This window comes from Tamandua tetradactyla (assembly GCF_023851605.1).
Source record: "Tamandua tetradactyla isolate mTamTet1 chromosome 22 unlocalized genomic scaffold, mTamTet1.pri SUPER_22_unloc_3, whole genome shotgun sequence".
NCBI classification, from domain to species: domain Eukaryota; kingdom Metazoa; phylum Chordata; class Mammalia; order Pilosa; family Myrmecophagidae; genus Tamandua; species Tamandua tetradactyla.
In genome coordinates this window covers 1-72,089 of record NW_027518253.1, presented here as the reverse complement: position 1 = coordinate 72,089, position 72,089 = coordinate 1, and the positions used below count along the sequence as shown (strand labels likewise).

Below are 72,089 nucleotides of genomic sequence, written 5' to 3'. Positions count from 1 at the left end.
TAGAAATTTTAATAAAAGAAAAACACAATGGTCTCGTGCCTTTTCACATCCCTGCCTCTCCCCATACACAACTGCTAATTAGGAACCCTTTCAGATGTGGTAAATGTTTCAGTACTTTGCTGACTGCAGAAGGCAGTATTTTTATGCATGGCTTGCAGTTAAACAAGGACCCGTGTGCATTTGATACGTGTTAAAATGAATAGAGCATTAAGCCACAGCATATATGCCATGTGAATAAAGTTACTAATAGTGTCCCCTCAGTAGTGACAGCTGTGGTAAATTACTGTTAAGATTAAATTCTGCCAATTCCCATCCACATATTTTTAAAGTTTGCAGGTTCAACTAAATTAGTATTTTATAATCAAATTCATTTAAGTGGAAGCCTCGTTTTTCAACAAAATAGTACAGATACTATTTTGGGTTTCTCCCAAATCTAAAACCTTTAGACTGTCTTTTATTTCTTTTAGCCAGCCTTTTAAACAATTAAAGAGTAATAATAAGCTCTTATTTCTCATTGCTGCAGGTTAATTAGGAATACACATCTACTAATTGCAATTTTTAAAAAATGGAAGCCTCCAAACAGACTTCTTCCTCTTTAGTAACACCATTGCTCTCTGGAGACAGAAATGATTTTATTTTTAAATTTGAAGGTTGTAGATCCAGGTAATTTGGTACCCTCAATGTATGTGGCTTGTATATAGCTTGTCTCCATACATATACATTAAAGTTTTGTTTTGTGTGATTTTTAGAAATTGTTTTGTTAAAAAGATTTGCAAGAACGTTCCAAGAAGTGATCATGATGATGAATATGCAGCTATGTGATGATATTGTGAATTACTGATTATATATGTAAAAAGGAGTGATCAAAAGTTATGAATGTTTGCATTTGTTTGGTGCTTTTTGATATTTAAAAAATTAATAAATCAATTTTTAAAATTAGTTTAAAAATATTTGCAAGAAATATATGATAAGTTTAGGTATTATTGTCTTCCAGTATCTTGTGGAGGGTTTTCAAGGCATTAGAGAACAAGCAGTTTTGAGTTTTATTTTGCATTTTGATTTTCTCCCACACCCAACCTAGATTTTTGCTTATTAAATACTGTTTATTTGTCATCTAACAAAATAAAACAGTTGGTGAGTATTTGTTTTCTTCCATCTCAATAAGCACCTTGAGGCAGGGACTGTACTTGTTTTCTTGTATTCCTCTTAGACCTCTGTTGGTGCCTTACTATATAAAAAGTTCTCAATTAATTTTCATTAATTGATTAATCAGGGAGAACATTTTTAAAACTCTAAATCTATCCTGGTTATCAAAGGCAAAGAAAAAAAAAGAATCATCCCCGCCGGTCTCAAATGCATTGAGATCTGTGCAGCTCTTCCTAAAATTGCAATATGAACTTTGATTAGGGAGAAATGGGAACTTGACCTTGCAGGGGGTGGGGAGTGCCCAAGTGGACTGTGATAGTATATTATTGCTATCTTTTGCCCCCATTCAGAATAAGATTCTTCAACACACATTTTTATAAAACATAACATGTCAGGTAAGTCATCTCTTCTTATGATTATTTTGGATGTTCCCCCATTGCATATGTAGTTTACCCCCTAATAGATGAGTTTTTGGCAGAAGCTGGAGGTCAAAAGTGAAGTTCAACCAAACCTGTCCTGCTTATTTTAATGCATCTATGAATAACACTATCTAGCTAAGTGAAAAATCCAGGACAGAAGCTAAAGTAGATGGGACCCAGGACAACTGGCATAAACAGGGAGTCTCTCCACCCTGACTCCTGTCACTATCTTTGGTGACTTGGAGAGCTGCACAATGTTGATGACACCATAAACTCACTTATGAGTCAGCTCAGTGACTCCCTATCCTGGCTGCATATCAGAACCACCAGGAGAGCTCTTAAAAAGATGCCAATGACAGGGTTTCCTTCCCCAGAGACTTGGATTTCATTGGGATGGGATGGAACCCAGGAATCAGCACTTTGAGTCTCCCAGGTAATTCTAAATCTGCCTGCAGCCCAGGCTGAGAGCGCCTGCACCTCTGCAATGGAAAATTTTTAAACAAAATCAACTCAGTCCTCCAGGGCTGTTCCCCAAATGCTATTGAAGCAGTTGCATGTACTCAGTGATTCAGACAATTGAGAAGAGGGAGACAAATCAGGAGAAGACATGCCGCTGCCACATTTTCTCTGCCCCTGCCCCAAACCCTTAGAGGTGCTATCACTGGGTCTGGGTGAGTGCACGGCAGGTGCCCTGGGGAGCCAGGAGGACAGGAGAGACCCCACCATGAACCCAGCACATGCCGGCCAGAATGATACCTGGAGCCCTTTTAAACATTTAATTAAGCAACTCCTACAATATCATGACAAAATGAAACTTGTTGTGGGCTACAAAACCCTAACGAGAGATAAGAATTTAAAAATTGCAGCAAAGCTCCATTTAAGCCTGTCACAAGTGCTGTACTCGATTCTGAACATTATTTTGAAAGCCACTGTTCAGATGTAAAATCCCGGGATATGCAGCCAAGATGGTGGCTTAGCAATGTGTGCATTTTAGTTCATCCCCCAAAACAACTACTGAATAACTAGAAACAGTACCAAACAGCTCCTGGGGCCACATCAATGACTGGACACACAGGGTGTCCCAGTCTGGACCAGCTGGACTGACTGTGAGCTTCTCCAGAACCATGAGTTCCCCAAGCCATGGTGACTAGTGCCCTTCCCATACAGGCTGCTTCCCAGAGGGGAAAGGAAAGAGACTTTACCTGCAGCAGGGGCTGAGCCCAACCAAATGCCAATTGTGGCATTAATTTACAATTCTGACTACTAAAAATAGGCCCCCAGCTCTGGTGAACCTGGTCAGAGTGAAGGTCACTCATTGGGCTGACAGAAAAAGAAAAAAAGAAAAGTAACAGTGGGTTTTGTGGCTGTGTTTCTATAAAGGCTTAACTGTCTTTGGATACAGCAGCAGGACTTGTCAGGCTGCAACTGTCCCAGGCATAGGCAAAAACAAGCTCATTCAAGGGCTTGTCTGGAGCCTGTGCCTTCCCCAGGGGAGTGGTGAAGCCCAACTCAGGTGGAATCCCTCCCTCAAGGAATTCAGACACCAGGGCTTGGTAATTTGAAGCCATTAAAACCAGCCTACAACCTTTCCTCTGTCTCCACCACGCCCCCCAGCAGGGAGAGTCTGCCAAAGTTAAAGGTACCACATTATCTTATGCTGGTGGGACCTATAGGCAGACAAGCACCACATACTGGGCAAGATAAAAAAAAAACATACTCCAGAGATTTTGCAGGAAAGTTTTTCAACCTCTTGGGTCTCACCCACAGGGAAAACTGATGCAGTTGACTCTTTCTTCCAGACAGGAGGTGTGTTTGATTTTGGAAAATCCGGCTGGGGTCTATAATACCTAGGTAGACCCTCCTAAGGGTGGGGGGGGGAAGGCACCATACAAGCAGGGCAAGAAACAAGAAAACAAGAACTGAAAAATTCTCCTCTGTTGAACAAAACCTAAGCTAGAGGTCCAGAAAAAGCTGAACTGAATGTCAAAGAGCAGATAGGCAACAAATTCATCCAGCAAGAAAACCCTAGGTAAAAGAAGGTAAAGCAACCTCAAGAATAAGCTAATTTAGGTAATTAAATGTCTAGATGCCAGCAAAAAATAACAAATCACACCAGGAAAATTGAAGATATGGCCCAGTCAAAGGAACAAACCAACAGTTCAAATGACATACAGGAGCTGAAACAATTAATTCAGAATATATGAACAGACATGGAAAACCTCATCAAAAACCAAATCAATGAACAGAGGGAGGATATAAAGAAGGCAAGGAATGAACAAAAAGAAGAAATGAAAAGTCTGAAAAAAGAAATTGCAGAACTTATGGGAATGAAAGGCACAGTAGAAGAGATGAAAAAAACAACAATGGAAACCTACAATGGTAGATTTCAAGAGGGTGAAGATAGGAGTAGTGAACTGGAGGATATTACATCTGAAATCCAACAAGAAACAGAAACTATAGGGAAAACTTGGAAAAATACAAGCAGGGACTCAGGGAATTGAATGACAATATGAAGAGCACAAATATACGTGTTGTGGGTGTCCCAGAAGGAAAAGAGAAGGGAAAAGGAGGGGAAAAACTAATAGAGGAAATTATCACTGAAAATTTCCCAACTCTTATGAAAGACTTAAAATTACAGATTCAAGAAGTGCAATGTATTCGTTAGGGTTCTCTAGAGAAACAGCATCAACAGGGAACAGTCACAAATATAAAATTTATAAAAGTGTCTCACATGACCATGGGAATGCAGAGTCCAAAATCTGCAGAGTAAGCTGTGAAGCTGACAATTCCAATGGAGGGTCTGGAAGAACACCACAGGAGAGGCTCACCAGCTGAAACAGGAAGAGCCTGTCTCTTCTGAATCCTTCTTATAAAGCTTTCAGTGATCAGATTAAGCATCGCTCATTGCAGAATACATGCCCATTTGGCTGATTGCAAATGGAATCAGCAGTGGATGCAGCTGACATGATCATGATTTAATTCTCTGAAATGTCCTCATCACAACAGACAAGCCAGCACTTGCCCAACCACCACTTGGCCAAGTTGACACATGAAACTGACCATGACATGCAGTGTACCCCAAAGAGAAGAGATCCAAATAGATGTACTCCAAGACATTTACTAATCAGAATGTCAAAGAGAAAGAGAGAATCTTGAAAGCAGCAAGAGAAAAGCAATCCATCACATACAAGAGAAATCCAATAAGAGTATGTGTAGATTTCTCTGCAGAAACCATAGAGGCAAGAAGACAGTGGGATGATATATTTAAATTACTAAAAGAGAAAAATTGCCAACCAAGAATTCTATATCCAGCAAAATTTTCCTTCAAAAATGAGGGAGAAATTAAAACATTTTCAGACAAAAAATCACTGAGAGAATTTGTAACCAAGGGCCCAGCTCTGCAAGAAATACTAAAGGGAGAACTAGAGACAGATACGAAAAGACAGAAGAGAGAGAGGTGTGGAAAAGAATGTAGAAAGAAAGACTATGAGTAAAGGTAAAAAGAAGGAAAATTAGATATGACATATAAAATCCAAAAGGCAAAATGGTAGAAGAAAGTACTACCCATACAGTAATAACACTAAATATTAATGGATTAAACTTCACAATAAAAAAAATAGACTGGCAGAATGGATTAAAAAACAGGACTCATCTATATGCTATCTACAGGAAACACATCTTAGACCCAAGATAAACATAGGTTGAAAGTGAAAGGTTGGGAAAAGATAGTTCATGCAAATATCAATCAGAAAAGAGCAGGAGTAGCTATACTAATATCCAACAAATTAGACTTCAAATGTGAAGCAGTTAAAAGAGATAAAAGAAGATACTATGTATTAATAAAAGGAACAATTCAGCATGAAGACATAACAATCATAAATATTTATGCACCAAACCAGAATGCTCCAAAATATATGCAGCAAACACTGAAAATAGAAATAGACACATCTACCATAATAGTTGGAGACTTCAATTCCCCACTCTCATCAATGGACAGAACATCTAGACAGAGGATCAATAAAGAAACAGAGAATTTGAATAATACTATAAATGAGCTAGACTTAACAGACATTTGTAGAACATTACACCCCACAATAGTAGGATACACCTTTTTTCTCAAGAGCTCATGAATCATTCTCAAAGGTAGACCATATGCTGGGTCACAAAGCAAGTCTCAATAAATTTAAAAAGACTGAAATCATACAAAATACTTTCTCAGATCTTAAAGGAATGAGGATGGAAATCAATAATAAGCATAGTGTCAGAAAATTCACAATTATGTGGAGGATCAACAACACACTCTTAAACAACATGTGGGTCAAGGAAGAAATCACAAGAGAAATCAGTAAATATCTCAAGGCAAGTGAAAATGAAAACACAACATATCAAAACTTATGGGATGCAGCAAATGCAGTGCTAAGAGGGAAACTTATTGCCCTAAATGCCTATATCAAAAAAGAAGAAAGGGCAAAAATTGAGGAATTAACTGTCCACTTGGAAGAACTAGAGAAAGAACAGCAAACTAACCCCAAAGCAAGCAAAAGGAAATAAATAACAAAGATTAGAGCAGAAATCAATGAAATTGAGGACATGAAAACAATAGAGAATATGAATAAAACCAAAAGCTGGTTTTATGAGAAAATCAATAAAATTGTTGGACCCTTAGCAAGATTGAAAAAAATAAGAAAAGAGAGGATGCAAATAAATAAGATCAGAAATGGAAGAGGAGACATAACCACTGAACCCACAGAAATAAAGAAAGTAATAACAGGATACTATGAACAACTTTATGCTAATAAATACAACAATGTAGATGAAATTAACAACTTCCAAGTAAGGCATGAACAACCAACTTTGACTCGAGAAGAAATAGACGACCTCAACAAGCCAATCACAAGTAAAGAAATTGAATCAGTCATTAAGAACCTTCCCAAAAAGAAAATTCCAGGACCAGATGGCTTCACAGGTGAATTCTACCAAACATTCCAGAAACAATTACTACCAATGCTTCTCAAACTCTTCAAAAGAATTGAGGAGGAGGGAAAGCTACCTAATTCATTCTATGAAGCAAACATCACCCTCATACCAAAACCAGACAAAGATATTACAAAAAAAGAAAACTACAGACCAATCTCTCTAATGAATATAGATGCAAAAATCCTCAACAAAATTCTAGCAATTCGAATCCAGCAACACATTAAAAGAATTATACATCATGACGAAGTAGGATTCATCCCAGGTATACAAGGATGGTTCAACATAAGAAAATCAATTAATGTAACATACCATATCAACAAATCAAAGCAGAAAAATTGCATGATCATCTCGATTGATGCAGAGAAGGCATTTGACAAAATTCAACATCCTTTCTTGTTGAAAACACTTCAAATGATAGGAATATAAGGGAACTTCCTTATATTGATAAAAGGAATATATGAAAAACCCACAGCTAATATCATCCTCAATGACTAAAAACTGAAAACTTTCCCCCTAAGATCAGCAACAAGACAAGAATGTCCACTATCATCACTGTTATTCAATATTGTGTTGGAAGTTCTAGCCAGAGCAATTACACAAGAAAAAGAAATGCAAGGCATCAAAACTGGAAAGGAAGAAGTAAAACTTTCACTGTTTGCAGATGATACGATACTACATGTCAAAAACCCTGAAAAACCCACAGCAAAACTACTAGAGCTAATAAATGAGTAAAGCAAAGTGGCAGGTTACAAGATCAACACTCAAAAATCTGGGCTGTTTCTATACACTAGTAATGAACAATCTGAGGGGGAAATCAAGAAATGAATTCCATTTACAATTGCAACCAAAAGAATAAAATATTTAGGAATAAATTTAACTAAAGAGACAAAAGACCTATACAAAGAAAACTACAAGAAATTGTTAAAAGAAGTCACAGAAGACCTAAATAGATGGAAGGGCATACCGTGTTCATGGATTAGAAGACTAAATAGAGTTAAGATGTCAATTCTACCTAAATTGATTTATAGATTCAATGCAATATCAATCAAAATCCCAACAACTTACTTTTCAGAAATAGAAAAACCAATAACCAAATTTATCTGGAAAGGCAGGGTGCCCTGAATAGCTAAAAGTATCCTGAGAAAATAAAATGAAGTCAGAGGTCTCACGATACCTGACTTTAAGGCATATTATGAAGCTACAGTGGTCAAAACAGCATGGTACTGACATAAAGATAGATATATTGACCAATGGAATTGAATAGAGTTTTCAGATATAGACCCTCTCATCTATGGACAATTGATCTTTTATAAGGCAGTCAAGCCAGCTCACCTGGGACAGAACAGTCTCTTCAATAAATGGTGCCTACAGAACTGGATATCCATATGCAAAAGAATGAAAGAGGACCTATATATCACACCCTATATGAAAGTCAACTCAAAATGGATCAAAGACCTAAACATTAGATCTAAGGCCATAAAACTTTTAGAAGAAAATATAGGGAAATATCTTATATATCTTATACTTGGAGGTGGTTTTATAGACCTTACACCCAAAGCCAGGGCACTGAGAAAGAAATAAATAAATGGGAACTCCTCAAAATTAAACACTTTTGCACATCAAAGAACTTCATCAAGAAAGCATAAAAACAGCCTACACAATGGGAGACAATATTTGGAAATGACATATCAGATAAACATCTGGTATCCAGAATTTATAAAGAGATTGCTCAATTCAACAACAAAAGGACAGTCAATCTAATTACAAAATGAGAAAAAGACTTGAACAGACACTTCTCAGAAGAAGAAATACAAATGGCCAAAAGTTACGTGAAGAATTGCTCAACTTCCCTGGCGATTAGGGAAATACAAATTAAAACCACAATGAGATATCATCTCACACCCAACAGAATGGCCATTATCAATAAAACAGAAAGTGACAAGTACTGGAGAGGATGTGGAGAAAGAGGCACACTTATCCACTGTTGGTGGGAATGTCAAATGGTGCAACTGCTGTGGAAGGCAGTTTGGTGGTTCCTCAAAATGCTGAATATAGAATTGCCATATGACCCGGTGATACCATTGCTAGGTATCTATTCAAAGGACATAAGGGCAAGGACACAAACAGACATTTGTACACCAATAGCAGCATTATTTACAAGTGCAAAGAGATGGAAACAACCAAAATGTCCACAAACGGATGAGAGGCTAAACAAACTGTGGTATATACATATGATGGAATATTATGCAGAATAAAGTTATGAAGTATGTAACAACATGGATGGACCTTGAGGACATTATGCTGAGTGAGATTAGCCAGAAACAAAAGGACAAACACTGTATGGTCTCACTGATATGAACTGACATTAGTGAATAAACTTGGAATATTCTGTTGGTAACAGAAACCATCAGGAGATAGAAATAGGGTAAGATATTGGGTAATTGGAGCTGAAGGGATACAGATTGTGCAATAGAACTGAATATAAAAACTCAGAAATGGACAGCATTTCTAACTGCAATGCAATTATGTTAAAATACTGAATGAAGCTGAATGCGAGAATGATACAGGGAGGAGAGGTGGGGGCATAAATGTAATCAGAAAGAAAGATAGATGATAAAGTTTGAGATGGTATAATCTAGGAATGCCTAGAGTGTATAATGATAGTGGCTAAATGTACAAATTTTAAAAACGTTTTTGTGTGAGGAAGAACAAAGGAATGTCATTACTGCAGGGTGCTGAAAACAGATGGTAGTTAATATTTTAAATTTCAACTTATGTGTGAGACTAAAGCAAAAAAATATTTATTTGGTACAAAATTCATATTTTGACTAGTGCATTTCCTAATATAACTTATGTAGATAGCTTGATTGAACACCATAAGTACTTGGAACCTTGGGTAGGAAATGAGATTTTGGTGGTTTGTATAGACTGATGCCCTGATTAATCCCAGGGTGATTTGATCAGTGAGTGAAAAAGTATTTGCAAAGTCCCCTTTGGGGAATGGTGAGAATAGGGAAAAATTCAACTTCCCCTAGTTGAATTCTTGATATTCTCACAAGCAGTGTAGACAACTAAAGCTATAGGCTGAAACCTCAGTCTTGGGGTTAGCTCATATGAAACTTAACCCCTCAATGGATAGGTCAAGCCCACTTAAAATTAGGCCTAAGAGTCACCCTGAGAGAACCTCTTTTGTTACTCTGATGTGGCCTATCTCTCCAGCCAACACAACAAGCAAACTCACCACCCTCTCCCTGTCTATATCGGACATGACTCCCAGGAGTGCAGCTCTTCCTGGGAATGTAGAACAGAAATCCAAGAATGAGCTGAGACTCAGAATCAAAGGATTGAGAAAAACCCTAGAATGAGCCGAGACTCAGCATCAAGGGATTGAGAGAACCTTTTCGACCAAAAGGGGGAAGAGTGAAATGAGACAAAATGTCAATGGCTGAGAGACTCCAAAGAGAGTCAAAAAGTTACCCTGGAGGTTATTCTTACACATTTAGTAGATATCACCTTGTCATTCAAGATGTAATGCAGAGACTGGAGGGAACTGCCTGAAAATGTAGAGCTGTGTTCCAGCAGCCATGTTTCTTGATGATGATTGAATAATGATATAGCTCTCATAATGTGACTGTGTAATTGTGAAAACCTTGTGTTTGATGCTGCTTTTATATACCTTGTCAATAGATGAGTAGAGTATATGGAATAAAAATAAATAATAGGGGGAACAAATGTTAAAATACATTTAGTTTGAACTGCTAGTGATCAATGAAAGGGAGGGGTAAGGGGTATGGTATGTAAAATTTTTTTTCTGTTTTCATTTTATTTCTTCTTCTAAATAGATGCAAATGTTCCAAGAAATGATTATGATAATGAATACACAACTGTGTGATGATGTGAATTTTGATTATCTATGTAGAACAGAATGATTAAAAAATAACAAAGTTTTGGGGTGAAATTTCCCATTATGTAATCTATTTTCATGCACTATAAATGATAGCTATTTCAAAGTCTTTATCTAATCACTTCACTATTGGGTCATCTCGGGGTCTGTTTCTATTATCTACCTTTTTTTCTCAGTCTTATTTATTGGTATGCCTAGTACTTTGTTTTTATTGACAAATGCTAGACATAGTGCGTGAAAAATTGTAGACATTCTGGAAAATGTTATCTCCTTCCAGAGAGGACCCATTCTACCTTTTGGGAGGCAGAAGAGACCAGATCACCTCAATGCAATTAGGCTCTCAGCTGACTCAAGGTTGATTTAAAATTGTGATGACTCATTCTACCTTTGCTTTGCTCCTCTCTCCCACCCTAAGCAGGTGACATCTGCAGGCCTGGGTGTTTTTAGGACTCACACTCCTTGGCAGATCCTGCACTTCAGTTCCTTTTCTCCTCAGAAATGTGAGACAGCTGAAATGCCTGCTTCTCAGTCTTTTCTTTGCCAGATTTTTACCCTGAGGAATTTAATGAGCAGAAACTCCACAACAAAAGCCAGTGGTGATTGTCAGTCTTACTACCTTGTATTTCTCTTCTCTCCAGGATCTTGGCCCCCACATCCTGACTGCACTGGCATCACGGCTTCAAACTGGTCTTTTTAGCCATGTGAAACTATTTAAAACTTTGCTGTTTTTCTGCCTCTTAGAAGCTCCCCTATGGCCAGGTTCTTGACTTCTTTCCCCATTATCTGACACCAAGCATCAGATAATGCTGTGAGGAGTGAGTGGCAGACAGAATGAGCTTCACTTTTCCCCTGGATCTTGGCCCCCACGAGTTTCAGCTGCCTTGGCAACTCTCCATAACTCCAGACAGCTGTAGGTTGCATTTTATCTGGCTTTTCCCATTGTTTTCAGCAGGAATGGTGTTCAGCTACAGATTTCTCATCACCTTACCTTAAACAGCAATTGTATATTTATGTTAGAGTAACACAATTTGGCAAATAAATTATCTTCTCAAGCACAGTGTTATTTTTTATTATTATTGTCATCCTTGGTATCAGTAGAATAGTTTTTTAAGATAACCAGAGAGTCAGAAAAAACAAAAAAAAATCCAAAATTAATTCACATATAATTTTAATATCTATAAGAGAAAAGGAAGAAAGATTATGAAAAAAGGCAGGATACCATAAAGTTAGAGGTCATTGAAGATAGATGAAAAAGACTTATCTATGTTAAGTGGATGGAGGGTACACAGGCTGTTCAGTGGTAGAATGCTCACCTTATATGCAGGAGACCCAGGTTTGATTTCTGGACCATGCATCCCCCCCAAAAGAAAAAGTTAAGTGGATGGAAATGGAAGCTGGGGACAGGAGAGCCATTGTCCTCACTGCTCTCTTTTTTGCATATGTGAAACTTTCATAAATAAAATATCTTGAGCATCAAAACAGACAAATCTCTTTGAAGAGTGTTAGCAACAATCAGTAATCATTGTGGGAATAAAAGGCTTCTATGGGTAAACAGAAAATTCAGGTCATCCATAGTTTAAATCTTTGGGGTGTGAAAACAATATGTTCATCAGTGATTTTTGCTATGAAGCCATCCCTTTTGTAGACAATATGTAAGGCTCAATATGGCCCAATAGACTATCAAAGAGTGTCCCCTCAGCACCTGGGAAGCACAGCCCGTCATCTCACAACTGCCCCTGCCAGGCACCAAGCCCTGCACAGTGAATGGGAATGTGCCATGGCTTATGGGAAGAATGAGCTTCTGAATCCCAGAAATACTGCGAATCAAGTGCAGAAATGTTAAGAAGATCAAATCCACAGGAAGTTAAGAAGTCTGTGAATATTTGGAGTTTTATACGTTCATTGTTTGGCCCTTTGAAGTAAAGGGCCTACTTGATTTTTTTCAAATAAAAGATATTATTGAGTAACTGATCTAGACTTTGGATGTTAAATAGAAATTTTACTAAACTTGTTTTCAATAAGCTCAAGAACCACCATGTTTCTTAGTCTGCAGATGTGCTGCAGCTGCAGACCACACACTGGTTAACTGAAGAAACAAGGATTTCTTGGCTCAGAGATTTGAAGGCTAGACACCCAACTTCAGGGTGTTGGCAAGGCTTCTTTTCTCCTGAAAGTCAATAACCTTCTGGAAATCCTCCATCACATGGAAATCTCTTTCTCCCCTCATGTCTGGTCCTCTGGTCTCCAATGACCATGGCTTGGGCCTCCCTGCCCACTCCCCTCTGAAGTCCTGTGGACTTGGACTCACCTGAGTCCATGTGACCTCATATAATGTCATCTTTGAAGCCTTACTTACAAATTTGGCCACAGCTTTGGTAAAATAGTCAAACGCCCTATTTACAAATAAGTCCTCACCCTCAGGAATGCAGATAAGGATTTGAACTTTCTTTCATGGGGACATAATTCAATTCACACACTGTCTGTTTAAAGTTAATTACTTAGATAATTAGGTAATAATGAACATTTGGCTTGTTAATCAATAGAAGCAACCAAGAAAGCAAAAATAATAAATTTATATAGTCAGTTAAAAATATTTGAAAATGTTTAACATTTATTTATATTAAGCAAAGGTCTATTAAAAAACTGTTAAAATTTACTAGACTTATAAATATGACACGTAAGCTGAACATAAACATAAGAACAGTTATCTGAATTGTTAACTTCAATAAAATGAAAAATTAGTATTTCAAGAACCAAAGTAAATTTATGAATTATCTTTTCCATATGAAAACCATACTCAAGTGTGCCAAAAACCTCACATTTAACAAAGAGAGAAAATGTAGAGAGAATCAGAATTTGAGGTATTTGTAAATTGTCACTGTGCCCTTCCCACAGCTCTTTATAAAGTCCCTGCTGAACAGTGTATGTAAGCACAGCCTGGATGTTTTTAACTGTGAGGACTCCAGAATCCGGAAGCCCACTCCTCTTCTTCCCCTCTCTCTGCCCAGCCTCTTCCATCTCACCCTTCTGGGTCATGAGACCCATGTGGCCCTCCCAGCTAGAACAAACCCTTCCCTCCAGCCTGTTGCCCTTTCCACTCCACAATGATGCACAGCCTTCTTCCTTCTACCCCTAGATTGTTCCAGGGAGAAATGCACCTTTGCTTCCACTATGTATAAGTTCTTGGGAAGTACTTTCCATACCCCCACCCCTCAACACCGCTGCACACACCAAACGGGCTTCTCCCTAGTGCAGTGTAAATTATAGTATTATCCCTCCTCAGTACAGTCAATCCAGAAAGATGTGACCATCTAACAGATGAAGAGACCAAAGTTGGGCAAGAAGATGTGCTCGTCCACCCTCACTTCCTAATGAATGATATAGATGAGAGCTAAACCGGAACTTCCCCAGGCCTCAGAGTCTCCAACCAGGCACCAGGAAGCCCTTGTGGGCCCTGTGGCAGCAGCTCCCCAGGCAGGGTGTCCACTAAGACCTGAGTGCTGGCAGGAGTTATGCAGGGCAAGAGCAGAAGGGGGCATTCCAGACAGGGGGTGCAGTCCAGTAAAGACTGAGGGAGGGGACAGGGTAAGAACCTTGAGGGCTGTAAGCAGTCAGGTGGGTCTGGGAAGTGCAGGTGCTGGGATGGGAGGCAATGCTGGGTGCCCAGTGCCACCTCTCATGGCACAGGCTCACATGGTGGGAACTTTCCCAATTAAGAGATGAGGGAGGGATAGGCTCAAACCCTACAGAAAGCAAGCCCTCTTGGGCTTGTAAACTGTCTGTTTCCAGAAAGTCCACTCTAACTACATTGGCAGCATTCCAAGCTTCTCCAGTCACTTACTGGGTACCACACTGCAAGCACTTCTCCGGACCCTCCCTCAGCCTTCCTCTTCTCCCTGGGTGCTCTGCCTTCAGCTCACCTCACCCCCACCCCAGTCCCACCCTCACCTCCTCTGAACCACCTTGACTCATGACCTCCAGGAACCACCCAGCCATGCCTCCCATGGAGTTTTTCACCTTCTCCCTACAAGGTTATTGGCTCCTTAAGGGAAGGGGCTCTTTCCTGTGTGCTCTGTAGTTCCCAAGTACAAGCCCTCAGTGAGGTCTACAGAGGGAGGGTTGCCCCACCCCCACCAATGTGGGGAATTCTGTCCATTGCTATGCAACATTCTAGGTCTGGGAAAACAATCAAGGATGGGTCTGCTGCCCGACCAGACCCCTGTGAGATGGACGTGGGCCAAGAATCCACTTATCACCTGATCGCCAGGGACCTCTATATTTTAAGTGAACCACAGTGGCACTTTGGGATCTTGTAATTTCCAAATCAATATCTAACAATTCCCAGAAGGTTTGGTTTTTGTCCTATTCCCCACTGCACAGTTCCCTGGCAGAAGATTTACTCAGTGTACCTGTGGCATCTTGGCAGATATGTCTTTAAAGGAATATGCCTCACCACCAGCAGTTCTGTGAAGTGGGTTTAAGTCTGAGATCCGAGTAGGAGTCATGAATCCCAAGTGTGGCCATATAAGCAGGGTTTATGCCTATAAATTTAGAATTAAAAATCTCCTGGCATATATGTCTCTTTATAAGCTACCCACTTATTTCATTTCTAGTGACCCCATGATCAATTAGCCTTTGCCATGCATCCTAGGGTCCAAACACTGCCATTTTACTATGGAAATTGCACCCTCTTCTTTCTGATGGTTAAGAACTTGGCTTCTCCCATTCTAGGATTCCTAGAAATGCAGAATCAAAGCCCACTCCCCACTTCTTCTGGAGACCAACACCAAGTGCAGGCTTTGATGGGCCAGCCCAATGCACTGTTAAAAATACAACTCCCAGGAGCTAGAGCCAACACATTAAATTGTGCGTTCTCAATCCCAGCTGCCCATTATATTTAAGTGGAACTTTCTAAAATCCCAAGCCCTACCCCGTAGCAATTAAATCCTCTGGGGGTGGGACTCAGGCATCAGTAGTTTTTTTTTTTATTTTTTACATTTTTATTTTTTATTTTTTTATTAACGGAAAGAAAAATAAAAAAAGAAATTAACACAACATTTAGAAATCATACCGTTCTACATATGCACTCAGTAATTCTTAACATCATCACATAGATGCATGATCATCATTTCTTAGTACATTTGCATCGGTTTAGAGGAACTAGCAACACAACAGAAAAAGATATAAAATGTTAATATAGAGAAAAGAAATAAAAGTAGTAATGATAGTAAAAAACAACAACAAAAAGACCCTATAGCTCAGATGCAGCTTCATTCAGTGTTTTAACATGATTACTTCACAATTAGGTATTATTGTGCTGTTCATTTTTGAGTTTTTGTATCTAGTCCTGTTGCACAGTCTGTATCCCTTCAGCTCCAATTACCCATTATCTTACCCTGTTTCTAACTCCTGCTGGACTCTGTTACCAATGACATATTTCAAGTTTATTCTCGAATGTCCGTTCACATCAGTGGGACCATACAGTATTTGTCTTTTAGTTTTTGGCTGGACTCACTCAGCATAATATTCTCTAGGTCCATCTATGTTATTACATGCCTCATAAGTTTATCTTGTATTAAAGCTGCATAATTTTCCATCGTACATATATACCACAGTTTATTTAGCCATTCTTCTGTTGATGGACATTTTGGCTGTTTCCATCTCTTTGCAATTGTAAATAACGCTGCTATAAACATTGGTGTGCAAATGTCCGTTTGTGTCTTTGCCCTTAAGTCCTTTGAGTAGATACCTAGCAATGGTATTGCTGGGTCGTATGGCAATTCTATATTCAGCTTTTTGAGGAACCGCCAAACTGCCTTCCACAGTGGTTGCACCATTTGACATTCCCACCAACAGTGGATAAGTGTGCCTCTTTCTCCGCATCCTCTCCAGCACTTGTCATTTTCTGTTTTGTTCATAATGGCCATTCTGGTGGGTGTGAGATGATTTCTCATTGTGGTTTTGATTTGCATTTCTCTAATGGCCAGGGACATTGAGCATTTCTTCATGTGCCTCTTGGCCATCCGTATTTCCTCTTCTGGTAGGTGTCAGTTCAAGTCTTTTTCCCATTTTGTAATTGGGTTGGCTGTCTCTTTGCTGTTGAGTTGAACAATCTCTTTATATATTCTGGATACTAGACCTTTATCTGATATGTCATTTCCAAATATTATCTCCCATTGTGTAGGCTGTCTTTCTACTTTCTTGATGAAGATCTTTGATGCACAAAAGTGTTTAATTTTGAGGAGCTCCCATTTATTTCTTTCTTTCTTCAGTGCTCTTGCTTTAGGTTTAAGGTCCATAAAACCACCTCCAGTTGTAAGATTCATAAGATATCTCCCTACATTTTCCTCTAACGGTTTTATGGTCTTAGACCTAATGTTTAGATCTTTGACCCATTTTGAGTTAACTTTTGTATAAGGTGTGAGATGCGGGTCTTCTTTCATTCTTTTACATACGGATATCCAGTTCTCTAGGCACCATTTATTGAAGAGACTGTTCTGTCCCAGGTGAGTTGGCTTGACTGCCTTATCAAAGATCAAATGTCCATAGATGAGAGGGTCTATATCTGAGCACTCTATTCGATTCCATTGGTCGATATATCTATCTTTATGCCAATACCATGCTGTTTTGACCACTGTGGCTTCATAATATGCCTTAAAGTCTGGCATCGCGAGACCTCCAGCTTCGTTTTTTTTCCTCAAGATGTTTTTAGCAATTCGGGGCACCCTGCCCTTCCAGATAAATTTGCTTATTGGTTTTTCTAATTCTGAAAAATAAGTTGTTGGGATTTTGATTGGTATTGCATTGAATCTGTAGATCAGTTTAGGTAGGATTGACATCTTAATTATATTTAGTCTTCCAATCCATGAACACGGCATGCCCTTCCATCTATTTAGGTCTTCTGTGGTTTTTTTTAGCAGTTTTTTGTGGTTTTATTTATATAGTTTTTTTGTCTCTTTGGTTAAATTTATTCCTAGGTATTTTATTCTTTTAGTTGCGATTGTAAATGGGATTCGTTTCTTGATTTCCCCCTCAGCTCGTTCATTACTAGTGTATAGAAAAGCTACAGATTTTTGAATGTTGATCTTGTAGCCTGCTACTTTGCTGTACTCATTTATTAGCTCTAGTAGTTTTGTTGTGGATTTTTCCGGATTTTCGACGTATAGTATCATATCGTCTGCAAACAGTGATAGTTTTACTTCTTCCTTTCCAATTTTGATGCCTTGTATTTCTTTTTCTTGTCTAATTGCTTTGGCTAGAACTTCTAACACAATGTTGAATAATAGTGGTGATAGTGGACATCCTTGTCTTGTTCCTGATCTTAGGGGGAAAGTTTTCAATTTTTCCCCATTGAGGATGATATTAGCTGTGGGTTTTTCATATATTCCCCTATCATTTTAAGGAAGTTCCCTTGTATTCCTATCTTTTGAAGTGTTTTCAACAGAAAAGGATGTTGAATCTTGTCAAATGCCTTCTCTGCATCAATTGAGATGATCATGTGATTTTTCTGCTTTGATTTGTTGATGTGGTGTATTACATTAATTGATTTTCTTATGTTGAACCATCCTTGCATACCTGGGATGAATCCTACTTGGTCATGATGTATGATTCTTTTAATGTGTTGTTGGATACGATTTGCTAGAATTTTATCAAGGATTTTTGCATCTATATTCATTAGAGAGATTGGTCTGTAGTTTTCTTTTTTTGTAATATCTTTTCCTGGTTTTGGTATGAGGGTGATGTTGGCTTCATAGAATGAATTAGGTAGTTTTCCCTCCACTTCGATTATTTTGAAGAGTTTGAGGAGAGTTGGTACCAATTACTTCTGCAATGTTTGATAGAATTCACATGTGAAGACATCTGGTCCTGGACTTTTCTTTTTAGGAGCTTTTGAATGACTAATTCAATCTCTTTACTTGTGATTGGTTTGTTGCGGTCATCTATTTCTTCTTGAGTCAAAGTTGGTTGTTCATGTCTTTCCAGGAACCCGTCCATTTCATCTAAATTTTTGTATTTATTAGCGTAAAGTTGTTCATAGTATCCTGTTATTACCTCCTTTATTTCTGTGAGGTCAGTATTTATGTCTCCTCTTCCATTTCTGATCTTATTTATTTGCATCCTCTCTCTTCTTCTTTTTGTCAATCTTGCTAAGGGCCCATCAATCTTATTGATTTTCTCATAGAACCAACTTCTGGTCTTATTGATTTTCTCTATTGTTTTCATGTTTTCAATTTCATTTATTTATGCTCTAATCTTTGTTATTTCTTTCCTTTTGCTTGCTTTGGGATTAGTTTGCTGTTCTTTCTCCAGTTCTTCCAAGTGGACAGTTAATTCCTGCCTTTTTGCCTTTTCTTCTTTTCTGATAAAGGCATTTAGGGCAATACGTTTCCCTCTTAGCACTGCCTTTGCTGTGTCCCATAAGTTTTGATATGTTGTGTTTTCATTTTCCTTCGCCTCTAGGTATTTACTAATTTCTCTTGCAATTTCTTCTTTGACCCACTCGTTGTTTAAGAGTGTGTTGTTAAGCCTCCACATATTTGTGAATTTTCTGGCACTCCGCCTATTATTGATTTCCAACTTCATTTCTTTATGATCCGAAAAAGTGTTGTGTATGATTTCAATCTTTTTAAATTTGTTAAGACTTGCTTTGTGACCCAGCATATGGTCTATCTTTGAGAATGATCCATGAGCACTTGAAAAAAATGTGTATCCTGCTGTTGTGGGATGTAATGTCCTATAGATGTCTGTTAAGTCTAGCTCATTTATAGTAATATTCAGATTCTCTATTTCTTTATTGATCCTCTGTCTAGATGTTCTGTCCATTGATGAGAGTGGTGAGTTGAAGTCTCCAACTATTATGGTATATCTGTCTATTTCCCTTTTCAGTGTTTGCAGTGTATTCCTCACGTATTTTGGGGCATTCTGGTTCAGTGCATAAATATTTATGATTGTTATGTCTTCTTGTTTAATTGTTCCTTTTATTAGTATATAGTGTCCTTCTTTGTCTCTTTTACTGTTTTATATTTTAAGTCTAATTTGTTGGATATTAGTATAGCCACTCCTGCTCTTTTCTGGTTGTTATTTGCATGAAATATATTTTCCCAACCTCTCACTTTCAACCTATATTTATCTTTGGGTCTAAGATGCGTTTCCTGTAGACAGCATATAGAAGGATCCTGTTTTTTTATCCATTCTGCCAATGTATGTCTTTTGATTGGGGAATTCAGTCCATTAACATTTAGAGTTATTACTGTTTGGATAATATTTTCCTCTATCATTTTGTCTTTTGTATTATATATATCATATCTGACTTTCCTTCTTTCTACACTCTTCTCCATATCTCTCTCTTCTTTCTTTTTGTATCTGACTCTAGTGCTCCCTTTAGTATTTCTTGCAGAGCTGGTCTCTTGGTCACAAATTCTCTCAGTGACTTTTTGTCTGAGAATGTTTTAATTTCTCCCTCATTTTTGAAGGACAATTTTGCAGGATATAGGAGTCTTGGTTGGCAGTTTTTCTCTTTTAGTAGCTTAAATATATCATCCCACTGTGTTCTAGCTTCCATGGTTTCTGCTGAGAAATCTACACATAGTCTTATTGGGTTTCCCTTGTATGTGATGGATTGCTTCTCTCTCGCTGCTTTCAAGATCCTCTCTTTCTCTTTGACCTCTGACATTCTAACTAATAAGTGTCTTGGGGAACGCCTATTTGGGTCTAATCTCTTTGGGGTGCGCTGCACTTCTTGGATCTGTAATTTTAGGTCTTTCATAAGAGTTGGGAAATTTTCAGTGATAATTTCTTCCATTAGTTTTTCTCCTCCTTTTCCCTTCTCTTCTCCTTCTGGGACACCCACAACACATATATTTGTGCAGTTCATATTGTCCTTGAGTCCCCTGATACCCTGTTCGAATATTTCCGTTCTTTTCCGGATAGTTTCTGTTTCTTTTTGTAATTCAGATGTTGTATCCTCCAAATCACTAATTCTATCTTCTTTCTCTTTAAATCTATCATTGTAGGTATCCATTGTTTTTTCCATCTTTTCTACTTTATCCTTCACTTCCATAAGCTCTGTGATTTGTTTTTTCAGATTTTCTGTTTCTTCTTTATGTTCAGCCCATGTCTTCTTCATACCTCCCTCAATTTATCGATTTCGTTTTTGAAGTGTTTTTCCATTTCTGTTCGTATATTCAGCATTATTTGTTTCAGCTCCTGTATCTCATTTGAACTATTGGTTTGTTCCTTTGACTGGGCCATATTTTCAATTTTCTGAGCGTGATCCGTTATCTTCTGCTGGCGTCTGGGCATTTAGTCAGATTTCCCTGAGTGTTGGACCCCACAGGTTGTAAGATTTTTCTGTGAAATCTCTGGGTTCTGTTTTTCTTATCCTGCCCAGTAGGTGGTGCTCGTGGCACACGTTTGTCTAGGGGATCCACAAGTAAAAGTTGCTGTGGGTCCTTTAACTCTGGAAAACTCTCGCCATAGGGGAGGTTTGGCAGCCGAAGCATCTTGGAAGAGTGCCTGCTGGCCCGGGGGTCCAAACACGGGGAGGGTCTTCGGTCGCTGCATCACGTGAGAGCGCCCGACCAACTTTCCTAGTCGGCCCGGGGCGCCAAGCATGGTGGAAGAGCACCAACTGTCGCAGCCCAGGAGAGTGCACTGTTCCCAGGCGGACCGGGGAGTCACGTGTTTGGAAGGGACCCCCTGGTCACCGTTCTCTGCAGTCTGGGGATTTCTGACCCAACTCTTTCAGTTGGTCCGGGGGGCCTCGCGTGGTGGGGACACCAGCTGCCGCGGCCTGAGGGGACTGCCTGCCCAATTCTGCCAGCTGGCCTGGGAAGGAGGAAGGGAGGGACTCCGGCCGCTTACCGTCCCACCCAGGAAAGCCCGCGTCCCTCGGTGTTCTCACCGGAGCTGGTTCTCCCAGACAGTCAGCCGTTCCAGGATGGGGCACGCTGTCCCTTTGATCTCCATCGTGGCTCCGGGAGCTGCTCTGTATTTTCTCCACTCCCCCAGTAGCTGTTCTGGAGGAGGAAAGGTGAGGGCGGCAAGGCTGTCGAGGCTGGTGGTGGGGGAAGAGGGGAGAAGGATGGCGGGTGGGTTGGCTGCTGCGGGGCGTGGGCGCCGCACAGCGGGCCAGCGGAGAAAGAGAGGGGAGAAGGAGGGTGGGCAGGTCGGCTGCTGTGGGGCGTGGGTGCCGTGCTGCGGGCTGGCGGAGAAAGAGAGGGGAGAAGTAGGGCGGGCGGGTCGGCTGCTGCGGGACATGGGTGCCGCGCTGCGGGCTGGCGGAGAAAGAGAGGGGAGAAGGAGGGCGGGCGGGTCGGCTGCTGTGGGGCGTGGGCGCCGCGCGGCCTCAGGCATCAGTAGTTTTAAAGCTTGATAGGTGATTCCAATGTGCAGATATTTCAGTTTGCAGAACTTGCTGGAATGCAATATACCAGAAATGGATTGGCTTTTTCAGAGGATATTTATTAAGTTACATATTTGCAGTTCTCAGCCATGAAAATATCCAAATTAAGGTGTCAACAAGATGACATCTGAACTCTGAAGAAAGGCCACCAGCATCTGGAACACCTCTGCCAGCTGGGTAGGCACGTGGCTGGCATCTGCTGGTCCTTGCTCATGGTTTGTTGCTTTCAGCTTCTGATTCCAGTGGCCTCCTCTCTGTGTCCTTGGGTCTTCTCTTAGCATCTCTGGGGTGTTTCTCTCTAACCATTGGTGGGTCCTCCCTTAACTTCTCTGGAGCAAACTCTGGATTTCATCTCAGCTTGGTAACTCCTGGGGCCTTTCTTTTCTGTCTCCAAGCATCTTCTCATAAATAACTCTAGTAAGTGGATTAAGACTCACCATGAATGGACGGGTCACATCTCCTTGGAAACAACCTAAAGGAACATACTCACCCCACAATAGGTCAGCATCTGTAAAATTGGATTAAAAGAGCATGGCTTTTCTGGGGCTTGAAACATAACAGTTTCAAACCAGCACAGCAGACAAGGTACAGAACCCCTCCATTAAATCCTGAGTCCTGGGTAGGTGCACCAATGAATTCAGCCCTGCTGAGCTTTATCTTCCAATCCCTTGTATCACATTTTAGAATCACCTTTCATACAGGCTTCTCAGGTTCCTGCTTAAACACTTGTCAAGGCCTTGAACACTTCCAGTGAAGAGCCTCTCCTCTAGAGCAGGTCTTATGTATTGCCATCCATTCTGTGTTGTAATTTAACTCCTTGCTGCTCAATGCATGGTCCAGCAGTATCACCAGGGAGCCTTAAATTAGAAATACAGAATCTCAGACCCCACATTAACCTACTGAGCCAGAATCTGCATTTCAGCAAAGTCCCCTGGGGATTTGTGTACCTATTATAACTTGAGAAACAAAATGATGGTCTCACACTCATTATGCACCTGATGGGAATGGGAGTAGGTCTGGGTGTGTTAGAGAAGGTGAAGATTGTCCAGTCCAATCATTGAAAGACTTTTATGTAGAAGTGGGGGCTGGTGTCCTCAGATAAACAACTGTCTCTGGAGGAAAAGAAGGCTCAAGGAATTTGGAAGTTCAAACTTTTCAGTTCAGATATCCAACTGTTCATCCTATGTCTCGCAGACCCACTCTTTACCCACAACTGTCCATACCATATCACAGGGGTCTCAACCGTAGCACTTCTGACTTTCTGGACTGGACTGTTCTACATGGTTGGGGTTGTGCTGGTCACTGTAAGATGCTGAGAAACATTCCCAGCCTCCCCCTACTAGATGCCAGAAGCACCTCAAGCAGTTGTGGCAATGAAAAATGTTTCCAGATGTTGCCAAATGTCCCCTAGGGGACAAAATCTCCCCCAGTTGAGAACACCAGCTTAGCAGAGGTCCCCTGGCCCGGTCAAGATGCTTCAACTCTTTAACCCTTAAATAGAGTCCACTGGTCTTTTGCAAATATCTTCCCTGTGATTATAGAAGATACAGGGCCCCTTCAAAGCTGTCTTTCTGATTATTTTTTTTGTCCCTCTGGTTCTTAATTGCAAATCCATTTATTTTTTCTTTTTCTCTATGTGTGCATGAGAAAGCCAGGAGATTCCAAACTCTCTACTCACAACTGTCAACATAGCAACTCTAGCTGCTCGTCCACCACTTTATTGCCTCCTGCACTTCATTCAATGTTGACATCAATGGTCATCTGAGTCACTGAGAGGCCACTTCACCCATATTTATTTGTGTCCCATGTTCCTCTGGCAAGAGGTTATTCCTGGCCCCCTCACACATATATCCAACCCAATCCCAGATCTCAATGGGAAGGTCTGTTTCCTGGGCCACTTCTGGTACCAACACCCCTTGTCAGTCAGGATCCCAACAGGAAACAAATCTAGAATTAGGATAAATAGGGGAAGGGTATTGGCAAGGGACTGTTTGTAAAGGTGTGGACAGGGTACTGGGGAGCCCTAAGTGGTGGAGCACTAACTTTCTCATAGTAGAACTGTTACTATCTTGAGCCAAAAGAATAAAAGGAGCAGGTGGTACCTGGGGACTGGAAGAAGACTGTCACATAGAGGAGAGTGTTTGAGCACAGCAGTCAAGGAACACAATCAGCCAAAGACAACCTCATAGGGACTAAGGCTCTTCTAAGGAACAGAGACTGCCCTCCACCCTCCAAGATATGCCATAAGGATGGAATGAACATGGAGGGACCAGCCCCTGTGCACTGTCCATTTCTCCCCCATATCTCCTTCTTGTTCACAGTGCTGAGGCGATGCAGGCCTTTGTGAAGCTCAAAACAGACATCAGGTAGCTGGTAACATTGTTATTTCCTGTGCCTGAAACGAGCTTCCCCTCACCACCTAAAGGCTGAGTCTTTCTTATCTTTCAGATGATGTCAGATGCATCTCTTCAAAGATCTTCAGCAGTGGCCCCACCATGAGGGAAGTAAGTCTCATGCAGGTTGGAATGCTGTGTTCCTAACACCTGGATGTCAAAAAAATAGGTACTGTCAGGGGTGCAAGGGTGGTTCAGTGGTAGAGTTCTCACCTGCCACATGGGAGACCTGGCTTCAATTCCCAGTCCATGCACAAAATGAAAAACAAGTAAAAACAAACAAACAAAAGGTCAACAACTGGTGCTGCAATAATGGGATATTCTCATGGAAAAATAATGAAAGGTGACCCCACCGTATAGTATACAACAACAATGACAACAAAAATAGATACTCATGAATTTGTGCCCACGTACTTATTTAAACTTCTCTGGTTTGTTGTTTGTACCAACATCTATCTCACCCAAACCATACACCTTCTTTTATTATGCATCCATCCATGCATCCAAACATCTATGCATCCATGCATCCATCCATCCATCTACCCATCCACCCATTCATGTATCCATTCACCTATCCATCCATACACAGTCCATCAATCCATCCATACACTAGCCATCTACTCATACACATGCACTGTCCATCCATCCAGCACCCACCTAACCATCCATCCATCCATCCTCCCATCCTTTTAAAATTTAGGCTCCTATTCCTCTCAGGATCAGGCTTGTTCCACCTGTGCCTGAGGCATATAATACTAACATCATATTGAAACCCCCAAATTATTTTCTCAGATATTAAATGTGAAAACCCACCAAGTAGTTTAGTTTGAAAGCCACCAGAATAAGATATACCTGAAATGAAACAGCCTTTAAGAAGGGGAATTTATATGACATCCAGGGATGAAAGTCTCCCTGGTTGCATGGGAGATGACCCCCAGGGATGAGTCTGGCCCTGGCACCATGGTATCAGCAATGTTGTCCTGACCATAAGGGGGAAAATAAGTGTAACAAATAAGGTATCAGTAGCTGAGAGAGTTCAAATAGAGTCAAGAAGCTACACTGGAGGTCACTCTTATGCATGCTTCAGTTAAACATTGTTACCTATCATAATATTCCAAACCTCAACCAAAACCATCCCAGCCAATCCTAAAGAACACCTAGGGTGTTATATAAGATTTTACAAACGTTCCATGCACCAGGGTAGCTTTCCAAAACCTACAACCTCCAGATGAGTCTCTGGACCAGATAAGTCCTGAAATGCAGAGGGGCTAACCTCTCCAGAACAGACAGAACACCAGAGAAACCCTTGAAGAGAAAGCTAGCAGATCTTGCCCAGCAGTAGGCTGGGATCATGCCCATCAGACAGAAGGACTTTCCACAAATTCTTCTTGGATCACTCCATCTCCAATTCTGGCTTTTTCTGAAATGGCTAACTGGTTGCATGAATGGGTAAATCCTCAGGTGGGGCACTGTTCTCTGAGGTCTCCTTTTCTGGAAGCCCAGAATTTTCTAGACCATCAATTTCTGGTTTCTTTATACCCTAGATTTCAGTTCTCAGCTTCTCTCTTTCCTGTCCCATTTCACAATAAGATGCATGGAGAAACTAGGCTACACTTTCCACATTTAATTTGGAAGTCTCTTCTGCCAAATATCCAAATTCATGGCCTTCCATCTAAAGCCAGCAGTCAGTTTTGATAAATTTTCTGCAACTTTAAAACAAGGGTTGCCTTCCTTCCAGTTTGCAATAACATGTACACCATTTCTGTCTAGAGTTTGTCAGAGGTATCTTTAGACATTTCTACCAAGAGTCTCTTAAAAATATTCTAGGCCTTCTCTATCAATTTCCTCACAATCCTTGCAAAATCTTCCCATTATCCTTTTAAAAACCCATTCCAACATGTTTGGTATTTGCAAACTGCAACAGCACCCTACTTCTCCTGTACTAAAAATCTGTTCTAGTTTGAAAGCTGCCAGAATGCAATATACTTAAAATGGAATGGCTTTTAAGAAGGGAAATTTATGAAGTTGCAAGTTTACAGTTCTAAGGCTGTGAAAATGAAAATGCCCAATCTAAGGCATCCAGGGAAGGACACCTTGGTTCAAGAAGGATAATGACGTTCAGGGTTTCTTTCTCAGCTGGAAAGTCACGTGGCAAGATCTGCTAGCTTTCTTTCAATGGTTTCCCTGGGGCTCTATTCTGTTGGTTCTGTCTTCTGGTGGCTCTGTAGCTCTTTCCAAAATGGTTCCCTCTTAAAGGGCTCCAGTAAGCAACCCCACCTTGATTGGGTGGAAATACATCTCCATGGAAACCATCTAATCAAAACTTACCACCTACAATTGGGTGAGTCATATCTCCATGGAAACAATAAAAAAGATTCCACCCAACAATATTGAATGAGGATTAAAGGATGTGGCTTTTCTGGGGTACATAATAGCTTCAAACCAGCACAGTTGCATTGAGATGCAAATGCTATGGATCAAGAAATCATCGTCTCTTATTCAAATGACCTTAGTTCATTTTCTCCCCATGTCAGAGTAACTCTGCTCACTGAGAGCCCAAGGACAGCAGAGTCACATCCACTCATGGGCTGACAGGGAACCTCTAGATTGTCACACTTTTTCTTATTTGCCCCTCTGTGAAAGCAAGGAGTAAAACACGTGGAATCTTACTACATGTTCTCAGGTTTCCATTTTGTTTATTTAACAATAGCTTCTTTACTCCTTCTGTGAGGCAGTTGAGTAGATTTAACAATGATTCATTGAAGCACTGTCTACAGAATATCAAATCAGGCAGTGGAAAGGCTTAAACTCAGTCAAATAACTTTGTTCTGCAGTGGTGAATCCTTCCTGTGGCTGAATCTACCACTGAATTGAGTGGTTGTTTCCAAGCTGTGTTATGAGGTACTGTAAGATAGATTAATCGCAGTCTGAAAAGAGCAAAACTCAATCAAGGAACTGATTTTTTTTATTTTTTCTATTTCTTTTTTATTTGTGGGGGATGGTGCATGGTCTGGAAATCAAAACTGGGTTTCCCACAAAGAAGGCGATCAGTCTACCACTGATCCACCCACGCACCCAAGGAACTGACATTTTTCCCTTTTTTTTTCTGGTGGGGAAGGAGGCATGGTCCAGAAATTGCACCTAGGACTCCCACAAGGAAAGCGAGCATTCTACCACTGAACTACCTATATACCCATGGAGCTGACTTTTTTTGCATGGACAGGCTCCAGAAAACAAGCCTGAGTTTCTGATGTGGAAGATGAGAACTCTGCCACTGAACCACTGTCACACCGCCCCCAAGGAGCTGACTTTTAAAGAAGACTTACATAACTTTCCAAGAGAGGTTTCCTTTTCTAGTGTTATGTTATTTCAAGTGTTTTATGCCATTTTCTTTTCTTTTTTTAAGCTGGAAAGTGAGTGGGAGGTCAGAGCACAAAACCAACCCATCAGGCAGGATATGTAAAGCATTTGGCATGAGTGTGGGCTGATGGTATTTTTACCATGCATGTCACAGTACGCAATTATATTGAACCCATGTGTCTGGTAATAACATCTTTTGAAAAAAAACAACCTCATCCAAGATAACAAAAATGACTATTTTTAAATTATTAAAGGACTGTATTTTCTTTAGCTACCAATATGAAATTTTCATACAGTAAGCATTGAAGGCTGTGTGTGTTTTAGATGGGGTTATATTAATCAACATGCTTCAAAAGAAGAGGGTCATGTGGAGTTCTATCTGAAAGGGGCTCATGAATTGGATTTTGTAGCACATGCACACATGCACCAAGGAAAGCTGCCCCTGATGGTTCAGGCCACTCATAGGGCATTCCAGAGAACCAACCTGACTGTTCCTGAATTTCACATCTGAGGGTGAACTCTTCAAATGTGCTAGGACTCAGCCTCCTGGTTGGGAGCATGGATCCACACAGTCCTGGGAGCTGGAGTCAGGTCACCACACCAGACCCTGGATGGGAGACCTCAGGGTCAGACTTTCCCATCTGGTCCTCCCTCACTTCTGCACCTGAGTCACCAGGTCCTTTGAACCCACCTCTGGGCTGACTCTCAGTATCATTGCACATGTACAGTGGATTTGAACATTAGGGAGTGGGAGTTTACAGACAGGTTAAGAGTGGAGGCTAAAATGGTACATATGCTCATGGGTCAGAGTTGAAAACATTAAGATCCACTCAGCTAAGCTTAACAGAGACTCAAAGGTCACATGTAGAAGCATTTATGAATATGTGTGTATTCGTTGGTTAGAGCACACATACATCTCCATGCTTTGCTAGCTGAGTCTCCTGGAAGGCACAGTACCTAGTAACAGTGAGCACACCCAGCACATGAATCTTGATTTCTAAATACCATTTTCCATGAAAACGAACTAGGGCTGCTTAGAGAAATGGATGTGTACAAGATTGGGTCAGGAAATATGCAATGTGTAGAATCTTTTCTTGCCAGAAAGTAAGGAAAGAAAGAAAAAAAAAACACCCCACAGTTATTGCAGTGTGTGAAAGGGACATGGGAGCCACATAGAAATGCTCCCAATGTCATGGATAATGCAATCTAAGCAAGAAAATATATACAGTTGGGGTAAAACCCAAAGCATAAAATATATATCCATGAGTCCATAATGACATAATAAATGATGTATGGGTGGATAGATGGATGGACAGATAAGTAGACAGATGGATGGACAGAAGGAGGAAGGAAGGGAGGCAGAGAAAATTCTCCTTTGCAGAAGAATTCCAAGTGATGTTTGTAGGTGCTGTACCCCATGGAGCAGGGCACGACTCTCCACTCCTTGTTGTGGGCTGTGCGGGGTACCTTCTTCTGAAGCACAATGTGGAAATGGGGATGGACTTTACTGTGGAGGAGCCTGACCAAGGCCACCCCAGTGGAACTTCAAGGTTACCATAAAGGTGAGACTGGACGTCAAGTTGAGGGTGTGCCCCTGGACATGATATGGTGAGAAGGGCATTTTACCTCTGAGGTCTTTCTCCCAAAAACACATTTTCCAGACTCATCTTGAGAAAAATATCAGGCAAACCCAAATTGAGGGACATTTTACAAAATTCCTGGCCAGCACTCCTCAAAACTGTTAATATCATTCATCAAGTTCAAGGAAAGCTGGAGCATGTGTCCCTGCCAAGAGGAGCCCAAGGGGAAGTGGCAACTAAATGTCACATGGGATCCCTAGTGGGATCCTGGGCAGAAAAAGGACATTAAGGGAAAATGAAGGAACTCTGAAGAGTGTGAACTGTAGATAAACTGAACATGTCAATATTGGTTCATTAATTGGGACTAACACTTAATTCTAAATAAGGGATTGGTACAGGGAATATGGGAATCCTAAGTGTTATTTTTATTTTCTACAAACCCAAAACTGTTTTAAATAAAACTATATTTAAATATATATAATCAGCATGATAAACCTGTGAACCCATGGGTATTAGTGCCAAGACGAAACCAAGAAAAAATGAATCCACTTAAAGAAAAATGTTGAATAATGACAGCAGCATGTGGAGAAGGGGGTATTGGGCCTGCTGGGGGGCCATGGATCCTCCTTTTTCAGCCTGAGCCAGGCCATACCTGCCCCCTGCCCACCACCCTAGGCGAGGCCACTGCTCTTGTGTTCTTCTCTCCTCTCTACCCAACTCAGCCTGTCCCTTCCACATGCATGTTCAGGGCAAGGCCTGGAATCTGCATGGATCTGTCTGCATTCTAACCATCTTCATCCCACACTGGACCAGAGCCCTGACCACAGACCTGTTCCCTCTCCATCCTTTGCCTGACAACAGAACCCTACAAGGAACTTCTGTCAATGTGGACAGCCCTGAGCTTCTCATGTCCCCTATGCACATTTCTCTTGCAGTTCTCCTTATAAAGCTGCTTTTCTAGGAGAAGAGAAAGGGGCAGCCTTCCTCCCTCTGGTCAGGCCCAGTTAAGAGTTCATAAAGAAGCCTTCCTGTGATGGGGTCACTACCCATGGGTCCTTCAGCCCCACCTGGTACCTTTTCTGTGGAGGGAGGTTTGGGAAAGCTGGGTTTGTTTCCAGAAGCAGGTGGCAGGGAGAGCCATGGCAGGAACATCTCCTCCTGCTGTCTGTCCCAGCCCCAGGACTTCAGCCCTCACCCATGCTACCCACGGCTTCCTTTCCCCAAGGCTCAGGTTAGCCCCCAGTCTGCCCTGCCCCAGCGGGAGGGGATATGTGGTGCTCCTCTCAGCCCCATCCCATCCCTCCACCTACAACAGAGTGTCCCGTTCCCAGGGGGTTCCACCCCAAAGAGCCCAACGGGGGCTTCCCCTGATGCCCTTCCCATCTCAGGTATGGCCCATGCCCAGGTGTACCCCAATGAAGGTAGGGGTCCAAGGTGGTGCTGGACTGTTATGCGCCTCAGAAAAGTCATGTTACTTCAATCCCAATCCACACTTGTGGGGGCATATTTATTGTTTAGGGTGGAACATTTGATTAGATTGTTTCCACGGAGGTGTGACCCACCCAATTGTGAGCGTGACCTTCTGATTGGATGGAAGTTCAACTCTGCCCATTCAAGGTGGGTCTTGATTGGCTTCCTATAGTCCTTAAAAGAGCTCATGGAAAGACAAAGTTCAGTGCCAACAGAGACGCAGACACTTGGAGTTGCTTGGAGTGCCAACAGAGATGGTTGGATAGCAAACATAGGAGAAAGCTTAGATGCAGATGTTTGGAGATACAGTAGCCCCAGGAGATGCCAGGAGCTGAGAGCCAGCAGAGGCTTCAAACCAGAGGGACCAGAGCCCAGCAGACATCACCATGTGTCTCTCTATGAGGTGCTAAGCTAAGGGATGAAACCCAGAGTGTTGCCCCGGATCAGCTAAGTAAGGACCCACAGGCATCTAAAAAGAAAGCCTCTGGAATCAGAAGCTAAAAGCAATGGAACCAGGAACAAGTACCAGCAGATACCAGCCACATTTCTTCCCATGTGATAGGCATTGGCTTTTCCTTGGAGTCAAAGTGTCTTTCTCTGAATACCTTAGTTTGTACATTTTTAAGGCCTTAGAACTGTAAACTTCTAACTTAATAAATCCCCTTTATAAAGGCCAATCCATTTCTGGCATGTTACATTCTGGCAGCATTAGCAAACTAAAACAGGGGTTCATGGTCAGAACCTTCATATCACCTTCTCACAAGCCCTCAGAGAGTCACTCTCCTCTTACTTGGCTTGCAAGGTGTGTTGGATCTGTGCTGTGGGCAACCAGCCAGCCAGCCACAAAACAGGCCACATGGGGAGAACTCATTGGTGGGGGAAGGGAAGAGAAAAAGACAGAGAAAGGGAGAGAGAGGGGGAGGGTAGGTGGAAGGTGGCAGAAATGGGGCCTGGAGACAGATGAAGCCCCTGCATGGACTGGCATGTAAAGTCAGGTCATCCCCATCCAAGACTTGCAGTTATGAGTCAGGACGTTTCCTATGATTACATTTCATCTGTGTTAGGAGTCTGCCACCTGCAGCAGAAAGCATTCAAATGCACCCTGGGTCTGAGTGATGGTAGTGTGCTGGTTTGAATCTATTATGTACCCCAGAAAAAAACATGTTTTTATCCTGATCCAATCTTGTGGGAGCAGCTGTTTCTTTTAATCCTCATCCTATCTGTAGGCTGGAAATTTTGGCTAGATCATATTCATGGAGATGTGGCACACCTAATGGGTGTGGTTGTGACCCTCCATTAGATGGAGATGTGACTCCACCCATTCCAACTGAGTCTTGATTAGTTTACTGGAATCCTTTAAAAGAAGAAACATTTTGGAGAGTCAGGAAACAACAGAAACCTCAGAGCTGACAGAGCAGAGCTGACACAGATGCCAACACTTGGAGAATAGACACACAGATGTTTGGAGATGATTGGAGCCCAGCAGATGTCACCATGAGATGTTAAGGAAGCCAGAAGCTGGAGAGAGCCAAGAGAAGCCAAGAAATGAAAGCCAGTCCTGGAGAAGTAAAGTGAGGAACCCCCACGGAACAGAGACTGAAGACAACAGAGCCCAGCAGCCAGGGACCAGCAGAGGCCAGCCACGTGACTCCCCAGCTGACAGAGATGTTCCTGACTTTGGTAGTTACGTTCAGTTGTCAACTTGGCCAGGTGAAGGCCTAGTTATGTTGCTGTGGACATGCACCAATGGTACGTGAACCTCATCTGTTGCTCATTACATCTGCAGTCAGCTAGGAGGCGTGCCTGATGCAATGAATGATGTTTGACTTAATTGGCTGGTGCTTAAATAAGAGAGCTGCCCAAGCAGCTCAGCATACCTTATCTCAGCACTCACAGTTCAGCCCAGGCCTTTGAAGATGCAGAAAGAAATCATCCTGGGGAAAGTTGTTGGAACCCAAAGGCCTGCACAGAAGGTCAGCAAGAGACCATCCTGTGCCATCCCTGAGAAAGAACCTCAGTTGAAAGTTAACTGCCTTTCCTCTGAAGAACTAATGAAATAAATCCCCTTTTATTAAAAGCCAATCTGTCTCTGGTGTGTTGCATTCCAGAAGCTATCAAACTAGAACACTGACCCATCAGCCTTACTTGAATTAAGGTACCTTTCCTTGGATGCCTTAGTTTGGACATTTGCATAGGCTAAGAACTGTAATCTTGTAACTTATTAAATTTCTCTTTTTAAAAGCTATTCTAAAAAAAAGGAAAAACATTCCATTTCTGGTACCACACTCTGGTGACTTGTAAACTAACATGCTGCATCACCAAAAAACTAACTGGGGCTTTCATGGGGCATTTTTGAGAGGAGAAGCTCAAATCCATTTTCTTTTGAAAGATCTAACTCTCCTCAATGTGACTTGCAAATGCCCTTGCTCTTTGCACCTTGTTTATTATTCCGTTCAGGAGAGGTTTGCCTTAAGATAACAACTTCAGAATCTGCTGGTGGGCTGTAAGATCAACTTCCACCTTTGTGCTTAATAAAATTATGGTCAGAAAAGTTATACACAATGGAAACACTGCAGAAGTGTCTCTCCTGCCTTTGTAAAGTCACTTCACTGTGGACCCTTGGTGACCAGGGACACGACATTTGAAAGTGGATGCTTCTGTGCACTTGAGGGTCTCTCCATGCCTCTGTGTCCAGAAGCATCCATGGCCAGCTCCTTCCTGGAAGGCAGTGGGGAGTGATGAAGGATGGTCCTGCTTGCTGAGTCTGCTGCTATCCTGGGGTATTCTCCTTTGGACACCTGGATACAATTACTGGAATCATCCCAGGCAGAAAGACAACTGCCCTTTCCTGATGTGGGAGCTGAAATCTTTCTTGAGAGTTCAACTTGCTGTAAAGGGGCCTCTCCATCAATTCTTAAACCTATCCTCCCAAGGGGGAAAGAAAATCACAATGTCATGGCAACAGTGAGCCAATGCTTACTATAAAGAAAATAAACCTCACAGGCTATGAGGATGGTTTTAAATTTTCTTCCTATATTAGAGCACAGAAAGGAGAGCTGCATGAGGTGGAGAAGTGTAAGATGAGGCTAAAATGACCACTATGGGGTGCTGATGGCTTTGCACCCCTTACACCACTGAATCCTTTCAAAGACCTTATTACCCCGTATGACAAAGAGAACCAAGGCTTAGGACAGTCAAACAGCTTGCCTGGCACCATCTGGGAAGTAGGCAGCAGAGCTGGGTCCAGACCCAGCAGAACTCAGCAGGCCAGAGTCATCTTCTGGCCTAGCCGCAATGCTACAGGCCTCTGAGTCAGCTTTCATCACACCCAGAACCAGACTCCAGAGCCATGAGAGGCAGCCTGCAAGGGCCCTTGGCTGCTCTTTACCCCTTCACTGCCATCTCAGCAACCTCCATGCTGGCTGCAGTGGCCGGCCCTGACCATACACCTGCCAGCAAGGGTCCTCCTTCCCTAGATTCCAGCCTCTCCACCCGTGTCAGATCCCCCTCCATGCCCCGCCTGACCACAACATCTAAGATAACAGCCCAAGCATTCCTCATCCCCTTTCTCTGCTTTGCTTCTTCCTCCATAGCTCTTATCTCCACCTGGCATGGGGATAGGCAACTAGTGTGAGCTTGTGGCCTGTTACCCCAAGGCCAGCACAGGGACATGGGTGGGGGTTAGGGAGGAGAAAATGCCATGAAGGAGCCCTTGAGCAAGAACAGGTAATGAAGGTCAGCAGGGACTGTCCTGCACGGACACCCTGCCTGAGGGCCACCCACTTGCACAAAACCCTGAGCAGCTGCCCACCCACCCAAATGCACTACCTAACACCAGGCACTGCCCTGGAGGGAAGGAAGGTAAGAGAAAGAGTGCTGCACAGGGAAGGGGGAGGAGAGTAAGTAAAGCTAATCCATAAAAACAGATTACCCCACATTCCAGAGCATCTTGTCCCTCACCTCTTTCTTTGCAAGAGTACCTACATGTTCCTTTTCTGCATGCACATACAATTTTCTGCATGCTTACTCTCTGTACTATACCCTTGAATTGCTTCTTGCAGCATGGCCAGGATCCTAGACAGTCAAATCCAGCACCAACCTCACCAGAATAAAAGCCCCAGGTGGGGAGACTTCTGCCTGTCTTATTTACTGGTAGAACTTTTCTAAAATCTATATTAGAGGCAGCACTTATCACATGGTGTGCATGTGTGTGGATTATGGGTAGAGGGAAGTGGGTACTTACTTTAGTTGATGTATCATCCCTGGGCTCCCTGGAGCAGAGCGCACCCAAGTGGATCTTTGCTCCACCCATGCCCAATCCCAGCTCCCAGCTCCTGGCCCAGTGGCTGATTTTGGGTCAGGCCCAGAGGTGTGAAGGGCTGGTGGGTCCTGCCAGTCCACCCACTTCACATTTGGCCTTTAATAAGCAAGGGTGAGGGGTGTGAGGGTGGTTCAGTGGTAGAATTCTCACCTGCCATGTGGGAGAGCTCAATTCTCATCCCATGCATTTCCCAAAGAAAAACCAAACAAGCAAACAAACCAAAACAAAAATTCAACAAATGGTGCTGCAATAAATTTTTTTACGTGGAAAAAGAATGAAATATGACACCCACCATTCAGCATACAAAACATAAAAGCTTTTTTTAAAAACAAAAAACAAGGGTGCAAAGAACAAGAGCATTTGTCAGCCATACTGAGGCAAGTTTGGTGTTTCAGAAGAAAATAGAATTGAACTTCTCTTCTCTGGAAAGCCCAGTGAAGGTTCCAACTAGCTATTTGATGGTACGATAAGTACGCTGTCCTCCACATTTCCTTCCTTTCTAAAAATACAGACAAGCCAAGTTGGGTCACCATCACTTCGACCTAGGGTGTGCTGAATGCTTCCCACTGCAGGAGGCAGAAGCCCAGCTCAGATTAAACATAAACAAAGGAAACATTTGGGCTCATACTGCAGTCTTTGCAAGGCATTGGCTTTACACAGGCTCCCCTCCCTAGGCAGCCACAGTCCTGCCTCCTGCCTCCTTTCTTAGTACAAGCTTCTTTGAAGACTTCCAGGCTCACTGGGTTTAAACCCACCCAGAAAAGTGGGTTCCTCATTTAAGGGTGTCATTTAAGAGTGTTGAGAAAGGGTGTGGCCCTGGACCAGGGTGAGAGGAGCCCAGGACTGAGCCCCCAAGCCTACACTGCGGGAAAGAGGGGCACAGCAGCTGTGACGGCCATGGGGTAGATAAGGGTAGAGATGCAAATCCAAAGAGAGAGAGCAAAGGGTGCAGGAGGAGAGGTCCTGCAGACTGTAAGTGGGGAAAGCCTTTCTCCAGTGCTGTGTGCCAGCCATGTTGCCACCAAGGGCCACCACCCAGAGACCCTGCTGGGGTGCTGTGAGGTTTGCATGTGTGCCGTAGGGGAAGTGACAGAAGAAGTGAGCTAGAGAAGATCTTTTCTCCCTGCTGGAAGGAGGAGTCAGAGACCCTTCCTTTTTCCCAAATAAACCCCTAAGAGGGAGAGGGACCCAGATAAAGATGTAGAATGAGGAACCTCATGCTCACCTGGACAGGCGGGACTTAAGAAATTAATCCCAATTTTACAAGAGGCATGAAGTACACTGGAACTTTGAGTTTACAGAAGAGTTCATTTTATTAAAAGATATACATGATCTGGTCACTAAAACTAGCATTTTCAGTATAAAGCCTGTTTTGGCTCTGGTGAAGTACCCAAAATACCGAGCCCTTCCCTTTAAAATGCTTGCATAAGTTGGAATGATTGGGCCTACACACAGAGGCTGCTGATGATTACAGACTTACATAAGAATTAGGATTCCGTGTCTGTTTCTGGAAATGAGGTCACTGGTTTGCAGTTTATTCCACTCACAAGGGCAGACCCATCCCCGAGTCAGGTCTGAGCCCAGGAGCCCTTTTGGATTCTTTGGAGCAGCTGGATGCAGACTTAGAACCTGTGGCTGCTCTACAACCCTGCCTTGGGAAGGTCCTGGGGGAGAAGACACTGAGGACAGTCGTCCAGACACCTGCCCCTCACCCAGGCCTGCCTGAGGGGACCAGGAGAGGAGCAGCCTACTGGGCTGGGCTGCACAGCAGATGAGAGGAGGCCAGAAAAGGAATGTGGAGGCTCCCCACGGCAGATCATGGCTCAGCCTCAAGGGACAGTGCAGTGGGGTCCACTCACCTGTGTCACCCCAAGGTCTCCAGGGCTCAGTGCCTCATCCCTCTCACAGTCAGCATGACTCTGTGAGTGGAAACAAGCTCCCCTCTACATCCCTGCGCACCCTGAGGGGACAGCTGTCAGGGAGAGCTGGGGCCACTTTGCACCTAAGTGACCTGAGTGTGACAGTCCCATGTGGGCTTGAGCTCGAGGTTGGTGATCAGCCACTGCAAGCTGAAGCCCATGGCCCTGGGAGGTGCAGCCTCTGCCTCCATCGCATCACGCCATCAGAGGTGGGGTCAGCAGGTGAGTGGGGTACCTAGTAGAAACCTGAAGCCAAGAGTGAGCGCTCAGCACTGGCTCCTAAGACAGGCGAAGTCCCTCAAGGACCCAAGAGAGTCTGACCATTTTCAGAGCTCCAGGTCATGGGAGAGACTTCGACCCAGCAGACCCCACTGGCAAGGGCATGTCCTGATCCCATGTGGGAGACAGGTCCTACTTACCAGGACATAGTGGGGGCTGGTCTGCACCCCGGACCCTGGTGGGATTCCCAAATAGCCCCTCCATGGCAGCCCTTCCTGCACCCAGGCCTGGGCTCAGGGCTCCCCAGGCACTGGCCCCACCCCAGTTCACCCTCATGGCAGCCCTCCCAGGCAGCTGCTTGCTCCCCAACCCAGGGGAAAACAGGCTCTGGGAGGGAATGGTCTATGCAGCAGGGAACACAGAGATGTGCTGTGGAGGGTCTCAGGACCCAGGGACTCCAGGATTTCAGGATGATGACCCTGAGGAGGTGACACTTCAAGGGATCTTAGAGAATGAGGTGATGATGGAGATGATATGAAATGATGTGGGCACTGGGTGACTGCAGGGGAAGGCGGACGGAGACCAAAGAAAGACCAGAATAGACTGGGACATCAGGTACCATGTGGCAGATGACAGGGGCTCCCCACAGAAAGCCCATCACAGAGATGTTCAGGGCAAAGCCGGGGAATAGGCAGGTCTCCCGGGAAGTGTCTGCAGGAGGCCTTGGAGGGCAAGGGCAGCTGGGGACCCCTAAGGAGGCCTTTTAGGGGCCCAACAGAGAAAGAGAGAGCCCCTGGCCCAGCAGCTCCCACAAAGGCCTGCGCTTATCTTGAGAAGGCCTTGAGGGTGGCACAACTCTGTCCCCTCTGCTGTGATGTGCACATTTGTCTCTGCCACATGGGTTTACTGCGCCTCTTCTGCACGAACCTGAATCCCGGTCTTTCCTCTCCAGCCACTTGTATGGATGCACTGATCCTGCCCTCCTAACACCACCATTTCACATTCCCTTTGCCCTGGGTTCAGCTCTGTGCTGGTAACCTCCAGAGCTGAGGGCCAGGCTGTGCAAGCTGGGCCCAGTGACTGCCACATGACATGTACTCAGCAAATGGCCCCATGAGCAAAGAGTGGTCAGTGTGTACATGTCCTGCAGATAGTGCTATTAACAAACATGTCATACACCTTCTCCTTCATTTCTGTCCCTTTATGTCACCTCCAGCAAGTGTGCCACAATTTAATTAACCAGGCCCAATCTTAGAAATTTAGGTCACTTGTTTCATTCTTTTCTTTTTCTATTATAAATGATACTTCCTTTCTAAGTGACTCAAAATCCAGAACACCTAAAAGAAAAATAGTACAGCTTTGACTCCTTAAAGTAAAGCCACACATGAAGAAATAAAGTTAAAAGATAAATCAGGGTGGGCCATGGTGGCTCAGTGGCACAGTTCTGGCCTGCCATGCCAGAGACCCAGGAGCAATTCCTGTTGCCTGCCCATGCAAAAAAAAAAAAAAAGAAAAAAAAAAGATAAATCAGTCATAGACTTGGGAAAAACATTTATAAAATTTAAAATGAGGCAGAGGTCACTAGCCTTTATACATAAAGAGCTAGTAAAAATCAATAATAAAAATATTTTAAAGTTATGGGGGAAAGGCAAAGGATGTGAATTCACTGGAGAAACACAAATGGAACACAAACACAAAAAAAGACACCACAGCTCACTTTTGAATACATACACATAAGCTAAACAGGATTTTTTTGCTCTTCTTCAACTGGAAAAAATAAACAAAAGTAAGTCTCTCTTATGCTGTTGAAAGTGTAGTGAAAGAGCCCCCATTTTCTGATGGCGGGAGTAAAAATGGGCATAGCCTTTTGGAATAGCAATTCAGCAAAATTAAAATTTGAATGTGCTGCACTTTTACCCAGAAGTCTTACTCTTAAGAATCGATCCTGCACAATAGTGCAGTGCCAGAGGATCAGCAAGGGAGAGGCTGGTTATTGCCTTGGTTACAGCAGCAAAGTACTGGAAACATCCTCCTGGTCCACTACCTAATGATATGGACACACAGATGAGAGAGCATGAGTGCCAGAGACCCACTAGGCAGCGATGGAGAAGAAGCAGGAAGCATGCCATTCTCTGACCTGGATGGGACTTTGCCTCTTCTGCTTCACTGTCTGAGGGATTTGCAACTAATGATAATTGTGTAATTCCCAGGCTGGGGCAGATGGTGGGAAATGCAAGGGCAGATTGTGGGGCTGCTGGGGCAGGTGGTGTGGCTGCTGGGGCAGGTGGTGTGGCTGCTGGGGCAGGTGGTGTGGCTGCTAGGGAAGGTGGTGGGGCTTCTGTGGAAGATGGTGGTGCTGCTGGGGCAGGTGGTAGGGCTGCTGGGGCAAGTGGTGGGGCTGCTGGGGCTGCTGGGACAGGTGGTGGGGCTGCTGGGACAGATGGTGGGAGCTGCTGGGGCAGGTGGTGTGGCTGCAGGGGCAAGTGGTGGGGGTGGGGTTGCTGGGGCAGATGGTGGGAGATGCTGGGGCAGATGCTGGGGCTATTGGGGTAGATGCTGGGGGCAGATGTGGAGCTGCTGGCCATGGGGTCCTGCCCTGCCAGTGATGACCTGGTTCCAGCCTGGCTGGATGCCTTCTTTAGTCTCCAGGAACACCTTCCCATGCTATGATCTCCCCCAAGCTTTGTGCTCTGCCTGGGGGAGAACGGGGGCAGACCCTTCTCTTCCATCTCCTTACTGCTGTTCTCTTCCCTGCTGCAGGGAATGAGCTTCTGTGGGGCCTAGGAACCTGCCACCAGCTCCTACCACCATCCTCCTGGCCTTCTTGCCAGTGCAGGCCTTTCAACCTTGCACTGGGCTCATTTGCCTTATTTGAATTTTCTCCTTGGCAGTGGAAGAGTGAATTCTGCATAAGGGAATGAGCCCTGTAGGGATGGAGGGTTCCAGAAGAAACTGCAGTCTGTGCAGCGTGGAGCCCATGGGCAGGCCCAGCTCTGACACTCAATGCTTTGCACATCTAGGGCCTCCTTGAGGGTCATTCCCCTTCACTGTGAAAGGGAGAGCAGGATCCATGCTCAGAGGTCCCAGGCAGCTCAAAAGTCCCCTCCTGTAGCTTCTCTGTGATTAAGCTAACTGGGGGGAACACATTCCCCAAGGGTCCCCAGGCCCACCCCCCGGCTCTCCCCAGCAGTAGGCAAGGAGCAGTAGGCAAGCAGTATTATTCCTCCTGCTTCAGCCCAGGAGGACAGGCAGGCACAGGGCGGGCAGCTGATGCAGAGACCTGAGGGAAGGGATGGAGGGTGTGGGCTTGGCCACTCCTGCATCACACCCAAACAGGCTAGCAGGGTCAAGGCGCAGCCACTGTGCAGCTCCAGGTCTCAGGAAAAGAGGAGAGAAGACGAGAAAGGACAGCAACAGAAGTGGGCAGGAATGAAAGACCTGAACAACCTCCATATTGGATGCTGGATCCAGCTGCTTCTCCTGACCCTGCTCCAGGCCACCGTGCTGTCCCGTGCACTGGCCTCCCTGCTCTGGCCTCACCCCCATAGTCCCTTTTCTAGCCAGCAACCTCCAGGCCTTGGGCAGATGCGCATCCAACCAGGTCCTTCCTCGGCTCAGCGGCCTGCAGGTAAAAGTTGATTTCCTGGTAGAGCCTTCAGGGGTGCTGCTGCCTCAATGCTGACAACCATGATTGCCCCTGATGGCCCCACCTTTGTCTCCACTCCAGCCACCCCAGCCTCCCACTTGTTTTCTTTGCCAGCTGATGAGCCTTGGTGGGGGCTGTTTCCATTGCTAGAAAGTTCTTCCCTCTGATAAACACGGCTTTCTTGCCACTCTTTCTAAAACTTCAACTCCCCAACACTCCACATTTCATGGTCCCCTCCCCTGCCCTTTTCCCCTTTACACTCATTATTGCCTAACCTGTTACATTTTGTATTATTCTTCCTGCTTCTGGAGGGCAAGAGTTTTTGTTTATTTGGGTCCCTCTGTGCCCACCATGTCTGGGACAGCAGCTGATGAATGTGTCCATGACAGAAAGAACCCCTGGCCCATAAGGAGATGGGCAGTGGCCTCCTCCAGGGGACAGCTGCTCTCTGAATGAATGAATGTCTTTGCATGGCAGTCCAGGCTCCTGAAGGTGGAGACACTGAATGCAAAACAACAGCATGACTATTAGTGGAATGCCAGTCAGGGAGCTGGGCCCCAGGCCTCACCTCCCACCTGCCGCTGTCCCCCTGCCAAGCCACACTGCCTTTGGGATGATCATCCTTCCAGAATCTTGAAGGAGATCATTGGGGAGGGCCAGTCACGATGACAAGAAGCCATGGAGAATAGGCATGGCTGAAGCCACTGAGCCATCCCCCAACTGTGACCATTCCAGGTCCATGCAGCCATCAGCAGCCACTGGACAAGTCTTCAGGGGATTTTGTGACAAACTTACACTCTAAGGACAGTGCTGCTCCCATCCTCTTTGGATGCTGTGTCACAATTATAAGTCAGGAGGCCCCTGCACATCCTCAACTGGGTTCACTGCCACCTTCAAAGACCCCCAGGCTGCCCCTTCAAGCCCCCAGGTACTTGTAAAGTAGATCAGGGTGCCCAAGCCACAGCACCGGGATTTCACTGGGCTGGAGGAGGGGCTCAAAGTCATCGCCTGAGAGGCCCCCCCATGAGAACAGCTCCAGAGCAGGCACAGGGACACCAATTGGCATGGGGACTGTGTGGAGGTGGAGGATATCCCCTCCCCTAATGACAGCCACCCCACAGCTGAGGGGGAGCCATCCCCAATGCTGGGGTCCCACCTTCCAGAGGACCCAGCCCTCCCTGATGCTCTGCAGGCTCCAGAGGGAGTCTGTAAAGTCAGCAACTGTCCAGCAGATGGAGGCAGGGACAGATGGGGAAGGGAGAAGAAATGACCTTGGCCAGAGGCCCTGGCCACCAGCCTGGGTGCAGCTGGCCTCCCAATAAGCAGAGCCTGACATGCAACACAAAAGCCAGGCTGGGAATTCATTTAGAAAGAAACCACGTGTGCATTCTCACAGCACTACAGCTCCTGCAGGTATTTACTCCCCCTTCCCATCTCCTTCCCACCACCAAAGCCCAGAGAATTGGGGAGAGGCACAGGCAGCTCCCACTGTGATGACAGGCCACCAGCTACCTTGTACCCCTCCCAGCTCTTCTAGGTGTTGACCACAATGGGCTAGGGAGGACAGAGCAGTGCAGAACCCACAAACCCTTGTTGGCTGGGGGGATCCTTGCTCTGGCTACATTAAGGATAGAAATAAAATTGCCATTTCAGCTCCTGTGCAGCTGGGAGAGGCTGGCACTCCCTAGAACATACAGAAAACTTAGGGGAAGGATGTGGGTAAATGAAAGGGACCTTTTTCCATTTCCTCTGCAAATTAAAAGAGGTCCACAATCACAGTAGGGCGAGAGGAAACCTGGGGGAAGGCTCTCACTGCTGCCTGGTGCTTGGTTTCAGTAAGGACCCCACAGCAGATGAGGGGCCCCTTTCTCAGCCTGACGAACCAACCCCCCCAACCCGAGGGAGGTGCCCAAGTCGGGCGGCCATGGGGCTCAGTCCTCATGGGCAGAGCCAGCTCAGGAGCCAAAGGGGGTCACTAACGGCAGACTCAGTCTTGTCTCCAAAGAGTCCATGGGAAGGAGGGGGTGTGCCCAAATGTGGGGAGGGGTGCAGAGGAGGGAAAAGAGGGGGGAGATATGAGGCAGAGGGAGGGCAGGGGGGCAGAAGGAGTGAGGAAGCGACGGAGGTGGGACGAGAAGAAAACAGGGAGGGGATAGAGAAGAGGGAGCCACAGGAAGAGGGCCGAGCATGGGGAGGGGGGCGGGTCGTGAGAACAAGTAGCACCGGAACCAGTGTTCAATGTGCTCCGGGGCGGGGGCGGGCGGCTCTGGTTGGCTCCTCTCCGCGGACCTCCCTCTGCCCGCCCCCTCCTCCCTCCCGCTCCCCCTCCTCTCCCTGCTGGGCGCCTGGCGTTGAGAAAGTACAGTAAAAAGTCCGACTGCAGCCGCTTGGCTGACCCCTCCAGCTACCGGCCCAAGGCCATCTATTTGGACATGGAGGGATGGATTCAGAAGGTGGGGCTGCCCCCCCTTAACTCCACCGCTGCCACCCCTCCCCCCGTGGTCAGCCGGCACACCCCCGCACTGGCCCCTCTCCATGCATCCGTCAGCACGTGGATCAGTCCGGGCTGCTGCTTCTTTGCGCGGGGCGCCGGCTCGGCCAGCTTGGACCGGAGGCAGTGGGGACTGCTGCGGGCGCCCGCATCCCCACCACTCAGGTTGTTGTGAAAAGGGGCAACATGCGAGGTAGGTGCTGTTGGTATTTCACATAATCAGCAGAGCTTTCTTTTTTAAAAATCGGATCAGGCTGAATTTTTTAGCTTCAAGGCTTTAATTTCAGTGATACGACCCCGGGAGTGGGCGTCCTGGAGCCCGGGGGTGCAGGACGACCCAAGGTTCACGTCCACGCCACCCTGAGGGTGGGGCCCCCACAGACGCCGGGCTACTGGTCCCTGCCCCCAGTGGAGCAGGTGCGGAGGGCAGGCAGACCTAGCAGGAGCTTTCCTGGGTCTGCAGGTGTCACCCCCACAGCTCCGGTGGCCTGTGCCCCCACAGAGGCCCGAGGTAGGTCACTGGTCCAGGTGGGGTGCACCTGCCCTCCTCTTTGGCGATCTAAAGTCCCACACGAGAGGGGTTTAGAGCAGAGCCCCTTTTTCTGGGGACACTCATCTTCTAAGCCCTTTCCCTGGTGGAAAAAGTCCATGGACAGCCGTCTGCTGATGGCAGGGAGGGGATTAGAGAGCTGGGGGAGGGGAAGCCATTGTGAGGAAATTTAATCCAGACCTGGGTGGCCATTTCAGGGATTCCAAGCAGCTGCTTCTTACCTGGCCACCTTAGGAGGGTCCTGGTTAAGGCATCCGGATAGATTCCCTGGCCAGCCTAGGGACAGGGACCAGCCTGGTTTGGGCTGCCACACAGCCTCTGGCAGCAGATGGGTTTAAGCCAACAAACCACTGGAACCCCATCCCTGAGCCTGATGGTGGGAAATGGAAAGTGCAGGTGCCCCTTCCCCACTAGAGCCAGCTGAGGTAGAATCAGGTCACGTGGAGCTGGGAGCACTTCAAGGTCAGCGGCCACCCCTTCCATCTGTCCTCAGCACTGGGCAGGGCGGGAAGAGCAGACATGGGATGAGGCTCAGGTCTCTGACTTCCTGGACCTGGCGTCTGGGGCTGCACAGAACTTACCAGCCTCCCTGCCCCCAGCACGGAAGGAAAGGACCCTCTGCTGAATGTTTTCCTGCATGAATGTGCACCCACATGCACAACACACACACACACACACACACACACACACACACACACACAGTTTTTCACCCTGCAGAGGAGAATTTAACAAAGACTGCCTTTATTTATTTAGTTAGTTGGTTTTTGTATGGACAGGCACCGGGAATCAAACCCTGGTCTCAGGCATAGCAGGTGAGAACTGTACTTGCTGAGCCACCATGGCCCACTACTTTATTTTTTAAAGAGGTGAGAGAAGACTGTCTCCAGGGTCATACAGAAGCCACCCCCCTTCCAAGTCCTTCCCAAACGTTGCCCAAATGATGCTTACTGCAAGGAGGTGAAAGGGGACAGGCTAGACTCCAGAGGGGCAGGGAGGTGAGGGTCTGCAGCCTGCGGTCATGGCAGGCAGGTAGTTTGCCACAGGTGATCCATGGGGCTGGGTTTACCTGCAGGACAAGTGCCATGCAGGCCAACCCGGGAGGGGCATGTGAGAGCTGGAATCCTGGCTGGCTAGCCCCGGGTGTGCAAAGGAGTGAGACCCTGTCTGCTTTCTAGACAACACTGAGAAGGAAGGAGGGGATGTCCACAGAGCCACAGAGCCCCGTGGAACCCATGGGCATTCTCCTCTTCTCTGTTCCCTAAAGGGCCTTTACAAAGATGGATAGGGGAGGAGGTGAATGGGCTCTCCAGCTGCTGCCCTCTCCATAATGCCTGTTACTTCTTCTTGAACTTGCTCTGTGCTCGCTGCTCCTCATGCTCATACTACTGAGAAACTCAGAGCTGGGCTTGTAACTCTGGTTGAGAACTACAGCATTTGGGGCTTTCAGGCAGGTGCTGGAGAAAGAAAACCTCTCATTCACTTGGCAGGCTCTGCCCCTAGTAGCTCAGTGGGGACTTTCTTTTTCTCAGCCAAGAGCACTTACAGGAATGCTATCATTGACTGCCCTTCCTTTTCTTAAAGACCCAGGCACTGGCTTGTTTCTGAGCTAAGAGTCTGGAAATGCAATTGTTTATACTCTCCCTTTTATCCATCCCATCTCTTTCCCATTAAAGGTCAGGAAAGCAGCACCCACATGGCTTTCCAAGGGTACTGGGTGTTCGCAGGGAAGAGAAAGGGGTTGTGATGCTTCCTTCCACCTGGGCTGGGTACCTCCTGGCTGCCTGCCCTGGGGCTCAGGGAGTCTGGGGCTCCTGGGTTCCCTTTGCTCTTTGGACCTCTCGTCTCCAGCTCCTGGGCATTTCAGACTTGTCCCAGTGATGGGAAGACAGGAGGAAGGCAACACGTGCACAGTGACTTTTGCAGATGTTCTTGGCTCCAGTAGAGCTAGGGCTGGAAGAGGTGCACTTGGTTTCAGGTATTCCCAGAGTGAAAGTGTCTGTACTCTCTGCGGGGCTTACCTGTGCAGGTAACACCGCAGGCATTTCAAAGGACAGGGAGAGACTGGTCCCGCCTGGTCTATGTGAAGAAAACTCCAAGCATACTCAGATGTCCCATCACCCAGGTTAGTAAGGCAGAATTCAAGGTGGGGTGGGGGTGTCCCTCATGACACATGGATAGATATTTTTTCATCCCCTGGGATTTTCCTTCAGTGCTGGTGCAGAGCTGGGGGCTTTGGTGGCTTCTCCGCCTGAGTCTGCACATTTCCTGAGCTCTGCCCACTGCCACCCTCCCACCAGCTGTTTCTGCAGCCCCGTCTCAGTGCTGACCCTCAGCAGGCCTCTGTGCTCTCACCTGTGGAGGGGTGGGCAGGAGGACTTGTAGTAGGAATCAAATAGAATGAGGCTCATCACTTGTATTCTGTGAAGTGTTGGCTGAGCACCTATTCTGTGCCACGCGCTGGGCTTGGCATGAGTGTGACATCCTGGGCACCAGCTTAGTGTCTGCTAATGAAGGCCACTGTTCTTCCACCTCCCCCATCCCCTTTACCACTGGGTACTAGGGAGTTCTGACCCCAAAGATAGCTGAGTGGACCTCCAAGTTCTGATACAGCAGAGATGAGATGCAAGTCCAAGGAGAAGTGGGCAGAAGTGACATGAAGAGAAGGGAAGGGCCATTGGTGGGGCAGGGTGTGTGTGTGCATGAAAGGGGGCTGCATCCAGTTGCTTCCTCTTCAGTCAGATCTCAAGGTGTAAAGTAAATTTGAGTGGGACCTTTAGAAACACCCCCCATGCCCATCTTTAAAAATCCTCTGAGGGAACTCTGCCTTGGCACATTTCTTATTTCTTTGGCTCCTCGCTTTTTGCATTTTCATTCTTCTGTGATTCATTATTGATAACACTGGAGATTGGCCTCAGACACTCAGAATGAAAAAAGCAAAAACAAAGCAGCCCAGAAAAAATGATGAGTGATGATCAGATGGACTGTGACAAATGGGTCCTGTGAAGGGTGTCCTGAGAGCTGCCACGAGGGGAAATGAACCCTGAGACCCCACCACCCACTCTGGTGGCCCTGAGTGCCAACCTGAGTCTGGACAGCCAGAGGGAAATTCCTCCATGGAATTCTAGACTGCTCAAGCTCTCCCACCCACACCCACCCTCCCTGCTCCTTTCCAGGGCCACATCAGCTCTTATGGGGCAGGGGGTGTTGGTAAGCCTTCTGACCAGCTCCTGGGACATCAGTGTCTCCACTGCCCACCCCTCCTACAGTCTGACCACATCATGGATGTACTGCACTGCACAGTCAGCTTTGAGGACGTCCCTTTCCTGAAAAGGCGGGTCCAGTCTCCTTAGAATGGAGTCATTCCTGTGGCCACTGTATCACATTACCCCAGACTGGGAGGCTTAAAACAGTAGAAACTTATTCTCTCATCATTGACATCCACGCTCAGGACCCCTGGGCTGAAATGGAAGTGTCAGCAGGGCCACACTCTCCCAAGACACCCTGGGGAGAACCCATTCCTTGCCTCTTCTGGCTTTTGGGGGCTGCCAGCATCTCTTGGCTTGCGGCCACATCACCCCAGTTTTCAAGGGTCTTCAGTCTCTCTCTGTTCAGCCTTCATGTGGTCTCTCCTCCCAGGTAACCCAGGGAAGTCTCCCATCTTATCACATAGGCCAGGACTTTCTCATATGTGGCAATCCTCACTTTTGGGGAGCCATTTTTAACCCCCACAAGGTTTTTAAGCATTTGGTTGTGAATACTTATCTAGCCTCAGCTTGCACTGTGTTTGCCTGGCCTCACCTCCATGATCCAGCCTCACATAATTTGTTGTACCCTCAATTCAGCAGGATTCTTGATCTGGGAAGTGGGGGGTGGGAAGAGGGGAGAGCATACCTCCCCCTCCCTGCAGCCTGCTTTCACTCTGCTTCTGAGCCTGCACACCACTCAAGGTTGCCTCATTCGTTGCATCTGCCATCCCACCTTTATTTTCATGTTTGTTGTTGACATTACTGGCTCACCTGCCTGTTACAGGAACTTAGACATCCCTCCTCTTCCACCAAGCTTTGCTATACATTTTGGTTAAATTAACTCATGCTATATCAGGCAAGTATACAAATCCTTTCTCTGTGCTTGGAGGCCCTCAGGACCTCAGCGCCTGTCTTCAGGTTGCTTAGGTGGGGATATGGAATCAGCACACTGAGGCTTGAATCCCAGCAGTGCCTCTTGTTGGTTCTGTGACACAGGGCTCAGTTTCCTCATCAGAAATTGAGGATAGTACCAGCCTCACAGATGGTTATAGAGTGCTTACCACATATCAGGTATCTAAGTATTTTCTAGAGACTGCAGGTATGAGCTCACGTGGCAGAGGAGCAAAGTGTGTAGTGAGTGATTAAGGAATTTGCCCACAGGTGCAAATGAGAAATGAAGCTGGGAGTTGGTCCAGGCCCCCTGCCCCTCTGCACGAGGTGAAGGTGACTCTCAGAAGTCCCGCTCCATGTGATGAGAGGGTCACTCTTGCATCCTGGGCTGCAGACCACGACTGCCTTTTGGGAAACTCACAGCACTCAGAACAGGGAGAGCTGGCATTATCTCCCCTTTGAGGAGGAGAAAACTGAGACTCAGGTGAGAAGAGGCTGGCCTGGGGGCACGTGGTTTTTTGAAGAGCCAGACTCAGGTCTCAGAGCCCTGAGTTAAAAAACTTTTCCTCTGACTCATTCAGCAGGCTTGCTGGATGGGTTTTCTCCACCTTGTAATGACCTTACAAGTTCAGCAAGGGCAATTAGGGCTGGGTTCGAAGGCCTCCCTTTGTATATGCCTAAACTGAACTTGTCTGCAATTCCAGGAGGGTTTCTGTGTGGGCTACATCCAAATTTTATCAATAATTCTGTGATTTCACTCACCAGGGCCTTGTTTATCTAATGACGTTTTGTCACTCTTTCCTCATGCTGCCAGTCACTTCTCTTGGAGCCAACTTTCCTTTCCATATCTGCTCACTTGCTCTACAACCTTGGAAAAGTTATTGCACATTCTTGGCCTAATATCTGCAAAACAAAAATGAAAGTATACATTTAAGGCATGTGTTAAGGATCAAAGATAATATGTGTTCTTTAATAAATAAATGGTAGGAAAAAGAAAGTGGATGAAGTGCATAGCTAAAAGAGACTTGAGGTCTACTAAGTAAATGCAGGGTGGGTGTCCTGTTTGGATTCTGACTCAGAAATCAGTAAATGTGTACATTGTGTTCATGTGTGCATGTGTGCACATACATGTTCCCGAGCATGTAAACATGTGCATGCATGTCTGCATGTGTACATGTGTATCATGCATGTGTGTATGTGTTTGATTGAAATTTGGTATATATGACAATCTGAGAAAATGGGCACTGACTGGACTGATGATAAGATATCACTTTTTATGTGATAGGATATCATGATCATCTTGAGAAATAAGAAAGAAACCTTATATTTTAGAAATACACACTGAAATAATTGCAGATGAAATAATTTGTTGTTTGGAATTATCTTTGAAACAAGCCTGGTGAAGAGAGGAGTGAGGGTACAGTTGAAGAAAGATGGATCATGTCTCAACAATTGTTAGTGCTGGGAGGGGAGCTGAGGCTCCACGTGTGTTTCCTTCTACTTGGTTTTATCCAGGTTCGATTATCTCCATAATGCAAGGTTTTTCTCCTGTCGCTGTTGTTTTTTAAGATGATGTATGTGACATATCTGCACACATAACAAGTGGTAATTACTCATATTATTTTATATTCTTTTTTGAATACCATGACTAAAAAAATGTCTCCTGAATTAGAAGGATAAATGAGGCCTAATACAGATTTTATTTTAGTAAACAGAAAAGCAGTGATTGATTGGCCATTAACTGCAATTTATTCTGAATGTGACAATCTTATTAAATGTTTTAAAAGCAAGAGACAAAATGGAATAAACAATATGTACAAATTTATATATATAATTCATAATTAGCAGTGAATTACAGAACATATACATACATACATATATATATGTATATGTTGCCTACAATATTTTCTTTAACAAATATGTATTTCTTGGGTAATAAAAAATTAGCAATAAAATGTGGGATTTGGGGCCTTGGTTTCTTTTTAGCTCATTAGTTTTTTATTTTAAGATGTAATCTCAGGCACTGGGAAGGCAATGGAGAATTAACTTTTTAACTCACCCACAGTACAAAAATTGCTAATCCACCACTGGGTTGGAATTGGATACTGACATCTGGTCCAGTTGGCTCTAACTCGAATTGGAGCATGAAGCTCAGGAGCAGATGGAAATGCTCTGGCTTGCTTAGAGGGTGCACAAAGTTTTATAAGACCTTGCACTTGGGCAAACCAGAGTCTATGATGGACCAAATGAGAACTTGTTCTTTCCTTTGTGAGCCTAAATCAACAGTTACCCCAAGTTTGCAATAGGAAATAGGGGTAATTTGAAAATAAAATAGAGAATGTATATTCCATTATAGGGAAATCATGGTGGTGATGCTGGTGGTGATGATGTAGTGCCAGTGGTAGTGGAATGATGGTGATGCTGGTAGTGGTGGAGTGATGGTGATGGTAGTGGTGATGGTTGTGATGGTGGAGTGATGGTGATGGTGATGATTGTGGTGGTGATAGAGGTGGTGGTGGTGATGGAGGTGGTGATGATGGTGATGGTGATGGTGGTGATGGTGATGGTGGTGATGGTAATGGTGGTGGTGATGGTTGTGATGGTTATGATGGTAATGGTGGTAGTGATGGAGGTGATGGTGGTGGTGATGATGGTGTTGGAGGTGGTGCTGGCATTGGTGTCATTAATGATAGAACACATGACCACCACACACAAAATTCACCCTTAACTTGTTACACAGGAGGGGGTCCCCCTTCCATGCTTAGATATCAATATCCCCTGAGTGCCTGCTGAAGGAGATATTGGGGATGTGAAGGGACTGACCCAAGTCCTTCTTCAAGGATCCCACTGGGTCAGTAAACCTATGGGTCTGAGGGGCATTATTTTGGGGGGTGTCAGAAATCCTTTAAGACTTGGGGAAGTCCTGGCCCCTGGGGAGTGCATCCTGGCTCTGGGGTTTGGAAAGAAACACAGGAGGGAAGAAACTTCTCTTGATCCCTCCCATCTGTACACCCTCAGGTTCTCACAGGGTCCCATTCAGCACCCAGGACCCCCTGAACCCTTTGGTCTTGCTGTTCAATTAATTGTTCAGTGACAAATGCAAAAACTTTGAAACTTCCCCTTTGTTCCCAGCCCAGAAGGAACTAGCCTCCTTAGCTCTTGCTTCTTATTCTGATTCTCCAAAACCATCTCTGTGGCTCTCTACTTCTCTGATTTTCTCTCGTGCCTCTCTCTGACACACAAATTTCATCAATTCCTCCCGCTCTCACCTATATGCTATTTAAATTCTGGATTTTTCCCTCTGGTTAACTGTCACTTAATTTTCTCATTCCCTTGGCTTAATACCCAAATGTATTCTTTCTAAATAAAAATGGTAAAGAATTATTTTTGTATCATAAGAATTTTGTGTAAGTGGGGTACAGCATGCTACTGGAAGGGACTGCTCATAAGCTAGTTTTGTTTACCAGTTAATAACCTCGGTTTCTAGAGCCAGATAATGTTTGTCTTGGTTATAAATGCCCTATATTTTAGGCAAGTTGAAAAATGCAGAGCAGAATAAAGAAGCATTAAAAAAGAATCCATTATCCCAACACCCAGAAGGAATGTTTCAGGGCCTCTCCTGCTGGTCTTTTCTTAGTGTGTATGTGGGGAGGTGGGTAGATTTCTTTTACAAAATTTTGTGTTTGATCATTTCCACTCAGCATTTTATTGTCAGCAACTTCCAATATAGCATTAAATTGTCTTCAAAAGCATGATTTTAATGTCCAGATAATATTTTACCAGGGAAACTTAGCAAAATGTAATAATTTCATTATTTATAACAGTTTTCATTTGCCAGCTGTCAAAACAAACACCATGTAATGGATTGGCTTAAACCATGGGGATTTATTGGCTCATGGTGTTGAGAAGTCTAAAATTGAGGTGTCACAAAAGCAATACTTTCTCCCAGAAGGCTGTGAGTTCTGGGGCTGGCTGCCAGTGATCCTTGGCCCTGGAATTCTTTGTCACATGACAGTGTACTCCCAGAAGGTTGTGCATTCTGGGGTTGACTACCAGTGATCCTTGGCCCTGGGCTTCTCTGTCACATGGCAGTGCACATGGTGGCCTCTCCTGGTTTTGCTCTTCTCAGTTCCACTGACTTCCAGCTTCTGGATGTTCCTTTTGGCTTTCTCTCACTTTCTCTGTTGGCTTCCTTATGAGGCCTTCAGTAAAAGGATTAAGACCCATCCTGCTTGAATTGGGCCACATCTTAGCTGAAGTCACCTCATAAACAGGCCCTGTTTATAGGTCACACCCACAGGAATGGGTTGCATATAACAGCATGTTTCTCTGGGGTCTATAATGCCAAGTTCCTACAAAAGCACACAGTCTAATCCCAGTACTCTATAGTAAGTGACTCAGCAGGAATATCCCCATTTATGCACCTTGGTTTACAGAATGGAAGCACAGAGCAGTGGTTTAGGTGGACACCTGGGGTCCACATGTCTGATGGGGAGGGGAAGTGTAGCAACTCACAGCCATGCCTGGCCCTTTGTCAACACTGCTATCATTGTGTCTGTTTTTATTGTTGTTTCCATAAGAGCAATTTCTATAGGAAGAATTCTGTCCAGGTTGAAGGGCACAGGTGTTGCCAAGAATTTCTCCAGGACTGCTGGGGTCCATGTTCTGGGCACAGAACTCCTTACACCTCCTCTTTGCCAGCCTTAGTACCATTCTTATGTTTTCCGTATATTTTTTAGAGAACAGTAGTTGTTTTAGTTTATTAAAGCTGCCAGAATGCAATATACCAGAAATGGAATGACTTTTAAAAAGGAAATTCATTACATTACAAGTTTACAGTTCTAAGGTTATAAAAAATGTCCAAACTAAGGCATCCATGGAAAGATATCTTGACTCAAGAAAGGGCTGATGATGTTCAGTGTTTCTCTGTCAGTTGGGAAGGCATAGGGCAACAACTGCTAGCTTTCTCTCTCAACTTCTTCAAACAGCTTCCCCAGGGCATGTTTTCTTTCTGCATCTCCAAAGGTCTCTGGCTGTGTCGGCTCTGTCAGCTCTAAAGCTGGTTCCCTCCTAAAGGACTCCGGTAAGCAACCCCACCTTGAATGGGTGGAGACACATCTCCATGGAAACCACCTAATCAAAAGGCCCCACCCACAGCTGGCTGGGTCACATCTCCATGGAAACAACTTAATCAAAAGATCCCACCCAATAATATTGAATCAGGATTAAAGAATATGGCTTTTCTGTGGTACACAACAGTTTCAAACCAGCACAGTAGTTCACATACAGGTGTAAGAAATAATTCCAGGATCTCGTGTCTGCTTTCCCCAGTTTCGCCCAGTGATAATGCTTGCAGAGTTACAGTAGTTTCATGGCCAGGATACTGTGAGTGGAAGGCTCACAGCCAGCAGTGATACAATCCACAGGCATTATTTGGATTTCCCAGGTTTCATTCGTCCTCATATGTGAGTGTGTGCCGGGGCTCATGCACCACCACAGCCAGTCTGCTGCAGAATGGCTCAGACCCTCAAGGGCCTCCCGTGCTGCCCTTTACCTGAACCTGTCTCCCTCCTGCCCCACCACCCCTGCTTCTGGCCCTTGGCAACCGCTAATGTGTCCTCTATCTCTGTCATTTCAAACATCATATTAAGGGAATCTCACAGTATGTGACCTTTTGGGATGGGTGTTTTTTCACCCAGCCTAATTCCATTGAAATTCCCACAGGCTGCTGCACAGATCACTGGTCACGCCTTTTCACCATGGAGTGGGATTCCATGGTGAGGGTGAACCCCATCTGTCTGTTTAACCCTTCCCCTGGGGGGGCACATCTGGGCCATTTTCAATTTGGGGCTGTTCATCCCTTTTGCATTATTATTGATTTGTTTGTCTCTGGTATTTGGGCTCTATTTCTCAGAGGCCAATGCAGCTGTTTTTAGAACTCAGTACACCTTATTTTTAGATAGGAAATTAGATTTCTGAGGTAGCCTGTCATTTATAATTAATAAGTATCATCATCAAGCCCCAGAGTAAACAAAAAGGGATGAAGTGGTAATGCTGTTACAGGTCAGCTCAGGGCTGAGGCCAGTGGCCAATGTGAACATGGCACAGAGATGGCTGGAAGTTATCTCTCTGGAGGTGTCTCTGCTGCAGTGAAGGAGAGGAAGGAAGATGGAGCCTCTTACGCGGCAACACCGAGTTCCTCATCACTCTCCTTGGGAAGGGTGGTTCACCAGGGAAAAGGGTCATCTTCTCTGCTTCCTTTAGATGCTCACCACAGTGGAATGTTCTTTCTCAGGCTTTCATCTTCAGACATAGCCATTTAAAGTTACCTGGGGGGGAAGATTGTAGAAGAATTATAATGAGGAGAATTCTGCTCGAGACTTGTTACTCCACATTCTCGAAGTACTGGGAAAATTGGTACTCAGGCACCTGAATAAAAAATTTCACAACCATAAGCAGTAACAGTAAAACTGTGCATCAGAATTGCATGTGCTACAGCAGCTAGCCCCAGTGCATGACTTTCCTCAGAGAGATCATTTTTTATGATTTCAAATGGCAACAAGTATGTCTTTCTGTGATTCTGAAAGGCAGCCAAGGCTCTCCTCATTTAACCCGTCTCCATGGGAGAGAGTCTGTGGAGAAAGAGCTTAGCTGGCCTGGAGGAGAAGATGCCCAGGGGCTTTGCTGCTGTCTTGGGGACACCTCCAGCTGTCCCTCCACCCTGTCATGCTCCAGCCTTCCCTCCCAACCTCTGCAGACTGAACTTTTCTTGTCTAATGGCAAACAGTTGGTTGGCTTTTATTCCCAGCCAATAAAACTTAGCCCAAGCCTAAATTGATATTTGCTTATCTCATTTGTCCAGGCATTGGAGCATTTCATAATATACAACCAGAGGCATCTGGTAAGAACCCCACAATGCCTGGTGCCCTTGGCTTCATGCCAGTCCAAACTAGAATTCAACAAACCCAGTGGGAATGGTTCACAGCAGCTTCAAGGATGCAGCCCATGTTGGAAGAGGGTTGAGAGCTGGACACAGCACCTTAGATGGGCTCTATCTGAGGAGGGAATCATTTCCCCTGCAGCCATTGCCAGCCATATTTGGACTGAGCAGATGCCAAAGTGGCAAGGGCAGATGGAGCAGGAATGATAAAAAATCATTTTTGTATCTGAGGCCCCCATGAAAGGATATTATAGAACTGTCTTGGGCTTTCCCACCTGCTCTATGCAACCCAAATGCCTCCTGAGCCCTCCCCTGAAGGCCGCGCTCCATCCCATATCTCCTTGGGAAACCATCTTTAAAAAAGTAAAAGTCCAAAGGCAAAAGGAAAGCAGATGATGCAAATTAAAGCCAGCTTCTCTTAAAACTAAAAAAAGAGAAATATTTTCACATTTGTGAAACAGATAGATGAATTGTAAGTAATTTGTGTAAGGGGCTGTGTGTGCTTAGACAAACCTCCAGGAATCAGAACTAAGGTCTGGCAGAGAGGGAAGGTGGCAGTGGATTGAGGCTGGCTCCTCTTGAGCCACCCCAGGTCATGCCTGCCCAAGACCCTGGCACACAGGAGAAGACCCGGCCTCCATGTCTGAAGGCAGATGTGTCGGAGGGGCAGAGGTGGGGGTGGCCATGAGAGCAGGGGCCGGGTGGCCATGCACTGGACAAGGACAGGGGAAGGGCTGGGAGGGGAGGAGAGGCCCGTGGGCATTGGGAGACCAGCCCTTCCCTTCCGCGTGTCAGGGATCCTGATGCCCTACCAGCCTGTCCTCATCCCTGCCAGATGACCTCCCCTGGCAGAACCATTGGCTGCTGAATGTGGGGCACTGCCATGGCCTTGCTAGAGCAGTCCCCCCCAAACTGGGAAGTGGGGATGCATCAGGCCGATAGCACCCTTTTCACATCCATGAAAACACACTGAAGTGAGTTTGGAAGGCATGAGTGGGGCCTGTGGTCTTCAGCGTTCTGGGTAAGGGGGGCCTGCAGCCCTAAATCAGGAGGTGGGTGCTCAGGGCAGCCCTGGTGAGGGGGCTATGTTGAGGGACACAGGACCTCCTGACAATCTTCCCTGGCTGTGGGGGACTGCCCCAGCCCTCGTTGCCTGCTTGGACCCCTGCGTCGGTCGGTCTGGGCTGAGACAGTGAGCCACCGCCACTACCCCCAATTCCCAACAGCCCCCCCCCCGCTGACCCCGGCTCCAGCCTTCCTCCCACTTCCTGCTCACTGTGTCCATGTCTACACTCTGTTTCCATTCCAGAAAACTTCAGTGGCTCGTGGCTCTCTCCCATAGCCTCTGGGCTGGCGGCACCTTCCCAATCCTCCCTCCACATTGGACGCTGCAATCTTGAGGCAGCATTTCCAGGGTGGGAAGAGACCGACTGAGTGCTCCTGCAAGGCACTTAGGAGCCGTTTATGCGGTGCTTAGGCTGAGCAGGAGCCTGTGAAATGCCGGCTGGAACGAGGAGATGGTGGTGGTGGAGGCCCCCACTGGCCCGACCTCGTTCTGGGGAAGCCTTAATGTCTGGGGCTCGTCCTGGCCTGGAAGCATGCAGACAGCATGAGACTGGTATAAAACAGGGAGCCCAAGGGGGTGCCTCTTCTGCAGGCATGCCCTAGTAGATCTTTGAATGGGATGTCCAGGGGGACAAAGGGAGACACAGAACTGAAGGAGTCAGGTCCCTGGGAGATGCCTGCAGCCTCGGAATGGGCACAGACATCTGCTGGCCTGTGAAGCTGCCCTATTCTATCTGGTCCTGAGGCCCCAGCCATGCCTTGGGCAGCCCACTCACAGTGGCCTTGCACATACCAGCCCCGTCTCTGCTCAGCACCCACTGGTTGCAGGGAGCAGGCCTTAGAGAAAGTTCTGAGTTGTGCAGTGTGCGAGGGATGCAGGGAGGGGCTGTTAGGGTGCCTCATGTCCCCAAGTGTGTGCCGGGGACCCGTCCTCCCTGCCCCTCCCTCCCACCATCCTGGCCTCTCCCAGCTGCCCTCTTCTGTGTCATCTCCTGGTTGGCCCAGGGTGGTCATTCCAGCACCCACTTTCCATGGCTCTGCACCCACCTTCACTGCCAACAGCTCCAAACTGTTGAGTAAACATCATCCCGTGGAATTGTGATTGGGCACTGGCTAGGCAGTCTTAGGTCAGACAGGTGGAGGCTGGGCTTGGATGGAAAGGGGTGGTCACTATGCTTCTCTGGCTGGAAGGAGAGGCCCAGGGGCACATCAGCCAGAAAGGGTTCCCACCCCACACAGCCTTCAGGTGCAGTCAGCATGAGAACTGGCTGAGTGGCTGGGAAGGATGGTACATTTTGTGTTCCTGCTTCCGCCTTCTGGGAACAGGTCAAGACCAATCCCAAGGGGCCCAGCCAGAAAGTTCTATCAAAGCTGCATGTGCTGATGAAATGCAGTGCTTTTCCTTTCCTTGATTCACTGTCTTTCTTTGAGGATGCAACTTGGGATGCTGGGATGGGGAATTTCATATGGCAGCTTGGTTGGTTATGGCATCCAGTTGTTTAGTCAAGCAAGCATTGGCCTGATTGCTACTGAGGGTTTTTTGTAGATGGAATAGCATCCATCAGCAGTTGGTTGCATCTATGGCTGATTGCATCTACAACTAACAAAGGAGATTGTCCCCAGGAATGTGGGGAGTCTCCTCACCCAGTCAGTTGGAGGTCTTATAAGCCAGAACTCAGGATTTCAGAATCAGAAAGAATATCTGCCTCTACTTCAGAAAGTCACTTCCCCTGGAGAATTCCATTTCACCTGCATCAGAGTTTCCAGTTTGTGGCCTGCCTTATGGAACTCACCAGCCTCCACGATCAGGTGAGCTGATTCCTGCAATAAATCTCCTAATAGCTTCTCAGTTCTGTTTCTCTGGAAAACTCTGACCAATACAGAGGCTCAGGGGTGGAATTCCACATCCTGGGCCTCCACCCCTGCCTCTCTGGAGGTTGGGGCCCCCATCCCATACCAGAAGCAATGAACACAGAGGAGTTGGATACCCTTCTTTCTTTGCATTCTGGAGATCCTGCATGTTGTAAATTTGAATTCCTGTGAAAATAAAGTTGGATGACAAACAGAATGTGGCAGAATTTGCTGTGGGTACCTTCTGCCTCTTGAAGACCACTGGATCCAGAATTGTAGGATTTTTGAGCCAGCAGGTGCCAGAGAGAGTGACAGCAGCCAGAATGGGAGGCAGTCAAGTCTTGTATCAGCTGGGAGCATTTTGAGTATTTTTTCTCAATTTGCTCCCTCACTTGGAGCACCTCAAGGTCCCAGTCAGTGGCTGAAGCTAATGTTCTGAACCCCATTTACAGAAGGGTAAACTGAGGCTGTGAGCAGTGTTGGGCTTGTCCAGGCTGAGGAAAGAGAAGTCAGGGACAAAAGGAGTGGTGGGCAGGGATGAGGGCAGCCCGGGCACTTCCCATCCCCATGCTCTGGCCACTCTGCAGCACAGCTTTCAGGAGGCCATATGAAGAGGCAGTAAATATGTGCAAGACCCTGGCAGTCCACAAGCCTGGACCACTTGCAGCTACACCTGTGGAAGTCCTTCGCTTCCTATGGACCTCAGTTTCCCTTGGAATGGGGCTCAGCACCCCTTTTGTGGGAGCATCCTGATCCCCAGGTGTGCAAACACTCAACGGTCATAGTCATGCTGTGCTCGATGAAAGGTCAGTTACAGCACAGGATGGGCCTGTCACTGCATCTGCTTTCCTCATCTTGTTTTAATGCTGCTGCCCTGCCAGTCAGCCACATGTGAGAGTCTGGGTGATTTGCTGTACCAAGTCTGGTCCCTGCTGCCTCTGCATCACATTTTTTTTAAATAATATTTTACCAATGCTTTAATTTGAACCCTTTATTTCTGTGAAAGATGAAGGATGGTCACAATCCACATGAGTATAGAAAGCCCACCAAGCATTTGTACAACAGCTAGGCTGGCATTTCTTACAAGCGACAGCAGTCCATGGATGGGGACTTCCCTGAACCCCTCTGGGTTCCCATGTCTGAGCACCTCCAAGTGGGCCCTGGACCATGTGCCTGACCCCTTCCCTGCCTTGGCCCTGTTAAAGGATAATTGAAAAAAAAAAGAAAGTAAAAGCATAAGTCTCATATAAGTATAAAATAAACACGTGCCCCAAATTTTATGTAATGTTAATTAAATGAGAGATCTGATAAGATGTTAGAACCAGTTCAAAAGAGAAATCAAAGAACTATAAATTTTTATGGAGCAAAGGAACATCGAAATGTATTTCCAAATGGATCCAGCATGATTTTCCATCAGACACACCTAGCAAACTTTTTAAAGCTTGCTCCAAATTTCTTTATGATCTAAAAACCTCATGTCAAATATCTGGAATTCATTTTATGCCATCTTTTAATTGAGATTATATTTAAAACTATTGTTTCCTATAAACATTTAATATAAATATGTATCATAAGGATATGTTATGTAAATATGTTTAAATATAAAGAGAGATGTTTATGTTGCAGGATTAATCTTTGTCTGGAAAAATTATGTGATTTTGGTAGGTTTCAATGTGTTTTAGATGCTATAGATGTTTAACAGCTTAATTGTCAAGTACCTAGCTTTTATGTATTCAAAAACATTGGATTAAATTATTTCTAAGAAAATTAACTATAAATGATGTAAGGCAGGCACAAATATAAGTTAGTAATTCTGGAAATCCTTTTTCCCTGTCCATATGTTTTGGTATCTGAAACAACTAAATCATATTTTGTTGCAGGGATTTGGCTAGAGTTTTACTTTTTTATTCATTGTATCATTTAATCAATACTCACCCTGATAGGTACTTCTCATGGAAACTTTGGACATTTGAAAACATTTAGCAAATGACAAATGAAGGCTGTGAAAGCAATTTCATCATACTCATAATAGTGATTTCAGGACATATGTAATTCCAATGGAGCATTTTAAAATCTGAAAGACGTTTTTTGTAATTTTTAACACTTTAATTTGATAATAAATATTCAATGCTAATATCCCTTTAATTACTTTCATGTCAACAATTCAGTGACATTAATTACATTCACAATATTGTGCCAATATGACCACCATCTAATACCAAACTTTTCACTGACCTTAACAGACATTTTGTACCTGTTATGAATACTCCTCTATGTGCCAAATTCAGCCCCTCATAAACTTTCCTGTTTCTTTCTATTAACAGTATCACTGCTGCTAAATCATGGAAAACAGAAACTGAACATCAGATTTCATTCTTCTAGGACTTCTTAACAACACAGGAGCCCACCTCTTCTTCTTTGTGATGATGCTAACAGTTGTGTTCAGCTCCCTGCTAGGGAATGCCCTTATGGTCCTCCTGACCCACCAGGACCATCACCTTCACATACTGATGTACTTCCTACTGAGCCAACTCTCCCTCATGGTCATGATGCCAGTTTGCACCATTGTGCTCAAACTGGCTGCTGACTACTTGACAGGAAATAAGTACATTTCACCTGCTGGATATGGTTTACAGATCATCCTCTTCCTCACACTTGATGGTGGAGAGTCCTTCCTCCTGGCAGCCATGTCCTATGACCACTATGTGACTGTATGCCACCCTCTGCATTAACCCATCCTCATGAGCTGGCAATAATGCCTGAGAATGATTTTGGGATCTGGGAGCAGATGATGGGCTCATGCAGGCTGCTGTTACCCTAACTTTCCCATTTTGCAGATCACATGAGATTGATCATTTCTTCTGTGAACCTCCCATGCTGCTACACTTGGCTTGTGGTGACACCTGTCTTTTAGTATGCCATGTATATCTGCTGTGTTTTAATGCTTCTGATCGCAATGTCCTTGATCCTGACTGCCTATATTCTCATCTGAGCTGCTGTTCTCCACATGTGATCCACAGAAACCTGCAAGAAGGCTTTTGCTACCTGCTCATCACATTTAGCTGTAGTGGGACTCTTTTATGGAGCTGTTATTTTTTTTCACATGAGTCCCAAATCCTACAGGTCAGCTAACAATGATAACATTGTGTTGGCTTTCTATGCTATTGTCACCCCTGCACTGAACCCCCTCATGTACAGTCTGAGGAACAATGAGGTGAAGGAAGCCTTAAGAAGTACAAGCATATGTGTATTGCCCTACCTCATGAGTAACACTGATGTGCCTCAATTTCTAAGGCTATCCACAGCGGTATCCCAAAGTGAATGCATAACTTTGTACATATATATCTACACATGTTATTTATATATAATTTTGGAAATATTTACAAATCTCCATATTTTGTTTCATTTGCAAATTGCGAAGAATAAACATCTGTAAACTACACGCACTTTATCAAATGTTCAACACCAAATATCAGTAAATATTTCAAGAATTAACTATTTAGTCAAGCAGTTTTGAGGATTAATTATGAATTATTTATATTGAGGTATAGTTTATCCTCAGTAAAATTCCCATATCAGAAATATTCAGTTAACAAGTCTTGAGATTTCCATAAACTCATGTAACTTGCATCTACTATCAAAAGATAAAATTCCTATTCCCCCAGAAATAATCCTCATGCTCTTTTCCAGTGAACATCCAAAGTCATGTATATTTGCTGGTATAATTTTATCAACATGCTATAATCCAGGCTATTCTAAAATTTCATAGCATCAGAAAACTAATTTGTTGTTTCTTGCTTTTATTCACTGAAATTTGTCTTTGCATATCATATCCATAGTTTTATGCATTTTTATTACTTGATATTGTGCCATTGTATAGATATATTTTTTCATATATTTATACATTATTTTTTTGACTGACCTGTTGGCCATTGTCAGTTTGGGTTTGCTATGTCTAAATCTGCTGTAACTTCCCTTATGTGTTTGTGTGTTCTTATTTCTCATGGTAGATGTATAACTAACTTTTTAATAATTAGTTCCAAATTGGATGCTCAATTTTACACTTCATAATCCATGCATGCAAGTTTTAATTTCTCAACATTGTCAGCAATGCTGATGCTTGTCAATCTTGTTTATTTTAGGGATTATATAGTTGTGGTATTGTTATAAATTAAGCTTGATCAAACTTTATGAACTTTCAACTACTTCACCCTATGTTTAATATCCATTCCTACATATATAACCCATTTTTCTGGTGTTAAAAATTGAAAAAAAGATGCAGTGTTCTTTTCGTGTTTAACAAAGTAAATAATAGGCTATACTTTTTACCTCATTCACTGTGCACACTTGGGGCTTAAGTCGAGTTATAGGTCTAGAGGCAAAGACGTGTTGTGGGGTAGTTCCCAAAGGAATTTAGCAGGGGATTACAAAGAAACTCCCTCAAGGGGCATAAATTATATTTTCTTCAGGAAGAAATAGGGTGAACATAGACAAGGGTGGAAGTACTTTTTCTACTGGCAAAATATTTCAGCAGAATTGAGGGTTAGATGTCCCCTGATTGAACTCATCAGGATCTCTTTAGATGCTTTCATTCAAAATTTTAGGACCCATTATTTTTCGGTCAATGCCCTCACTTGAAAAACAGATACCTGAAAGTTTGAGTATTTGGTTTTCTTGTGAGTCTGAGTTTTTTTCAGAAATGTCAACTGTATGGCAACAGTAGATAAATTTTCTTGCAGAGTAGTTATAGAGATTCTCATGTTATTTGTGCAGAATTTGCACTGGGAATTTGAAAGCCTGAGCTTACTGTTTATTACCCAAGTTCCTCTGTCAACCATCCTATATCATTATACACAGCTTTGAAAATTGTTCTTAAGTATCAAATAGGTGGTGACCAGGAAACTTGTCTTTCATATGTTAATTGATTAAGAGTATCAAATGGTGATATTTGCATATCACTGATGCTGCATAATTGCAAGCATGATCCATTTCCTTTTCTAAAAAGAAATTCAGATTTTTAATTTAAAGAACTAATACAAATATAGCATTTCATAGTTTTGAAAGTAAGGAAAACAAGATGAGTCTATGTCATGCTAAATAACATTCAATTAATGACAGAATAATTTATACTCTTATATTCCCTAACAGCATATCATCTCTAATGAGAGAAGATACCAAAATCATAGGGCTAATATTGAAACCTTAAAAGCAAATCTTTGGAGTTAAGGACTAAATCATGGTCAAGAAGAAAAGAAGAATGGAACAATTCAACCCTCATAGGGAAAATTAAACCCAATGTCAAGATGGCAGAAATGTTAAAGTTATGGGTACAAAAATACTTTTCTTAAAACAAACCAAAGCAAAACCTCAAATTTTTATTACTATTCAAATCATCATATGACTATATTTTCTACTAGATCATGAACCTGTTACCAAAATTTTAAAGAAAACATCAGTTTAAGCTTTTTTCTTTTAATCTAATACATATTCAGTAATAGACAAATAGAGCATTTGCTGCATATTAAAGGATGTGCAGCTTCTGGTGCTTTCCATCCAAAGTAGGGGTAAAATATCCAATTACTTTATTTTCAATGAAATTGAATTGTAAAGTTACATGAAGTATCTACATAAAATCAATGCTTTCTCTCCTCAGTTCTCTATGAAGGTATTAAATAGTGAAGACTCATGATGAGTGAAAATGGCAACATGAAAATGTACATTCAGCCATAAATTTTTATTCACTATATATATACATACACACACTCCTTGTATATGAAAACTATAGGAAAATAGTTTCAAAACTAATGACAATACTGAAAAATATATAAATAATGACAATACCAGAGACACAAAGCAATTGATATACCTTTATATTGCATCCTATTACAAGGAAAATGTTTTTCTAATGCTTCATAAATACTCAGAAGAGTTCCTGATGGTATTCACAATGCATGGTCTTTATGACTCTTTAAAGTCTTCAATGTTACAGGTTGCCCATTTCCAGCTTTAGAAGTTGTACCCTGCAATCAGTAATGCTTGCTTATGTCTTGTCTTCTCTAGATCAGGGAATTTTCTGATCTAAGCCTGGTAGTTCATTCTGATGCTAACAAGTAGTCCCCCTTCAACATCATCAGAATCAGCATAGCTGAATTTTATACCACTCGGGGGTGGTCATATGCTCTCCATGCCCTTTTGTCCAGTAGAAAGAAGAATTATTAATGACTTTAAAACAAATCAGATAACAAACCAATTTCAGATGCTCTAGAACAATTTTAGAAAACTCATCCCTAAGAATCTTTTTATCTACAACCATACTTAATGAAGATTGGTCAGGTTTATGCAGATAAATAGAATATATATAAAACTAAGAATTTACTAAAGCATTGATTGGCTCAGGCAAATGCAGGATTTTGCAAATTTTATATCTGTAGGCTTTGCTGGCAGATTGAAACTCAAAAAAGATTTGATGTGATAATTTTTTAGCAAAGTTTCATCTTTTCTGGGAAACATGAAGTTTCATTTTTAAGGCTTTCTATTGATTGAGGCCCCCCACATGATTGATGATCATTTTCTTTCCTTAAAGTCAACTGATTGCAGATGTATCCATGTTCACAAAATATCTTCATATCAATATCTAGACAAGTGTTTGACTGCACAACTATGTTTTAGTCCATCCAAGTTGATGTAATAAACCACCACAAAATCCTATGATAGTTGGAATGGGAATGGCAGAGCTGCCACACCCTCTGTGGAATGATAGATAAAATAAGATAAGAGCAGTGGTCATATTTGGACTTTTTATTAGGAAAGGTGAGCTTACCATCATTCCCAGGAAAACCAAGAATGTATTGCAAATCCCAGTTGAGCACAGCACTAGCAGCCTTGAGAAGGCCAAGGGTCACTGCCCATTTTGGCCATGATGCAGGGAAAAAGATATTAATTTAAAACGAGGCCACCACATATACATGGGGATGAAAGTTTTCTGGAATAACAGGGGCCAGGTGGTACATCATACACCAAGGTTTCATTTTTTTCTGGGAAACATGAGGTTTCATTTTTAAGGCCTTCTAACTTCCAGAATGGTCAAACACATCTCAATCAAAATGAATAGGGTGAGTGTTTCCTAGTACTCCTAGGGTGAGATAGATAATGATAGACACCAATGGTGCTTTTTAATTTATAGAATAAAAAATTTAAATTGGGGGATTTATTGGCAAGAAAAATTGAACTGATGTTAAATTAATTATACTACATAGCAATAGGGATTTATCCAACATATTCAAGGGTTGTTCAAAATAAGAAGCCAATCAATTATGTCAGGAATGAAACAAAAATGCCCAATTTCACTACTGCTATCAACATAAAACTTAAAGTTGGCCAGGGTAATTAAGCATGAAAATAAATAGAAGGCATTTGAATTGGAAAGAAAGAAGGAAAATTAACTCTTTTGACAGATAGCAGGATCTTTTCTATAGAAAACTCCAAAGGCTCCACAAAGAAACTAATAGAACTAGTAAACTAATTCCACAAAGTTGCAAGCCACAAGAACAATACACAAAAATCATTTTTAATAAACCAGCCATGAATAACTTGAAAAATAAATCATAAACACAATCTCACATATGATACCATGTAAAAGAATAAAAATGTCTACGAATAAACTTAATCAAGAATGTAAAATGCTTTAACCCTGAAGACTAAAAGCATTGGTGGAAGAAATTAAAAGGAAGCTGCCCTCCCCACACAGTTCTGGTGCACAACCAAATTTCTGAAGAGAGTTACAGTCAAAGGACTCAGACCCTCTGGCCAATCTTACCCATATCTTCTTCCTAACCTAAGTCTTTCTTCAGATACCTCCACAGAAACCCCCTTAAGGAGTGGGGGGATGGAGCCTGAAGACACCTATTCCAACTCTGACACAGTACTTTCAGACTCATCACTGCTCCCTTACCTTCAGACACTGGGTCCATTAAAATTTATGTGACTTGTGTCTTTGGTTCTCTTGGCCTTGAGCTACAACTCCAGGTCTGTGTTGATCTGTCTGGAACTCATTCAGAGGAAGGGATGGGCAATGCTTTTTCTCTGGTTAACCTCTTGCTTGTGCCATCAGAATAACTGAGTAAAGGCTTCAATTATATCTCCATTTTGACTTGACAGTTTCTTAAATTGTGGACTTTCAAAAAATGACAGCCCAACTCAGCTCTCTGAGCTCATTTCAGCTCTCACAACTGGATGATTCTCTCAGTAACACTGTTTTCATTTTCTTCAATGTTTTTGTTATTGTTGTTAATTAATTGTGTGGATTGAGAAAAGACCATCAGTTGACATTGTAACGCTTTGATTGATAACAGCTGAATAACACTACATTCACCAGGTTTGTGTTGTTACTTTAATACCATTTTATGGCACAAAGACCAACTAAAGAACACAGAAGAACCTTTGTATTTAAGGCAAACATGAAATAAACATGTAGCTCCACATTCATTCCCTAAACTACCTGCAGGTGATGCGATGGATAAAATACACATTAACTGGCCTCAAGGATCTTCAGACTGAGATTAGCCTTCAACTGAAGCAGAAATATTTATTACCTATATCTCTTATCCTACATCTTTCTATCTGAGATTTTCATGTTGATGACACAAAACTTCCATGATAGAACCTCAAATAGGTCTTAAGCAGAAATGTGAATATTCTTAAATCTTTGGTGATCCTGATATTTTCCTCTGATGGAGGTTCTAATGAAATATATATTCCATGAAGTAGCTAGCTCATTGATAATCAATAAAATTTGGTAGGCCAAATGGGGGGCTCTCATACTAAGCCCCATGTCAGCAAAACCAATAACTAAGTCCCTATTCCCTGCAAATGCCCAGCTCATCCAGAAAACAAAATTTAATAACACCAATAAGCTAATGCAAATTCCTTATTCTTATACCAGCTAACCACCTCATTGCTAAGCGAGGAACTGCACTACTGGGAACTATAGTCTGCATTAACCAGTGAAGGTTTCCACACAATGGCCTCCCCTTTTTGATCTATGAAAACCTATTGCTCTCTTTGTCAGTGAAACTCCTCTCTAACTCATGGTTATTGAATCTTCCTAATTCATGAATTTATTCAATAAAACTCTCTGAGATCTAATCAAATTTTACACAGGTTTTTATTTTAAAAGTTGTTTTGGTGATCATGAAGGAAACCAAAGAAAACTGTTGATAGCTCAGTGAAGACCAGTGTGGTGCCTCCTAGAAACTATTATGTTCACTCTCCTTACTGTCTCCTCAGAGTCATCTGTGAGTTCCTCTTGTTTCTGAGCTTCACTTTTTTTTATTTGAGCATTCTGAGCCCACTGAGTTTCTATCCAATGGATAACAGTCTGGTTATTCTTGGCAGGAAGTCCCCTTACACTTGGATTTTGTTCACAGTATTTCTGCTGTGGGATTTGTATTTTGCTTCTGGTTAAGGAATCCTTTAAATACTAATAACATTCTGCTGGCTTCACTTAGACTTTGACCTCCACTGGCACCCAAATCCCTCTGAGGCTTCTCTTGATATTCCATCTACTTGATGTCCCAGCTGGCTGTCCAGATTTCTATCATGGCCTCATTACATGCTATGTGCTGTTAAGTTTCTGGGGTCAGTACAGGTTTCTCAATTCCGATGTTATTCCAAAAACACTATCAGAGACCATAAGGATACTTCAGAATTCCTTCATGTCTTCTCAGAGCCTTACTAAATACTTCTCTGAATCAACACACAACCAACCATCCTGACCTGTCTACCATCTGGTAACCAACATGTGCACTTGTCATTGTGGGTCCCATGAGATTGATTCCACTCAGAGATGCTGGCAAGAGCTTCCTAGGTTTTAAATAATCAAATGCATCTATAGTTCCCATTTCCATACACTATGCCTATGTTTGTGACCCTCAGCACATAATTAGAGATCAGAATAAAAAATATCTTAATTTCCTGTAGAAAATTGAACTAACTCTCTTTCCATATCAATAAGGGCTCTCGCCTCTTCTTTCATTACATTTTTTTATCCAGTAATGAAGAAGATATAAACATGGTGCTCTGGATTATCAAGGTTTCATTGTTTATATCTGGAACCATGTGTTTAATCTTCACAAAATGACATTTTAAAAAGTAACATGGTATTGCAAATTCAATGAGCTTTCATTTATTCTAGGTAATACTTTTTGCCAGGAATTTTGAATCATTTTCATTTTGAAAATATTACACTGAATACATACTACTATTCCTTTAAAACATTAAAAAATGGATATTATCTGAAACACTTATGTTAGTGCACATTGTCAAAATATCTTAAACTATAGTTATTAATATTTCAATTGCATTTTATTACACATTACTTTATCTAGTCTTTCCAATGGAATGGAAAACATAAATGTAAAATGCCATGTACCTAAGAATTAAAGGAAAAAGTAACCAAAATCTTGTGAATCATAAAAATTTTCAAACAAGCCAGTTACCATTTAATATGTTTAAGAATAAATTATTTAATAAAATAAATAAATGCATTTATTTGCATGTTTTAACCATAATTATTTCCATTTTATTTGAATTTATTAGATGTATTTGCCACTCAGCAACTGGCAAATGAGTTAAAAAGAATTATTATTATAGACACTATTATAATACATTTACTGAATATGAGAATATGAGATACAGAAAATTTCAGTGAAATGATATTTTTGGAGTGAAATGAGAAATAATTGCCTCTTTCTCCACTGAGTTGACCGTTTCCAAGCATGTGAAAACAACTAAAAACTTGTGAATATCTCCCTACCTCCCCCTAATATATACCCTCTGCCAAACCTTGGCCTGGTCTATGGCCATCCAGCCTTATTTAGCGATTCATTTCCCATCATTCTGGTCTTGTGGGGCATTGCCAAGTAAACAAAAACAAAATAATTATTAAAATAAACCTGAAAATAAGAGGTTTTCTGTAAATTTTGCAAATTTTTTCTAAGGCATCAGCATCAGTACTAACAGTAAGTATATTCTTTTATATAGGAAGCATTTGCCAAAGTCTGCTCAGGTAAAACATTTGGAAATGCCATGAAATGAGACAGGCTGGGTGTATGTTTTATTTTTATGGGGAAGAAACATACAAATGATTTGGAAGAACTTTTATAACAAATAAGGAAGATATGGTCTTTGTATAGTAATGACATAAGTGACTGAAAAATTCCAAATTTCTTTAATGAGGATATATCGTCAAAAATTTATTTTACTAAAGAGTATAAAAATTCTAAGTATATTTCTTTAAAAAATAAAAATCAAAGAACTAATTGACTATTGGGCACTTTTTAAGACAAAATTCTGTCTGTGCCTAAAACGTTAGTTCTCTTCATTTCTGGGAATAATTTTTGTGATCGCAAATAATTATTCTGGATTGAAGGTGAAAAGTGATGAAATTAAGCATACTTCAGTGATTGATTTTATATATGAACTACTGTTTCCATATTCATGAAAAATACATATTGAAAACTTGATAAGTGATCAATGCCAAAATTAAAGTAGATTTGAAATAGATGAAACCACATATGATAAAATACTTTTATTTACTCTGACTTGACCAAAGAAAGGAATTGCAATGGTGTATCTAAAAGGAGGATTAAATGATAAACAGGATTTAGCACATTGGACAATGCAGAAAAGGGAACTCTAGGACTTGAGGGAAAAGAGATTTCTGAGAAAAGCATATATTAGTTGGTGACAGTAAAGTTGAGAATGTTTGAAATGGATTTTGTATTCTAAGTGTTTACGTGCAGGCACTTCATGTGATTATATACACCTTATTCAATTTTAAATTATCTTCAAAGTCTGGTTGACTATATGGAAGGAAATGATACTGTAGCCTAGTGGAAAATTCTGAGTCATGATAACTAGCATCATAACAGACATTATCAAATATCCCCTGGGGGGCAAAATCATGCCCCACATGAGAACTTGTGCATTAACTGATAACATACATGAGATGCATTAAGCACTCATGATGGATTGCCTCATTTAATTTCTAACACATTTCAGTTTGCATTATTCTAGCTCACATAGTAAAATTCAGTAGACTTAGGTCAAATTCTTAGTAAGTGGCAGTACTAAAATTTGATCTGAGGTTTGAAATCAAATGCTGTACAATTTACCTGTAAAATATACAGTGTCAAGCTACCTCCCATACTGGCACACATTCAAAGAATATATTCTAGTAATCTCTCTATCTCTCTCTCCGTTTCTGTCTCTCCCTGTCTCTCTCTATATATATACATATGTAATATAGAGATAGATATTGCTGTATGTTTATATAATGTGTAAATTACAATTTAAATATGTGATATATTATGGAAACATATTCAGAAGTGCATCCTGTTTAGAATTGAAAATATATTTCCTTAAGTAATTGAAAATATAATTTAAGTAATAAAAAATATTAAATTTCAAAAACACTAATTAAATGAATAAAGCACTCAACTAAGACACACTATTAAGCCCTTCTTTTGCAACCTTATCTTGTAATTGTTTGAGGAAAACTTTGGTAGAATAAGGGATCTCACAGAGGATTACACTCCTGGAAGCCTAAGAAATGTAGAACTTCAGCATTTATACCTGAGATGGTTAAAAATACAAAAACACCAATTGAATTGCCCTAGAAAGTGCATCATTTCCTGGTAAGGATTTTTGCTGTGTAAAATATCACTACCAGGAAAGAAGGGAACCAGAGTTTCAGAATTGTCTGAATCTGGTCTGGATGACAGAACTCTGGATGGGAATCAGAAAATATAAATTAAGCCTCTGCTATGAAACCAGGTCACTGTTTGTTCTTGAATTCTGTAATTACTTTACAGTTCAGTTTTTCATCTGCATAACAATGAAAATAAGTGTGAAGTATCTGTAGCAATAGTAAATACATGAATGCTAAAATTGAGGCAAATTTTCTTATATCTTACTTTCAAACATCAAAAGGGAGAAAAACAGAAACAATGAGTCTATGCTATGAAAGTAGTTACAGAAATGTCAATACATCACTTCCAAACTTGAGTAGCAATTAGAGAATTTTTCTCCTCTTGACAGGTTGTCCTTATCTGCAATCTGGTTTAAAGAAATAATATGAGTGTTCTCATCATTCTCTAAAGGAACATTTTTACATTGAAAGCAGTACCTATTTGGATTCCTTCAAGAGGCCTTAAGGAACCATTAATATGTGAGTGATGATGTGAGGATTCTACTCCCCCAATCCTTTGAAGTTAGGAATATGTGAGTTGCTGCTGGGAACAAGTGAAAATATGGGAAAGCCAGAAGACATGTGGAAACATGACTCTAAGGACAGGATGCTAACATGTGCATCTTATGGCACTAAAACAATTTTATTAGGGCATAAAATAACTTTTCCCATATATTTTCTACTATGTACTACCTTGCATCAATAGGAAATTCGTTGGTTGTAAATTTTGTATGGATTGCATGGTATGTGAAAATATCTCAATAAAACAACCTTAAAAAAGGAAAAAAATAGAAAATTCATATTGAAACCCACTTTGAAGAACTTTTGTGTGGATAAAAATAAGCCATCTTTATTTCTGATGCATTAATCTCTCATAATGGGTGATTGTCTTATTATCTCATGATATAGGCAGTCTTTTAAATTCTATGTATGTCAATTTTACTTTTCTCAAATGTAAACATCCTCAAAAATTTTTCATAGACCTGACACAAACTTACTATGGATGTCAGGTAGAGATTGTTAATAACAGCTTCTGTCTGTATCTTACCATTTCCTGTACAGAAATGGCCCAGGGCAATTCTTACTCTGTTTTCACCTACCAAGTAACTGTGCACAGGAAGATTTTTGCTGTCAATTTTCCTTTTATTGAGTGAAACTTATGTTCATAGCTTAATTCTCAAAGTTTTTAGGGTGATTAAAGGTAATACAGATGAAACACTTGTACACATGCTATAATATTATTAGCAGTGTTGGAAGCTGAAGAAAAGGAGCAAAAATAATCTCATAGAAATTTACTCAAACATTTTTTCTCTTTAAACATTAAAGCAATTAATGGATATAATTGAATGCTTCTTAGGAAGATCTTAAGTTTTGATGGAACCATGTCACATAAAGTTCAGAATGTAAGATGAATGTCAATTGCAAGACTGAAAAGTTGCCAAACCAGGATCAACTTTAAGTTTGATGTGGCATTTAATATTTCTTTGATCTTCCTGAAAATTTTTACCACATTCTCTATCTTTTTTTAACTACCATATTAGGAAAAACAT

At 43.2% G+C, this 72,089-nt stretch overlaps 1 pseudogene; it reads left to right on the top strand.

The window, feature by feature from the left end:
- The first annotated feature begins 60,033 nt into the window (after nt 1–60,033).
- Nucleotides 60,034–61,180, top strand: LOC143673004 (olfactory receptor 2T33-like; annotated as a pseudogene).
- Nucleotides 61,181–72,089: the final 10,909 nt, after the last annotated feature.